The 70,977-nt window shown below is 46.4% G+C and overlaps 2 protein-coding genes across 6 annotated transcripts; both read right to left on the bottom strand.

Moving 5' to 3' along the window:
* Positions 1 to 18,811: 18,811 nt before the first annotated feature.
* On the bottom strand, positions 18,812 to 36,752 carry RNF122 (ring finger protein 122). Of its 4 annotated transcripts, none has more exons than XM_055567121.1 (6): positions 36,218 to 36,743; positions 28,135 to 28,291; positions 22,401 to 22,446; positions 22,078 to 22,156; positions 20,446 to 20,528; positions 18,812 to 19,961 (listed from the first exon to the last, which is right to left on the bottom strand). In XM_055567121.1, exons 1-6 carry the CDS (start codon positions 36,240 to 36,242, stop codon positions 19,914 to 19,916), a joined length of 438 nt encoding a protein of 145 aa, XP_055423096.1. In that variant the 5' UTR covers positions 36,243 to 36,743; the 3' UTR covers positions 18,812 to 19,913. The 4 variants fall into 4 exon arrangements, with proteins under 4 accessions (XP_055423096.1, XP_055423095.1, XP_055423094.1 ...); XM_055567120.1 differs by having other exon boundaries at positions 20,446 to 20,525; positions 22,115 to 22,156; positions 36,218 to 36,737; XM_055567119.1 differs by having other exon boundaries at positions 22,115 to 22,156; positions 36,218 to 36,728.
* A 15,977-nt stretch (positions 36,753 to 52,729) lies between these two features.
* On the bottom strand, positions 52,730 to 59,434 carry DUSP26 (dual specificity phosphatase 26). 2 transcript variants are annotated; one of them, XM_055567116.1, is made up of 5 exons: positions 59,173 to 59,415; positions 58,702 to 58,833; positions 56,736 to 57,028; positions 54,587 to 54,801; positions 52,730 to 53,553 (listed from the first exon to the last, which is right to left on the bottom strand). In XM_055567116.1, exons 2-5 carry the CDS (start codon positions 58,744 to 58,746, stop codon positions 53,354 to 53,356), a joined length of 753 nt encoding a protein of 250 aa, XP_055423091.1. In that variant the 5' UTR covers positions 58,747 to 58,833; positions 59,173 to 59,415; the 3' UTR covers positions 52,730 to 53,353. The 2 variants fall into 2 exon arrangements, with proteins under 2 accessions (XP_055423091.1, XP_055423090.1); XM_055567115.1 differs by lacking the exon at positions 58,702 to 58,833 and having other exon boundaries at positions 59,173 to 59,434.
* Between the last annotated feature and the right edge of the window lie 11,543 nt (positions 59,435 to 70,977).

The raw sequence follows: 70,977 nt of genomic DNA, 5'->3' as shown, positions 1-70,977 counted from the left end.
AGGTAGCCATCAAATGCTACTGAAGTTATGTGAAAAGAACCCAAGAGCAAGGATGAGGGGGGACCCTTTAGCCAAAGATGGAACAACTTGGACTTAAGAAAGAATAATGACTAAAGGATTGAAACACATCTAATATCCACAAGTCCATGAATTCACTTATAGTAATACTAAAAAATAAAATAAAAATCTCTCATCATTCACACTTGTATGACCTAAGGAACCAAATCTTTATTTAAAAATTGGTAAAAGGGGAAAAAAACAAGCATTTATTCTACTATGGATTTCAGGGTACCCAGATAGTTTGTAAGGGCAGCAAATGTCACAGAACTAGTAGAATTAGGAAGTTCCTGTTCACAGCTCCTAATGAAACTCTGGGACTGGGCAACAGTCATTCGTGGCTATTGGAATTATGAAGTGGAACATTGATGGGAAACTTATAATGGCTGGATCAAGCTAACAAAATCTGAACCCACTGATTATCTTAACATCATTGAAAGGGAGACAACCAGATGCCATGTGCCTCAATGCAATGCAACAGGAAATACACACGGTCTATGAAATATTCTTGCACAAAAACTGACCCTAAATGTAATCAAACCTCTAGATCTAACTTCGTGAAATGGCAAGAAACATGGAGGACACAGAAACAGATCAAAACACCAAGTCAATATGAGCAGCAGAACTAAGGGTATGGGAAATTTCACAAATTATCTAGTTTCTTCAATAAATAACTAGCACAAAGGAAATGGGATAGAAGAGAGAATTGATATAGTTTTTAGAGACACCTCAATCAAATGCAATGTTGTATCTTCTTTTCAATAAACATATTGTAAAAAATATATTGAAGACAATTGGGGAAATTTGAGCAGAGTTCTATTTCAGCATGTTCATATAATTTGTCATCTAAACAGGGTATGTTGAAGTTAAAGGAGACACTTCTAATAGTTATGCTGGTACAAAGGTGTAAATTGGGTCTGTCCCAGGCAAATTTGATTACCCTAGTATCATACAACTTTGTGGAATTATTGTTAATTTGATAGTGTTATTATGTTTATTTTTTAACATATTAGTTTCAGCTGTACAACATAATGATTCAATATAAGTATTGCAAAATGATCAGCGCAAGAAGTCTGGTTAATGTTCATCACCACACAGTTAAATGTTTTTTCTTGTGATAAGAACTTTTAAGATGTACTCTCTTAGCAACTTTCAAATAAATAATACAGTGTTTATTAATTATAGTCACCATGCTGTACATTACATGCCCGGGACATATGTATTTCAAACCTAGAAGTTTATGCCGTTTGACCACCTTCACCCATTTCGTCTGCGCCCTTCCCTGCCTCTGGCAATCACCAATCTGTCTTGTTTCTATGAACTTTTATTTATAAAAATGCTTTTATGTTTTTTTTTAAATTATTTGTTAGAAAAGCAATCCTCAAATTTTTTAGCCTCAGAAGCCTTTACACGCTTTAAAAATTATTGAGTCATACTCACAAAGATAACTGGAATCTAAAAGACTGAAAATAAATTTTGGTAAGGATGTGGAGATGGTGAAACACTCACACAGTGGTGGTTGAAATGTAAAATGGTGCAGCTGTTGTGGAAAGGAGTTTAATGGTTTCTCAAAAAGTTAAATATAGACTGCATGCATGCGTGCATGCCAAGTCACTTCAGTTGTGTCTGACTCTTCATGACCCTATGGACTGTAGCCTGCTACGCTCCTCTGTCCATGAGACTCTCTAGGCAAGAATACTGGAGTGGATTGCCATGTCCTCCTCCAGGGGATCTTCCTGACCCAGGATCGAACCCACATCTCTTAACATCTCCTGCATTGGCAGGCAGGTTCTTTACTACTAGCACTACATCGGAAGCCCTGTAAATATAGAATAACAAAGAATTAATCATATGAGACCCAGAAACTATTCCTAGGTATGTAGCCGAGAGAACTAAAACATGTATTCATACAAAAACTTAGATGCAAATGTTCCTAGCAACATTATTCATAACAGCCAAAAATGAAAACAACTTAAAAGCCCATCCACTGCTGAGCAAAATGTGGTATGTACATTCAATGGAACACGATTCAACCATAAAAAGGAGTGAGGTTTTGATATCTGCTGCAATATGAGTGAACTTTGAAGACATTATGTTAAATGAAATTAGCCAGACACTGAAGAATTGATGCTTTTGAACTGTGGTGTTGGAGAAGACTCTTGAAAGTCCCTTGAACTGCAAGGAGATCCAACCAGTCTACCCTAAAGGAGATCAGTCCTGGGTGTTCATTGGAAGGACTGATGCTAAAGCTGAAACTCCAATACTTTGGCCACCTCATGTGAAGAGTTGACTCATTGGAAAAGACCCTGATGCTGGGAGGGATTGGGGACAGGAGGAGAAGGGGACGACAGAGGATGAGATGGCTGGATGGTATCACCAACTTGATGGACATGGGTTTGGGTGGACTCCGGGAGTTGGTGATGGACAGGGAGGCCTGGCGTGCTGCGATTCATGGGGTCACAAAGAGTTGGACACGACTGAGTGACTGAACTGAACTGAAGGATTTCATTTATATGAAATGTTCGGGGTAGACACATCAGTGAAGTCAGAAAGGGATTGAGGAGGAACTTCCCTGGTGGTCCAGGGGTTAAGACTCTGTGCTTCTAATGCAGAGTGCACAGATTTGATCCCTGATTGGGGAACTATATCTCACATGCCTCTTAAATGCAGCCAAAAAAAGAAAAAAAATCTGGTTGAGAACAGAGAATTGTCAGTGGCTGTTAACAGCTTTGGGGTTTCTTTTTAGAGTGATAATAATGTTTGAAAATTAACTAGTGGTAATGGTTGCCCAACTTGTAAATATACTAAAATCTACTGAATTATATACTCTAAATGGCCAGTCCTATGGTATATGATGGAGGAGGAGATGGCAACCCACTCCAGTATTCTTGCCTGGAGAATCCCCTGGACAGGGGAGCCTGGCAAGCTATAGTCCACAGGGTTGCAAAGAGTCAGACACGACTGAAGCAACTGAGCACCATGGTATGTGAATTAAATATCAATTTAAAAACTAATTTTAAAAAGTATTGAGGATTCCAAATTGCTTTTATGTTAGATAGTATTTTGATAGATATATTTTTTCTATGCAAGAAATGAAAACTGACAAAATTTTCATTGAATTGCATAAAATATGGCAATAATAACCCCATTCATTATATGTTAACTAAAATTTATTTTTATGAAAATCAATTCTATTTGTCAAGATAAAACAAAAATCAAGAAGAGTAGAAATCTTTACTTTTTTGTAAAAAGTGAAAAAGAGTGAAAGTGCCAGTTGATAAGTCATATCTGACTCTTTGCACTCCCATGAACTGCAGCCTGCCAGGCTCCTCTGTCCATGGGATTCTCCAGACAAGAATCCTGAAGTGGGTTGCCATTTCCTTCTCCAGGGGATCTTTCTAGCCCAGGGATCAAACCCACGTCTCCTGCGTGGCAGGCAGATTCTTTACTGTCTGAGCCACCAGGGAAGCCTGTATTTTTTGGTAAACATTTCTGTAAATATTTTCAGCTGTCATATCTGGTTTAATAGGAGAAAGCTGGATTCTCAGATCTGCTGCTGCATTCAGTCTGTTGAAAAACTCCAAAATACTTTCATGAAAGAATGAGAATGAAAAAGATAGACAATATATTAATATTATTATAAAAACAGTTTTGACCTGGCAGACCTCCTAATAGAGTCTTGGGAACCCTCAGGGGGCTCCAGATCATACTCTGAGAACAGCACCTGGAAATTCACACGAGAGTCGGACACAACTGAGGCAATTGAGCACGCATGTATGAACAACTGATATCAGTTGATATATAGGATTCACATTGAAATATTTCAGAAAGAGGGGTGGTGGGAAGAAGTGATTGAGAGAGAGATGAAACAAGATTATCAACATGTTGAATCTGGGTAGTGGATCATGGGTGTTCTTCTTATCAGCCTCTCTAATGTAAGTCTGAAATTTTCCCTGATAAAAGATGTGCTGTCGCTCCTATTTTAATCAGTGTCGCTTTAAGGGCTTTGCAGGTGGCCCTAGTGGTAAAGAATCTGCCTGCTAATGCAGGAGACACAAGAGACTTGGGTTTGATCCCTGGGTCATTAAGATTCCTTGGAGTAGGAAATGGCAACCCACTCCAGTATTCTTGCCTGGGAAATCCCACAGACTAAGGAGACTGGCAGGCTACAATTCATGGGATCACAAAGAGTCAGGCACAACTGAGCGTGAGTGTGCGTGCACACACACACACACACACACACACACATATACACTACTGAGCAAAAGACCTTAAAGCAGTTGGTAGGAGAGAAAACCAAGTGAGGGATTGGATAGATAAAGATGCAAAGATGTGGGACTTGCCTGGCAGTCCAGTGGTTAAGACTTTGCCTTCCAAAGCAGAGGGTGTGGGTTTGATCCCTGGTCAAGGGCTTCCCAGATGGCTCAGTGGTAAAGAAGCCACCTGCCAATGCAGGAAACGCAAGAGACATGGGTTTGATCCCTGCGTCGGGAAGATCCCCTGGAATAGGAAATGGCAACCCACTCCGGTATCCTTGCCTGGAGAATTACATGGATAGAGGAGCCTGGCGGGCTACAGCCCATTAAGTCGCAAAGAGTCGACACGACGGAGCGCACACACACAAGGAGCTAAGACCTTATATACCTCTCGGCCAAAAAACCAAAACACAAAACAAGAACAATATTGTAACAAATTCAATAAAGACTTTAAAAAGTGGTGCACATTTGAAAAATAACAAATCTTGGGACTACCCTGGTGGTCCAGTGGTTAAGACTCTGTGCTTCCAATGCAGGGGATGAAGGTTTGATGCCTGGTCAGGGAACTAAGATCCCACATGCCATTCGGTCAAAAAATAGAAATAGATTATTTTTTAAAAAGGGTACAGAGATGAATTTGATGAAGTTCCTGCCTTTAACAGCTTTTCATCTGCTGAGGGAAGAGCTATAAGCAAGGCATTTGAGAAAAAGTGACACCTTTAGGGGGCACCAGGCATTCTGCTCCGGGCCTCAAGCCCGATGTTTCCTCCTCACAGTCACCCTACGAGGCTGGCATCATTATCTCTGTCCTGCAGATGAGGAAACTGAAGCTTTGAAACTTCAAAGTTTAGAAACTTACCCAAGATCTCACAGTGGAAAGTGGTAAAATGCAATTAAAACTGGATCTGATAAATCCCCAAGTCTTTGCTCTTCCTGGCTCTTCCTTTTCTCTGTAGACCCCCCGGGTACCCAATCCTGCAATGTCACTACCACTGTGTACCTCGTGAATGGGCCCCCTCGACAGAAGCCCAGGTGGTGACGTGGGGAGCTCCCAGTCTCTAGGAAAAGAACTAATAATAATGTCAACTGGACTGGTCTTTACTCTCCATCTGTCCCCTCATTCAATCTATACAACTTCACTCCTTGGAGTAGGCACGCTGTCCACGTTGCCTCCCTCTCCTCAACTCTTTCTCCTCCCCCAGCTTTTGGAAAGCAATCTGGCAACACCCCTTGAAAGAATAACTGAATTCAGTGGCAACTGTAGTCTTGAGACTCCATCAAATACAAATAACTCTATATAAGGATATGGGTTTAAGACCACAAAGGAACAAGAAGGTTCCTTGTGTGACTGTTCGTCAGGCAAAACCCTGAAAACAAAATGAAAGCTCATCAAGACGCATCCCCACTGGGGAATTCCCCAGCCATTTATTAACAGAATGAAATAGAGCTAAAACAAAGGACCAGGTAGGAGGGGTTTCCACAAAGTGTTGTGCAGTGGCGAGTGTAAGATGCAAGAGATGGTATGATCTCCCAGTTATCAGACAGTGCTTTAAAGTTAATGCCTTCAGGTCTAAGAATACTTGCATAAGGAAGACATATGCCAGTCTATATTCCACAGTCTCTGCACAGATGACCATGGATGCTGACATGGAGTAAAGAAGGAGCAGAGGAAGATGCATGAGCTTAAGAAAACCAAACAGAAAGGGGAAAAAGTGGCCACATCTTTTTACAAAGCATATCTGTGATGATATTTATATACTTAAGTAAAATTATGTATGAATGTGATTATGTATAAAGAGATTAGAGTTTTAAACCTTTCTTTAAGGAGAAATGGAAGAATGCAGTAAATTCCAGGGATTTTGTGGCTAAACATTTAGTAGTGCCTCTCAGGTTTTCCAAGACCAAAGGTCTGATGACTTAAAGTGAAAATGAAGTTTTTGCTCCCGTTTATTAAACTAAGTGTAACAGCTGATGTCAGAAAGTGAAGAGGAACTAAAAAGCCTCTTGATGAAAGTGAAGGAAGAGTGAAAAAGTTGGCTTAAAGCTCAACATTCAGAAAACTAAGATCATGGCATCTGGTCCCATCACTTCATGGGAAATAGATGAGGAAACAGTGGAAACAGTGCCAGACTTTATTTTTTGGGGCTCTAAAATCACTGCAGATGGTGATTACAGCCATGAAATTAAAAGATGCTTACTCCTTGGAAGGAAAGTTATGACCAACCTAGATAGCATATTCAAAAGCAGAGACATTACTTTGCCAACAAAGGTCCGTCTGGTCAAGGCTATGGTTTTTCCAGTAGTCATGTATGGGTGTGAGAGTTGGACTGTGAAGAAAGCTGAGCGCCAAAGAATTGATGCTTTTGCACTGTGGTGTTGGAGAAAACTCTTGAGAATCCCTTGGACTGCGAGAAGATCCAACCAGTCCATCCTAAAGGAGATCAGTCCTGGGTGTTCATTGGAAGGACTGATGCTGAAGCTGAAACTCCAATACTTTGGCCACCTCATGCAAAGAGTTGACTCATTGGAAAAGACTCTGATGCTGGGAGGGATTGGGGGCAGGAGGAGAAGGGGACGACAGAGGAGGAGATGGCTGGATGGCATCACCGACTCGATGGACGTGAGTTTGAGTGAACTCCGGGAGTTGGTGATGGACAGGGAGGCCTGGCATGCTGCGGTTCATGGGGTCTCAAAAAGTTGGACACGACTGAGCGACTGAACTGAACTGAACTCAACTGAAAAGCTGATGTGATTACAGCTTGACTGTATTCCAACTACGTCTTTCAATGGTTGGATGGTCTAAACATGGTTAATAATAGGATTCTGAAACACACTGTAAGATAATTACTGTTGCGCAGAGAGACTTTTCTGCTTATAGGCCAAATAGAAAATAATAATATAATATTTAAACCCTTGAATACCCACAGAGAGTGAGGCAACCACTATATCCTTTTGCATATAAGGCTATAAAAGTTTTAACATTGATTATGACTATAACTCTTGGACCAAGAATATACTAATTATTTTGAAAGTACATACGTTCATAAAACCTGTAGAACAAGCACCAAATGGCTCTTAATGAACCAAAAGTCTTTTGAAACAGTATCAATTCAGTTCAGTTCAGTCGCTCAGTCGTATCTGACTCTTTTTGACCCCAGGGACTGCAGCAAGCCAGGTTTCTCTGTCCATCACCAACTCTCGGAGTTTGCTCAAACACATGACAATTGAGTTGGTGATGCCATCCAACCATCTCATCCTCTGTCGTCTCCTTCTCCTGCCTTCAGTCTTTCCAGCATCAGAGTCTTTTCCAATGAGTCGGCTCTTCACATCAGGTGGCCAAAGTATTGAAGTTCGGCTTCAGCATCAATCCTTCCAATGAATATTCAGGACTGATTTCCTTTAGGATGGACTGGTTGGATCTCCTTGCAGTCCAAGGGACTCTCAAGAGTCTCCTCCAACACCACAGTTCAAAAGCATCAATTCTTTGGCACTCAGCTTTCCTTATAGTCCAACTCACATCCATACATGACTACTGAAAAAAACATAACATTACAGAGAACTATAAAGCAAAAGAGTCTTGTAAATATGGATTGAACCCAGGTCTCCTGCTTTGCAGGCAGATTCTTTACTGTCTGAGTCACCAGGGAAGCCCATAAACATGGAACATCCATCAAAGTAACAGTTGTAGCCACGTTGAAAATGTGACTAAGTGAATTGACTTTCATTATGAGATGAGCCCACGGCATCTCCAATTATATACCTTTCTCCCTCCTAAAATTTTAGGTTCACTTGGCCTCCTTTTTGTGCCTGTGCTCTCAGTGTAATATGTCTACAGTCATTTCTTTTGTTAAGGTGGTATATGACCAAAGAACATCTTCCCCACGTGCTGTTCCTTCCACAAGGGTGTGGATCCCGCTCACTTGTGCTTCCCCGAGGACCTCGTTCCAACGGCATGACCTTCCTATGTTCCCTACTCCATCATTACCATTAGTTTCCAAAAGGCTCACTCTATTCCACTGCTAAAACGTCCTCCCTGATGCCATATTCCTCTGGAGCTCCCCTCTTTCTCTGCTTAGCAAAAGGTCTATTTATTTGTCTGCACCAGGTCTTAGTTGGGGCACTCAGGATCCTCGTTGCATCCGTGGGGTCATTCGTTGCTGTGCACAGACTCTGGTTGTAGCTCACCACCTCAGTAGTTGCAGCACATAAGCTTCGTTGCTCCATGGCATGTGGGATCTTAGTTCCCCTACCAGGGGTCGAACCTGCATCCCATTCAGTGGTTAAGGTGGAGTCTTTTAAGGTGGAGTCTTAACCACTGAACCACCAGGGAAGTCCCTCAGCGAAATATCTTACAAAAAAAAGAAAACAACAAACCTATTCGTGTTGTCTCCAACTCCCCACTTAACATTCAGTCAGATTTTTTTTTTTAATTATGAAAAGTTCACACCTGGTTGTATCCCTTAAGTTTTTAATACTTTATAATACTTCTCTCTTTACAAAAACAAACCCCAAAAAAGGGCCATTGAAGAAGAAGGACCCTTTCTTCCTGTAAAGGGACCAGAGCTCTGAATTTGGCAGATTGCTTCTGTTTGGCGTCATTTAAATTGTTCCTCTATCGCCTCCATTTCCTGTGAAGAGCTAGTTAGATCTAGAGGCAGGACCACAGCCAGGATCAGTCTTGGGGGGCAGGGCTGTGTCCTGACTGTATCGCAGGAGGCACGTCACTTCCCACTATTATTGATAAGAGAGAAATATCTGACATAAATTTCCTTATCAGCCTCTCCCTTGGTGGCATTAGCAGCCATAGACGATCTCTGCTTTATTAGGGGTTACAAAATGGTAATTTTCTAATTTTATTTATAATTTCTAATTTCACTTTGAAGATAGTACCTTTTTTTTTTACAAACTGCAGGTTTGTGGCAACCTTGCATCAAGCAAGCCCATCGGTCCCGTTTTTCTAACAGCGTTTTTTCACTTTGTGTCTTCTCATCCCCTTTTGGGGATTCTCAAAGAATTAGAAGTGAAGCCTGAAGATGGGACTGAATTGCTGCAACCTCATGAAAAAAAAAAAAAAACTAATGGTTGAGGAGTTGCTTCCTTACGGATGAGCAAAGAAAATGGTTTCTTGAGATAGAAGCTACTCCTGGTGAAGATGCCGTGAAGACTGTTGAAATGACAACGAAGGATTTAGAACACAAGATAAACTCAGCTGGACAGAATTTGAGAGGACTGATTCCGGTGTTGAAAGAGGTGCTACTGTGGATAGATTGCTATCAAACAGCTGTGCCTGCTTAGAGAGAAATGATTCAGGAAAGGAAGTCAATCGATGTGGCCCACTTCACTAATGTCTTATTTTAAGAAATTGCCACAGCCGCCGCAACCTTCAGCCACCAGCACCCTGATCAATCAGCTGCCATCAAGATGCCAGTCACTTGAAATAAATTTCCTTTTCTTTATGGCTATGTGACCAACTTGATATACATTTAGATCCACTTTTTCTTTTCCGTTTTTTAACAATAGCTTCTTTCTTGCTTCTCATTCACTTTTCAAGATACTCAACCAAGCCTGCACCCCCTTAAATCCAGCAAAACTGCTCTTGTTCAGGCCATCAGTGTCCCCTTCACGGCCAGATTCAGTGGACACTTTCACATCCCTCTTACCTGATTCCTAAGGAACACCCAGCTCTTGACCTTCCTCTCCTTAGCACCGTCTTCTCTTGCTTATGGGGAGCCCACCCCTCCTGGTCTTCCTCCGGTCTCTCTGTCACTCCTTTCCGGGATCATCTGCTTTTTCCTGGTCTTGACAGTCTCTAGTTTCTCAGAATTCATCAGGTATCTTTTTTTTTTTTTTTCATCGCCAACCCTCTCTCCTGAGGTGGTCTCATATTGCCCACAACCTTCAACAGTGTGGTTTAGGGTTAGGGTGTCCAAACCCCACTGTGGATGTCCATACCCACTGCTGACCTTCAGAATCACACAGTCAAATCTCTACCTCCTTCTATCTCCTTTTGTAGGTCTCGTGGGTAAATTTAATATTAAAAAAAAAAAAAAAACATATTTCTTTCTTTCTTGTTTGGATTGCAAAGCCTGCAGGATCTTAGTTTCCTGACCAGACAGCCAGCCCATGACCCCGAGAGTGGAAGCACGGAATCTTTTTTTTTTCAAATGTGAACCACTTTTAAAGTCTTTATTGAGTTTGTTACAGCACTGCTCCTGTTTTTTATGTTTTGTTTTTTTCGGCTGGGAGGCCTGTGAGACCTTAAATCCCTGACCAGGGCTAGAATCTGTGACCTCTACAGTGGCTAGTCCTAATCACTGAACCATCAGGGAATTTCCTAAACTTAACATTTCTAAATTAAAATTTGAATCCTCCTCTCCAAAGCTTTTCTTTCCATCATCTTGCTCCTTTTGAATAACCCTCCACCCACCAAGTCCTTTAGGCCGAAACCTGACGGTCATCCTGGCTGTTCCCTCCCTCCCATCTGGCTGCTGGCGATCGTTCTCATCCAGCACCGCATCTCCATTGAACCACTACCTCAAGTCAGTCACTTCTGCGCTTAAATCCCAGTATCATAAATTAAAACTCCTCACCCGGGCCCTGACGTGATCTGACCTCTGAGTCCCTTCAGCCTCATTTTATACTGTCTTCCCCGACTTCTCACGAAGCTCTAACCACACTGGATTTGCTCTCCAATAACTCATGCCCTGTTTAGCCTCAAAGTCCTTACAGATCCTCTTCTGTCTGGTCTTTCTCTACGTCTTGTCATTCTTCTGGTCTCAGAAGGGCCTTTCCTGGACTCACCTCCACACCCGGGCCCATTAATTTAGGAGGCACTGCACACTTTGTTGTGGTTGCTGTGTGTGTCTGTTCGGTCTGCTTTGTCTCTGTCTTTCCCGTTAGACTATAAGTGTCTTAGGAGTAGGGACCATACTGGTTTTGTGGGTTGGCGCCGGGTACAGTGGCTGGAAATGGGGGGCACTCAATATGCACTGGCAGTTGAATAAAGAGGAAAATTTTGAAATACGTACTTTTCAACATGTGACTCTTAAGTACAGTGATCCATATGACCTCTCTATAAGTGGCACATTCAATAGGTTTCAGCTATGCCCAGTGAAGTAAAGCAAATCTTCTTTATACAAAATGAGTGCAGAAAAAGAAAAACAAATATCGTATATCAATGCATATATGTGGAATCTAGAAAAATGGTACACATGAACCTATTTGCAGGGCAAGAATAGAAACACAGATGTAGAGAACGGACATATGGACACAGTGAGGAAGGGGAGGGTGGGATGAACTGGGGGATTAGGGTTGACATATACACACTAACATGAGTAAATAGCTAGCTAGTGGGAACCTGTTGTTTAGTACTGGGAGCTCAGCTCAGTGCTCTGTGATGACCTAGAGGGGTGGCATGGGGCAGGCAGTGGGGGGTAGGTCCAAGAGGGAGGGGACATATGTATACAAAGAGCTGATCCACTTCACTGTACAGCAGAAACTAACATGACATTGTAAAGCAATATACCCCGGTTTTTAAAAAAATTAATGCAACACCTGCAACACAGTCCCTGCTCCATAAAGGATGTTGTATTCATTAGGACAACTCAGAGAAACCCACAAGACTTTCTTATTTCTGAGAGCTCTGTCTCTTAGTCCCCTTATCTGGAGACTTGACTTTAGAAACATAAAAGAGCTTATAGTTGAAAGTGACTTTGAGCCTTATTACACATTCTTTTATGTACTCTTCCTAACCACACTCCCAGGCATTTCCCACGATCTCCATTTTACAGAGGAGAAAAGCGAGGCTTAAAGAGAGTAAGAAATAAGGCCAGTGCCTCCCAGCTAATTAGAGGCAGAGTTGGGTTTAAAACCCATTCTTTGGATTCCGGTGCTGGCTCTGTTTATTCCACTCAACAAATTAACCTCATAATGAGGAGCAGAAGGGAGAGGACCCCTGGTTTCCTAAAACACAGCCCCAGTTCATCGTTGACTCTTGCCAAGCAACCATTTGTTTCTCAACCCCTGAGCCCTTACTCCTTTTAAAACAAATCACTATGAGCAAAACGCGTTCATTCAAAACGGCTCTTTATTCATCTGCGCTAGCTTCTTGCACTGTCAGCCAGGCTTTAAAGAAATTTCTTCTAATTTATTTTATTCTATAGGCATGTCGCACTTAAAAAAAAAACAAACAGATTTTATGTGAAGATTTTTGTGTTTCAAAGTATATGAATGAAAAACTCCTTAGATCTCCTTTTAAAGACTTTCTTAGGCATTAAAAACTCAGACAGAGGATTCCTTTTAAATAATGAAATCCGCCTGGCACACTTAAGGCAATTATTCAATTCAGTGTGCACCGTGGCCAGAACACACAAAGCCTGGAATGCATGGCCTGTTTCTTAATCTGAATGTATACGTTTTTAATCTTACAAACCTGTAATGAATTTGCTGCGAGACTGTTTTTGCTCTACCCGCAGCATACAATAAAGGAGGAGTCTGAGTCTTGGTCGAAGAATTAAATTGAGACCGCGGCATCTTAACCACAAGGAAATGCAGAATTCCGCACCCCCCAACCCCCTAGCTTCTTCCTTTCCAAAGAGTTGCTTCAAGTGGCGCCTTAAAGATAATTCTAGCTTGCTAAATTTAGGGTGTGGAAAAAGTCCAAAATGAGAATATTCCATGGGTAACTGTGCAAGTAAGGTTAATATGTGCAGGAAGAGAAGGATGTCTCACGCTTTGGATGCATAGTTCTGTCTCTCTCATCCTCTTTTTGCCTGGACACCCAGTGTATAATTTAGCAAGGTGAGATGTTACCTGAGGCAGTGAAAGGTGCTTTATGGCCACTATCACATTTTCAATATAAAATGATTTCATATCTAAGTTATTTCTCAAACCAGCCTGAGTCAGAGTCATTCATCACCATGTATCCACAAGTTTTCAGAAAATGCTTATCGTCTTCATATGCGAGGCAGATTTCTAATTATACTCAGTTCACTTGTTTTTAAAAAAAGTTGGCTATACAACTTAATATAAGTATACTGGTATCTAAGGACTTCCTGGTGGTCTGGTGGTTAAGACTCTGTGTTTTCAATGCAGGGTACAAGAGTTCGATCCCTGGTTGGGGAACTAAGATCCCACATGCTACAGGGTGTGGTCAAAAAAATTTTTTTTTGTTAAAGTGTACTGGTATTTGAAGCTTGCTTTGAAATGCAATTGAATAGCACATGAACAAAGGCTAGACGGATAGATATGGGATAAAACAGAAATAGCAAAATGTTTGTTGTGGAATGCAGGTGACTCACTCTACAACTGACTCTTCAGCCTGGAGAGGATCAAAGTGGCTGGTTCCAAGGTTACTGGGCACCTGCCTCTTCGTTCCCAGGTAACTTCCAGAGATGGTGCCCGTGAAGGCCACTATGTGGGACTTGGACAAATGGCGCTCTCAACATCCCAACAAGCTTCACACACAACAAACTGGACACCGACAGTGATGGAGGCAGGGTCTCTGGGGACTGGAGAATGGACATCTCTGTGGCTGAATCATCTTTTCAGAAGGATGGAGGGAGGGGGTTGATTTGTGTGAGACTGATTCATGAATAATTTGGGGAGGAAGGCAAGCTCTGCAGATGTGGAAAAAATTGGTGGCTCAGGGTCAAAGATAACTTAAAGAAAACAATACATTTCTGGAAGGTCAGAGTCCATGATAGAGATGCATACTTGCAACATAATATTGAATGTCACCACTAAGTTCTTGCCCCTTGGTCTTTATCCATCCACACTTAAAATACTCCAGCTTTTTTCTCATGGTCCTTTTTATAGCTTTTTTGATTTTGCGCAGACATAAAATATGAGCAAAGTAATCCCAGAGAGATTTGCTCAATACTGAAGAAGGCTGGGAGGATGAGTCCCGGACTGTGTACAGCTTCACTATTGCATTTTGGATTTGCATGGATTTTTTTTTTTTCTAACATGCCCAACTTGACAGCCACTATGTTTCCAGATCCAGGTCTCCCACTGAAGCAAGCCTGGTTTTTCCTTCTTTGGGGTTTGGATTTCTTGGCTTCTCTCACATTGCATCATGTCCTTAATTTATCAGCATCACCATGGATCTTTGAGGCTATCAGCTGCCTTCTTGAGACTTAATGAACACATGTAATATTAAATACATAGAAACTCAGAGCTGGTCCCTGGGGTTGCTCACACAACCATTTGGCTATCAACCCCTCAGAACTGGTGTATCTTTTGGACCACTGATGACAGTGAGAGCCCATCATGAGGGCTCTGCAATGGCTTTGGGGCTCTGTGTCATACCAGAGAACAGGCTGGGATGCAGAAAAAGAGGGTAAAGGGAGGAAAGTGTTAGTCGCTCAGTTGTGTCCGACTCTTTGTGACCTCATGGACGGCAGCCCGCCAGGCTCTTCTGTCTGTGGGATTTCCCAGGCAAGAATACTGGAGTGGGTTGCCATTCCCTTCTCCAAGGGATCTTCCTGATCCAGGAATTGAATCTGCCTCCCACATTGCAAGCAGATTCTTTACCATCAGAGCCAGCAGGGAAGCCTCAAACAGAGGAAGAGGGAGAAAGAAAGGAAAGAGAAAGAAGAGAGGATGGATAAGAAAAATGTGCTGGGGATTCCCTTGGGGTCCAGTGGTTAGGACTCTGCACTTTCACAGCTAAGGGCTCGGGTTGGATCCCTGGTCTGGGAACTAAGATCCCATAAGCTGAGAGACATGGACAAAAAGAAAAAATGGAAAATGTGCTGGGCTGCCGCACCAGTGGGGAGCTGATAGGTGGGGATGAACGGTCAGCAGCCGTCATCCTGGGCCTCCAGGTGCTGTTCGTTTCCCCTTTGTCTGCCAAGCGCAGGCTCTGGTTTGTAGCTGAGACTGTCATATGGAGACAGGATCGAGGGCTATGACAAAGCACGAAGGCGACATCGGTGGCATCCTCCCTGTCTAGAGTCTGCCAGTTTATCAAGGAGGAAGCCTATGATGCTTTATAAAATCGGATCAGTGGGAATTGAATGCCACTGTTGGCCTGGGGCACGGTACACAGCTTGCCTCTTTTCCCATGAATGGCTTTGTTGTACAGGCTTGCATGATTAGTCATCCGTTTGTCCTTTTCGCCCCCAATTCGGTCACATCTGTCCCTCTAAAACCATGTGTATGGCTTTAAAAGAAGCTTCACCTGTGAGGGATACGGTCAAGGGCACTCCAGGTGTTATTTTGATGCCCAGAGAGACAGAATAGAGTGGCAGAGTGAAAAGCAGGGGTTGCGTTAGGTTTATAGGGGAAACATGGCGCAATTGAGCAGGCATCAAAGGACCCAGTGAGAAGGGCCAGTGCGGATGGAGGAACTGATGGGAGAGAGGGGGTATGGGAAGGCACAGTTCATCAACATCAGTTATCCCATGCAAGGGCATCCCATCCAAGTCAGTGCTTTTCAAATTCTGCTCCGAGTTTAATTATGCATTTTGTCAATGGTGGATCCATAAGATTTCTTTAAAAGAAACAATCCATTGCAGAGTTTCAAAACATCCACAAACCATTTGACAGTGACCTGGAGTTCCTGTCCTCCACAACTGCATCAGCCCAGGAGCTAAAAGCACCTGCTCCTTTTGATATCTTCATAGCAAGCAATCTGCTACCCAAGCTATGTGGAGCATGAAAATCAACGATGCTTAGATATGCAGGATTCAAGTCTGTGCCTTGGTTTTGATGCTTGTATCTGTAATTATGAGTACGAAATTATGTGCTTTCAACATTCCTTTCCTGATCCCAAACTCAGAGGGATATACGTTGAAAGAAAAGCAAAATGTATTTTGTGAAAGAACTTGGTGGGTAAGTGCTCCTTATCTTTAGACTGATGGATGGTATCTGCTCACCATAGATACGCTCACTGAAGTCATAATCCTGGTATGTATGATTATCACTCAGCTTCCTTCCTTTAACTCCTTGAAACACATTTAGGGTGCAAATTTTCAGTAATGGGAACTACTCAGCACAGTAACTGCCCATGAATATTTTGTGCTCAGATTAGAAAACCATTGACTTTGCTGCCAACTGATGTCCAGGTTCTTTTTTTGGCTATGCCACATGGCATGTGAGATTTTAGTTTCTCGACCAGGGATTGAACCCACGCATCCCAGGTTGGAAGGGAGGAGTCTTAACCACTGGACTGCCAGGGAAGCCCCCATGCCCAGATTTTTAAAGAAACTTCAGGATTCTTTGGAGAAGGCAATGGCACCCCACTCCAGTACTCCTGCCTGGAAAATCCCATGGACGGAGGAGTCTGGTAGGCTGCAGTCCATGGGGTCGCTAAGAGTCGGACACTACTGAGCAACTTCACTTTCACTTTTCACTTTTATGCATTGGAGAAGGAAATGGCAACCCACTCCAGTGTTCTTGCCTGGAGAATCACAGGGATGGGTGGGCTGCCGTCTCTGGGGTCGCACATAGTCGGACATGACTGAAGCGACTTAGCAGCAGCAGCAGCAGCAGGATTCTTAGGCTATCGAGTTCCAGATTTCTAGCACCATAGAGACCTTCCTCATCCCCAGCCTTCCCTCACCCCAACTTCACATGGATTGTGTGGTCTCCAGCACCTACAGGTGGTTAACCCTTGTATTCTTTTCTCCACGTTACTGGCAAGCCCCACCTTGCAGGCACCTCTGCAGTCACTTCCACACCAGGGTCTAAGCTAAGGGTCTATCAGACGAGCTCCTGACCCAAATTACAGTGCACTTATGCCCTTCCCCAAGGCCAGGGCTGACCTGTCTTCTGGCAACACCTGACACAGTGCCTGGCCTAGGGAGTAGATCTTCTAGAAATGCTGAACTAACAAGACCACACATGACTATGGAGTTGGGACCTGTGACTATTTTAGCTGGTGATCAGCTACTGACCACATCCCATCTGATCAGCTAAAAACTAGCCTGCGTTCCCATCTCTGCTGCAGCACCATCCTACCAAGCTGCATGGAACCCATGAAGGGCATACCTTACCATTCCTAGCATTGTTTTGACTTCAGGACAATGCTATGCAAATCGGCAACACAGACACTCCCGTGTTGGCACTCCAGTTTTACTTCAACCCTGAGGAGCTTTCCTTGAGATGAATCGGGGGTGGGGAGAGAGGAGCGGGAGAGGTCGAGACCGCCCCTCCTCCCCCCACCTCGAGACCACCTGTTTCCCACCTCCTTCTCTTGATGCGTCCAATGGGAGGCTGAGGCAAGAGTGAGGGGGAGGACTCTTGTTTTGCTCAGGAAATTCATTGTATTCACGGTACTACAGCAAGTGGGTGGAACTAGAGGAAGTGATGCTCTCAATGAAGAAGAGAGCCAACCCTGTAGAGTGTGGTAGCAATGAGCAGCGGGTAGAGGCGTTACCCTGAGTGTGAATGAAAAAGTGGCAAGGGAGAGGTCCAGTGGTTAAAACTCCACCCTTCCAATGCCGAGGCCTTGCATTCCATCCCTGGTTGGAGAATTAAGATCCCACATGGCTCAGGCAACTAATGAAAATCACGCACGACAATGAAGAGCAGGCCCCAGTTTGCCACAGCTGGAGAAAGCCCACATGCAGCAACAAAGACCCAGCACAGCCAAAAATAAATAAAATTTGTTAAAAAGTTAACAACGTAGTATTTCTAGATGTGGCGCAGGCTGGGATGGGTCAGTGATTCTCAGCTAAGGTGAAGGTGAGGTTACTCAGTCGTGTCCGACTCTACGGCCCCACGGACTGTAGCCTACCAGGCTCTTCCGTCCAGGGGATTTTCCAGGCAAGAGTACTGGAGTGGGTTGCCATTGCCTTCTCCAGAGGATCTTCCCGACCCAGGGATCGAACCCAGGTCTCCCGCATTGTAGGCAAACGCTTTACTGTCTGAGCCAGTCTTAGCAGCAAAAGAAATCAAGCCTTTATGGTACCATAGAGGCTTTTTTTTTTTTTTTTAAAGAGTTCAGTGAGTTACAAGGACAATTCTGTGAATGACAAGTTTGGTAGCTGGAATGCTCTGGTGCCATACACCGGCTTTAAAAAAAAAAAAAATTCTAGAGATCACTTGAGTGAGCCTGGCTTAGGTTTTCAAGCACATTGATGTTAGTCCTAACCTATGCTAAAAAGATAGATGCTACATGCTTGTTCAGTTGCTTAATCATTTTCAACTCTTTGGGACCCCATGGCCTGTAACCCGCCAGGCTCCTCTGTCCATGGGGTTTCCCAGGCAAGAATACTGGAGTGGATTGCCATTTCCTCCTCCAGGGGATCTTCCTGCCCCAGGGATCAAACCTGTCTCTCCTGCATCGGCAGGCAGATTCTTTACCACAGAGCCACCTGGGAAGCCCAGACAGATACTAACCTGATACCAATTCTCCTTGGCAAGGATTAGGAACCTCTGTGTGCGTGTCTGCTCTGGGAACAGGGGAAGTGGGAAGACGCTGCTGGAGGATTCTGTTCCCTCTGCTGGCACCAAAAGGCCAACAGACACAAGCCACAACCACAGGCAGGAGGTTAGAGAAACTTGTTATTAAATTTAATTTTCTTTAAATACATACCTTTTTCCCACCCTCACCCACTTGGGGGAAGGAACAGAGAAAGCCCCCAGTCCTTCCATTTGGAGGATTCCATGTATAAAGCCTGAGATGGTGAGGATGAAGTATAAAAATACTATTTACAAAGGAAAAGAGGGTGTCCGTCGCGACCTTAACCTTCAGACAGCCCCTCATCCCCAGGCCCTTTTTTGCTCCTTTAGAAAAGAAAAAAGAAAAAAAAAAAAAAAAAAAAAAACCCTGGGGAATCCACCTGGGTGTAGAAAAAGCCCTTCCTCTGGGAGGGGTGAGGAGGGGCGCTCAAACGCCAACATGGAATAGGAAGCTCTGAGATCAACCGAGGAACAGTGAATGGATTAAGCACCTCAGATGCTAGGAGAGGGCTGCGGCTGCCCCCCAGCCGCCCCCCCGACCCCCCACTGTAGTCAGCAGGCCGGCCGGCCAGCCTTTGTTTCTGCAGGTCCCGTGTAAACATTGACTCTTCTTCTGCATGTCCACGCGCTTCCCGATTTCCTACAGAGCCTCCTCGGCTTCCACTGGAGGCACCTGGTTCCTCCGTCTTTCCCCCCTTGCCTTCTAACCTTCCTCGGGAAGTGGTGGCAAGGAGGTGGGGGGGATCACAGGCGGGGCACAGCTCATCACACCCCTTCTTCGAGATCAGGGCAGCTCGTCCTTCTCAGGGAAACCCTCAAGGCAGGGTGAGCTCCAAGTTCTTGGCTAAACAGGAGTGGATTTCTGTTCCCAGAGCAGGGACAATGCAGGCAGAGTCCAGTCCCGGCAAGGCAAGGCCATCAGCACGGGGTAACAGGGAGGAAGGCTTCAGGAGGCAGGGGTGAGTCTGGTCTCACCCTGACAGTGGAAGACCAGCCCGGCATCCCCTCCCTTCCAGGTGACTGGGACCCTCACCACCCACCAGTCTTGTTCACCGTGGATGCGAGGAAGGACCAGGCACCCACGAAGCTAGAGGTCTCCTTCAAGCCTGGTACGGAGGCAGCGCTCACACCAGCTCATCCAATAGAATCCCGATGCTCTGGGAGGCCTCGGAGGGGCCAGCGATGGGCTTGTTACACATGGGGCAGACACAGCGCACCTCCAGCCACTTCACCAGACACCTGCGGGCAAAAGCTGACCTGTTACTCCCTAAGAAGATACCAGCGTGCTCCGGCTGCCCCTTCATAGAGCCCCGCTGCTTCTCAAGACAAGAACCTCTCCATCCCTGCCCTGGTCTAACCCTTCTGGCTTGCCTGGTGTGCAGACAGGATGCAGGGCATCAGCAAGGGGTGTGTGGGAAGGACAGGGACTGGAGCCTCTAGAAGACTGTTATTGTTCCGTCTCCAAGTCATGTCCGACTCTGCAACCCCACCAACTGTAACCCGCCAGGGTCCTCCAACCATGGGATTCTCCAGGCAAGAAAACTGGAGTGGGTTGCCATGTCCTTCTCCAGGGGAACTTCCCGACCCAGGGATCGAGCCTGAGTCTCCTCCTCGGCAGGCAGGTTCTTTACCACTGTGTCGCCTGGGAAGCCCCCCTCTAGAAGATGCTCCCTGCTTTCTTCGCTCCAAGGCATCTGGACACAGCCCCACGACGGACACTTACTTGCGGTGAAAGGCGTGTTGGCACGGGAGGACACCTAGCTCGTCCTTGCCCCTGAAGTCTTCCAGACAGACGGCACAGGTCTGCTGTGGGAAGAGAGAGCCGTGTGAGAGGAGACGGGGAGGAGCCTCCCCCTGAATCCTCAGTCACATCACCCCATCTCCACCCAAGAGAGGACTAACCCTGACACGCAGCAGCCACGATCCACGGCGGACTGATCCAAGTAGATGAAATTAAATGGTTAGTTCCTTGGTCACGGCAGCCACATTTTAAGTGCTCAACAACCACAGTGTGGCTAGTGGCTCCCACGCCAGATAATACAGATAAAAAGCATTTAATTGTTATTAATGTGTCAATTTCTGTTGTGCAGCAGAGTGACTCAGTTATACATGTTAGTTTTCATGTTCTTTTCCATTATGGTTTATTTTAGCATACTGAATATATGCTATATATATTCAGTATATAATATATATACATGCTATATATATTCCTGGTGCTATACAATACGACTTCATTGTTTACCCATCCTACATATAACAGTTTGCATCTGCTAATCCCAAACTCTCAATCCGCCCCTCTCTACCCCCCCTTTCCCTTGGCAACAACAAACCTGCCCTCTGTGTCTGTGAGTCTGTTTTTCTTTCGTAGATAAGTTCATTTGTGTCATATTTTACATTCCACATGTAAGTGTTATCACATGGTATTTATCTCTCTCTGTCTGACTTCACTTAGCATGATAATCTCTAGGTCCACCAGTGTTACTGTAAATAGCATTATTTCATCCTTTTTTTTAATAGTCTTTCTAGCCTAGGACTTTCGACCAGGGGGCACTTAGCCATAACTAGAGGTAAGGATGGGGCTCTGGTGTATGGTTTCCATTCTTTAAAGCCAGCCTTGCATCTTAGTATATTAACCCCTCAATCCCAGCTGCATTTCCTCTTCTGGAGGACAGCTTAAGAAACATCAGAACTTAGGGACATTGTGACTATGGACCCCAAAGAGACAGACGAAATGAGGTCATGTCCAGGCTAGTCTTGTGCATGATGAGATCCGTGATTCTTCCCACACCCGGACAACCACACACGCGCTCTCTGCACGGGTGCCTGTTGTTATGGACGGAAGTCTTGGGACATGAGTTAGGTGACCCCAAAGGCACAGGTGGGAAAGGAAGAAGTAATGGTCTAGTCCTAACAGAGTTAGGAATTGAGGGGTCCCAGAAAGTGGGTGTGATGGGTGGGTGGGGGGGAGGATGGAGGGGGAACAGGGGAGAACTAGAGGGTTGGACCCGCCTGTCAGGCCCACAGTCGCCAGGACAGAGCACACACAGAGGGGACCCCTTTCGGACCCAGATGGGGACACCGAGCAGGGAAAGTTAGTACAGTCTGGCCCAGGGTGGTCATACTGCCCTCCCTGATAAGATTATGTCTAGCGGGTTTCCTGGGGTCACAGGTCACCATGTACCCAAACCCTTTGGAGACCCCCTTCGTTTTCTGCCAGCGCCAGTCCCAGACATAACAGATCCTGCATATTGATCATCTCCTGGGATGTGTCTTCTATTTGGCCCAAGAAGACCAGAAGGCAGGGACTAAGAAGGTTCCTAAAAAGGTCTTCAGACCTGGAGAAGGTTTGCCTTACCTGCTGGGCACCCCGCCTGCTGCCCCAGGCCACTCACCCCATATAACTGCAACTTCTTGGCATCTCCTTTAAGCACCACCTGGGAAAAAAGAGGGGAGACCTGGGGTCAGAAGAAACCAAACCCGGAGCCAGGTGGCATCAGCCGAGGAAGGGAGCCCCCAGCTCCCCCCAGGGAGACCCCCACTCTCCCTAGGCACGAGGGGAGAACAGGCCAGCTTCATCTTGCCCCGCCCTGTTCCTTCCACCTCCCCCGGCCATCTCTAGCTGGGCTAGTAGTGGTGGAGCGGGGAGAGGTCTTAGGACAAAATGAGGACTTTATTTACCTCTTTATATCCATATCGTTCGCTCTGTGCCTGGTTCCGGAGTTTGCTGGGCGGAGCAAGAAAGAAGAGAGAGAAGAAGTCATTATGTCTTTGCACAAACAGCCATTCAGAGCAAGAGAGACAGGCCGGTGGCTTGGGACTTCCTTCTGGGGGTGGGGAGGTGCGTCCCGTAGACACAGAATATGCATAGAAGTCTCTGCAGGTCACCAGCGTGGGGTAAGGACTCAGACTCAGGTTCAACTGCCTCAAAACTCACTGTCACCTATCCTCAACTGGGGGTGGGGGTTCTGGCAGAGCACCCTAAAAGTTCATTCACCTTCCTTCCTGGACGGTCACTTCCTTTGGGCTCCCCAACTAGACAGATCAACCATCTGCTTGCTGAGTGTGCAAAAGTTAGTTTTGTTTTTGTTTTTTGGTCATACCACGTGGTTTGTGGGATCTTAGTTCCTGACCAGGGATGAACCTGCCCCCTTCAGTGGCGAAAGCAAGGAGCCCTAACCACTGAACTTCCAGGGAAGTCCCGGAAGGTAGACACTCTTAAGAGGGCTATTTCCACCAAGCCCGGGCAGCAGGAGAACATCTGTTGAGCCTGGGGAATTTTCCACCCGGAGAACACAAGTATTCTGGAGGCAGAGCACACGCTTCCCCCTTCACAGCACCAGGGCAACACAGGCAATCCCTTCTTTGTTTTCCTCTTTTTGTTTCAAGCTGGTGGCCTGCATACAGCCAGACTCTCACTGGCCAGAACACAATGACCAGAACATGCCGTTACTAATTGCAGGAGCATAACTGTGATGGGGGATTTCCTAGGCGTCGATCTCTACCGATATAGATCCATATCCGCGCTCATCAATTTCAAACACCTTCCAGAGGGAGAGACGTGCTTCTTGGCAGACAAGGAACACGGAGTCCAAAGAAGCTAAGTAACTTGCCCAAACTTCAGAGCTGCCTGGCAGCAGAGCCTGGATTCTAACCAAAGTCGACCTGATGACAGAGCCTGAGCTCTTTAACACAAACTGTGGCCAGCCTCACAATCAGGTGGCACACACCATGCTCCTGGGCATAGGATGGGGTTTTGGGAAACACCCTTTCAATCAACAAGCCACCAACTTTCTGAATGGCTTACTGTGCCAATGGCCGAGACCGAGATGGTACACTGAAAACTTTTTTGCTCTTTTATTTTCAGTGAGAGAAACCTTCTGCACCGTGCAGGGAGCTCTATGGTCTCCTGCACCTGGGGATCAGATGGAGTTTTCTCTCCCAGGAATCATTTCTACCTAAGATTTGTGTTATTGGAAGAAGACATCAGAGAACCACCAGGTTATGACCGGGGTGGCCAATCATGGCTTCCTGAGGGTCAAAGCCAGCTAACCATTTGTTTCATAAGGCCCAGAAGTGAAGAACTGTACTTTCCTATATATATAATTTTATTTATTTAATTTTTGGCTGTGGTCTGTTGCTGCTCGAGGGCTTTTATCTAGTTGCGGGAACGTGGGGGCTACTCTTCGCTTTGATGCTCAGGCTTCTCCTGTTGAGCAGGGGCTCTGGGGTGCGTGGGCTTCAGCAACTTCAGCATGTGGACTTAGCAGTTGCGGCTCTCAGGCTCTAGAGCACAGGCTCAGAAGTTGCGGTGCACGGGCTTAGCTGCTCCACGGCACGTGGGAACTTCCCGGTTCAGGGACCAAACCCGTGTCTGCTCCACGGCAGGTGGGTTCTTTACCACTGAGCCACCAGGGAAGCTCTGTACTTATTCTTTTTTTTTAACTAAACTTTTTATTTTGTCATGGGGTATAGCAGATTAACAAACAATTGTGATAGTTTCAGGTGGACTGTGTAGGGACTCAGCCATACATATCCACGGACCCATTCTCCCCCAAACTCCCCTCCCATCCAGGCTGCCACGTTACACTGAGCAGAGTTTTGTGTGCTATATAGTAGGTCCTTGTTGGTTACAGAACTGTGCTTACTCTCATAAATGGCTGAAAGCAGGAATTGGAAGAATATTTCATGCCATGTGGAAATTATATGAAAATCAACTTTCAGTGCTTGCCATAAAATTTTACTGGAGCGCAGCCACACTTATACTTTATGACTGCTTCTGTACAGAAGGGCTGGGTGGTTCAGACAGATATCATATGACCTGCAAAGCCTGTAATAGCTGGCATGGAAAAAAAAAAAAGCTGGTCTGAGTTAGAGGAAGAGAATCTTCAATCACTAGCCTTATTTGAAGGGCATGCACAAGGTAAGATGCTCCAAGAGCAACACAGAGATGCTGGAACCAGAGCAAAGGATGCAGAAAGCCTGGTGCACAGCCTGGGGGCAGATAAGAGCCGGCGGCCTCCACCTCCACGGCTCCTAACAGGAGGTCAGGGGACGGGTGGGGCCAGTGTCCCTCGGCCTTGGGGCTGGGCACCCGGCAGCACCGCCGCTGTCTGCCCCTCGACTCTCGACTCCTCCCTCATCGGAGTGGGGTTTCTGGTCCTTGGAGGGACAGGCTGAGGGTCTAACCAGCGCTCCCACTGTTCCACCCCTACCTGCACACGTTCCTATACACACCTGCATCTGTGTCCCCACTTCTAAATGAGGGGTGGGGAAGGATGCACTCAAAACGAAGGATGCACTTAAATGATCAAGGGCCACCTGCCTGACACTGGGTTCATCTGGGGAAGAAGAAACGTGCTCTCGTTGCCAGGCTGCCCAGAGCTGCCTTCTGAGGGAGAGACTGCTGCTCTTATAGCAGGTATGTACAGAGTAAATAAGGAAGTGGCGAGAAGCCTTCCGGCTTCCTGGCTCAGAAAGAAGGGATGTCACATCTCCAGAGCCTCGCCTACTTCGCCTGTAGCATGGCTACACTTAGGCAGTACACGCAGTGCCTTTCTGCTTGCTCTGTCATAGGACGCCTGGGGGCCCTTCTGTCTGGCTGGCTCCATTTAATGGTCTTACCCAAGGATTCTCCAGAAGCTGACTCTGAGAGCCCAGGACCATCAATTGGAACAGTGAAGGCTTCAGAGTCACGCTCTAGATTCACTGTGCCTGTAGATTTCCATATTAGGAAGGTAGAGGTTGGGATGAAACGGGGCCAAAAGGGTTGCAAGGAAAAGGAGAACAAAAAAGCAGAGATCCTGGGCCATCCCAGCAGGGATGGAGTGCCAACAACTCGGGACAGGTGGCCTTCTCAGCTGCTGGGGTGAGCAAAGCAGCTAAAAATACCCTGAATTCAATGAGCCCATTTCAAGCCACTGCCAGTGGGCGCTTCCTGGCTTTTCCCCTTTTGCAACAAACAATGCGGGCAAGTCCTGCAAAGAGTTGTTTCTTTCCTGCCCGATTTGTATTTCACGGGGCCCCTTCCATCCTGTGTAGGGCAGAGATCAGCTCCTGCTCCTAGCGGCGGGGTGGGGCGGGGGGGTGGCGGGGGGTCAGGGAAGACGGGGGAGTTGGGCCGATGAGCTCAGCAGGTCGGGAGCGGGGGGTCACAGGCCTATTTTGGCTGAGGAGGAAACCGAGACGCAGGCAGAGGAAGTGGCTTCTGTGCTTGTGTGTCTTTCTATATATAAGCGCTCCCAGGCTGCCACATACCAGCAAGGCTGAGGAACCATGAGACGCCAGGGTCACACCGGTTTTGGGCTGCAGGACAGAGGGCGGGGTGGCGAAGGGGCAGATGACTGCAGAAGGAAAACAGGTGGTGCCAAGCAGCCCCACGGCGGGGGGGAAAGCTTCTGGTATCATGTGGTCACCAACTCCAGCCAAGCAAAAAAAAAAAAAAATAAACCCGCCGTACCGAGCTCCCAGCCCGTTCTTCTACAGCACCACTTCGTCTGGCTGCTTGCGGGTGGCCACGGGAGCCCCAGATGATCCCGTTCAAGGAATAAGAATCTGGGAAGGCCAACATCCGGAATCCGAAAGACCCTCGCTAACTGTCATCAGACAAGCCCATCTCACCATTTTTCTGGATACAGGACTTCATCTTTAACCGCCTGAGCATGAGTTTCCTCATTTACGAAGCAGACTAATACTGAAACTGGAGGGCAGTTCTGAGGACTAAGGCAGATAAACATTTCACAAGGTGGTCAGCATGGTGCCTGGCACACAAGGAAGTCCTGGGCAAAGAGGAGCTTAAACCCCAAAATCACACCTGTTAGTGGCAGAACTGGGAAATGAAGCTGGGTCTCCCACCTACTGGCTCAGAGTGATTTTGTAGAATTTCCTCTCTTGACCACCTCTGCAGCCTGGCAGGGATGTGCACGCATGCGTGTGTGTGTGTGTAGGGGCCAGACACAGCCTGCTTTTACAGCCTCCTGCCAGCATCGCACATAAATCTTGGGTATGCCTCCACCTTCTGTCTCCGGGGAGTTGCATACATTGCTTCATATGCGGAGAGCGAGGTGGTTGTTGGTCAGGAAGACGAAAAGTTTGAGGAAGAAAACTTCAGCTGGGGGAAAGGGGCGGGCGGGTGTGGAAGCGGGTGTTGAGATACCGGAAATCTACCCACACCCTCACTTTACTAATGAGATGCAAATTTCAGACTCAGTGGTACAAGAGGGGAAAATAAACCACTACCTTCTCTGCAAAAAGCCTTGTAAGTGGAAAATTCCAGTCCCGGGGACTTTTTAAAGTCTGGAGAAAAGAAGAAGGGCTGAGGCAGTGGATGAGAAGCAAAGGAGAGCAGGGCCCCAGGGCACTTCCCCTTCTTAAGGGGCTCCTCGGCGTGAGGAATCTGAACAAGCGTCTGCTAAACAAGCTTCTGCTAACCCTCCAGCCTCCCACCAAGCGAGCCATTCAAACCCACCAGGATATCTCTGTGCGGAATGGGAACTCCTTTGGCCTTCATCTTAATTTAATCTGTTTAGATGATCTGATCAGATACTAGACACCCCAGCTGATGTCCGTCTACCCAGGCGTTGGGTAATCATATGCTTGTGTGTGTGTCTGTGTGTGGGCGTGTGGCTTGGTTTTATCACAATGGCTCCTTGACATTCTACTGGTCAGGGGTGTGCAATGTTCCCCAATGCACAGGACAGACCCACACAATGAGGAATTGTTAATACCCATAGGGTGCCCTAGTTCAGAAACACTACTGTATTTTCCACCCTGAATACCAGGCATGCCCTACATTTTTGATAGAAGATAGCCACCAATTCCCTTGTCTAGAAGCAAAGAAAACAGTTCCTGGAGCTTGGCTCACCCTGCTAAGCTCCAATCCTTCCCTGGACCCCTACGCGATAAGAAGTGATGGTTTTCAGTTTTTATTCCCTCAAACGTAAGAGGCAGTACAAACAGGCAGCTCTGCAGACACCAGCTTGCTAATATTAGCATCTGGAAGGATGATAACAGGATTTCCCAGGAGGGCAGAGGGTCATGCCATTGGTGGAATGATACTCCCTTAGCCCTGGCCACCCAGAGGGTGTGAGTGGGTGGAGAGAGATGGCGAGGGACCACTGATGATATTACTTGGTCATTCTAGGCAACATGAGAGGAACTGGCCAGCAGGCGGGATGCAGGCTGATCCATGCTGACCTTGTATGCGCTGGACAACTTGATAGGCTGATGCAAATAGAAACAGCAGGCCTCAGGGGGCCAGCAAATGGCAGGCTAAGTCTTGTCCTCAAAGCAAGGAGCCCCAGCTGGAGGCTGGTGATTCTGCAACAGGAGGCTCGCTCGGTTCACCCTACCTATGGCCGTCACCTCCTGGACCTCCCCCTCCCTGGGACCCCAGGTCAGACAGCGAGCCACCCACCTGATAAAATAGCAGCAGAAGATGAGGCTCAGCATGAAGACGAAGATGCCCGTGCCGAAGATGACCATGTAGATGTTGAGGGGAAGGTCTTGGAAACTGATGGGGGGCATTGAGCAGGACTTGTTGGTGCTCACCAGTCCCAGGCCACAGAAACACCCTGCAGAGAACAGGAGAGGGCAAGTGTCATGTTAGTGGGAAATTTACTACCGAGGCTGATGTCACTCTGCATGAGCAAGGATGCAGCGAGAAATGGCAAGCCTCTTACTCAGGGACTTACTTTTTTCTAATTGAAGCATAATTGATTTACAATGTTGTGTTCACTGCGGATGTTCAGCAAAGTGATTCAGATATCCATATACGTATATGTATTCTTGTTCATATTCTTTTCCATGATGGCTTATTATAGAATATTGAATACAGTTCTCTGTGCTTTGCAGTAGGTCCTTGCTATTTACTTTATACACAGTAGTTGGTATCTGTTAATCCCAAACTCCTAATTTACCCCTCCCTCATTCTTTTTCTCCTTTGGGAACTGTAAGCTTGTTTTCTATGTTTCTGCATCTGTGAGTATGTTTCTGTTTTGTAAACAAGTTCATCTGTGTCATATTTTAGATTCCACATATAAGTGATAGTGTATGGTATCTGTCTTTCTCTGTCTTTCTCACTTCACTTAGTATTATAATCTCTAGGTCCATCCAGGTTGCTGCAAAGAGCATTATTTCATTCTTCTGTTTTTATGGCTGAGTAGTTTTCCATGATTATATTGGATTGGCCAAAGAGTTTGTTTGGGTATTTCCTGAAACATTGTATGGAAAAACCCAAATGAACTTTTGGACCAACCCAATATCATGTGTGCATGTGTGTGTGTGTGTATGTCTGTGTGTATATGTGTGTGTGTGTGTCTCTGTGTATGTGTATGTGTGTGTGCATGTCTCTCTGTGTGTATGTCTGTGTGTATATGTGTGTGTATGTGTGTATGTCTGTGTGTGTATGTGTGTGTGTGTGTGTATGTCTCTGTGTATGTGTATGTGTGTGTGCATGTCTGTGTATGTCTGTGTGTATATGTGTGTGTATGTGTATGTGTGTGTATGTCTGTGTGTATGTGTATGTCTCTCTGTGTGTATATGTGTATATGTGTGTGTGTATGTATGTCTCTCTGTGTGTGTCTATGTGTATATGTGTGTGCATGTCTCTCTGTGTGTATGTCTGTGTGTATATGTGTGTATGTGTGTGCATGCATGTGTGTATGTCTGTGTGTGTGTGTGTGTGTGTGCACGCACATGTCTGTCTGTGTGTGTGCATGTCTCTCTGTGTGTATGTCTGTGTGTATGTGTATGTGTGTATGTCTGTGTTTATGTGTGTATGTCTGTGTGTATATGTGTATGTGTATATGTGTGTATGTGTGTATATGTATGTATATGTGTGTGCATGTCTGTGTGTGTGCATGTCTGTGTGCGTGTGTGAATATATGTGTGTGTGTGTGTGTGTGTGTGTGTGTGTGTGTGTGAACCACATCTTCTTTATCCATTCACATGTTGAACATTCAGGTTGCTTCCATGTCCTGGCTACTGTCAACAGTGCTGCTATGACATTGGGGTACAACTATCTTTTTGAATGCGTGTTTTTTTGGGGGGGTAAATACCCAGAAGTGGGACTGCTAGATTATGTGGCAGTTCTACTTTGAGTTTTTTAAGGAATCTCTACAGTTTTCCATACTGGGTACACCAATTTACATTCCAGGGACTTACATTTACACCCTCGTCCTAACACTAGTGACATGATCTTGGGTAAATGATTTAATCAATCTAGGAAACAGGATCCTACACATGGTACTTCAACCTGCACCTCCTTCTAGGGGATCAAGGAATCGGGCAGTGGGTGGAAATGGAAAACTCACTTCCGTCTGGTAGAAGCCCCTAGGGTGCACTAGCAAGACGAAGAGCCTCAGGTGAGGAAACATCCATCTGGGCTCCAATCCCACCTCTCCCTAGCTACGCAACCTTTGAGAAATTACCTTGCTAAAAAGCTCCCCTTTGCCACAGGAAAACAAGCAAAGTGCAGAGGCGACCGAAGACTATGGTGTAAGAAATATGCTTTGTAAATTGCAAAGCGAAGTTGCAAAGGTCATTTGTCATTATTAAGCCACCTGCTCCAGAAGCCAGGCTGCACCCAGACCAGAATAGAAATTGTTCACTCTGAGTCTGGGCCCGCGTTCCAGAATGTGGCGGGGGTGGGGGAGGGGGAGCCGCTGCTCATTTTTCCTGGCCTCCCTCCCCTTTTCTACTCAAAGCCTCACCATGCAGTCTGCTAATGGCAGTGGCGTCCCCAGAGCTTGCAGAACACAGAATCTCAAGCCAGCCTCCATCAAAGCGAATCAGAATCTATGTTTTAACAAGGTCCCTTCAGTGTGGGAAGCACAGGTGGCCACTAAAAGCTTCACTCACGTGACTCAGGAATAAATCCTGATTGATCTGAAGGTGACAATCACCTTGCTTTTGCCAGGGTTTGGTGTTGGGGTAGCTATGTGATTGGGCTTCCCTGGTGGCTCAGCGGTAAAGAATCCGCTTGTCAAAGAAGGAGATGGGGGTTCAATCCTTGGGTGGGGAAGATCCCCTGGAGAAGAGAGGGAAATGGCAACCCACTCCAGTATCCTTGCCTGGGAAATCCCATGGACAGAGGCATCTGGTGGGCTATAGTCCATGGGGTCACACAGACTAAATGACACCACCACTAACAAAGGTACATGATTAGGTTCTGGCTGAAGAAAAACAAAGAGGAGAACATCTGCTATAAAGACAAGATTTTCCTTTCTTGGGTTACATCTCTCCAAAGCATTTGGAATGGTGGAAGCCAAGTTACAGCTGGTAAGAGGGAAGTTCAATATAAAGCTGGTGGCAGAGAAGACAAGGAAAGAGGAGGAATGAAAGATGTTGTCTGTCAAGTGGCTGGAAAAATCAATCCTGGAGCTACTTCATGGGACCACTGGTCCTGAAGGTTAGAAAATTGTCTATTATGGTTATAAGGGGGAAAAAAGAAAAAGGAATTAACCATAAATCAGGTGAGTGGTTTTTCTTGCTAGCAGGCAAAAATATCAGTAATCTGAAAGGTAAGCCTCAGAGTCTTGGATTTCAGAAAGTGTTGGGACAGGAAGGCTAGACTTCACCATACGTGTGTGTGTGTGTGCACTCATTCACTCAGTTGTTTCCAACTCTGTGCAACTCTACGGACTGTAGCATGCCAGGCTCCTCTGTCCATGGGATTCTCCAGGCAAGAATGCTGGGTTGCCATTTCCTTCTCCAGGGATCTTCCCGACTCAGGGATCGAATGTCTCGAGTTTCCTGCACTGGCAGGCGGATTCTTTACCGATGAGCCACACGGGAAGCCCTTACGCACGCTACCAGCCAAACACATCTCATGCTACCAACTGAACCTTTGTAATACATCACCACGAAATGTACTCTCCCCGCCCTCTCCACAGGGTTTGAAAAAAAAGACTCAATCATTAAATAACGCTTATAGTCAAACAGCTAAGAAGGCCTGGCTTCAGAGACCTACGGGGACTTCCCTGGCAGTTGAGTGGTTAGCACTCTGCACTTTCACTGCTGAGGGCACAGGTTCAGTCCCTGGTGAAGGTAAGGGGAGTGAGGAGGTGGGGACTAAGATCTCACAAGCCGTGGAGGAGTGGGCGGGTGGGGAGAGTGGGGAGGAGGACTCAGGCCTTCAATACGGGTTCCTGTGCTTTCCTGACATTGTGGTTAGGAGCCATTAATATACTTTGAAATGCTATACCATAATTAAGGCTGCGACCCCAACTCCGCAGAAGACTTGACTCAAAAGACCGGAGTCATCTCTGACCTCACACATCTCCACCCTCTTCATCCCTGAGATCAATCTAGTGACCAATATAACAAGCCCCCTCCAAACCTCTTTCAGACTGTATGCCAACTCTCCTGCCAAGTCTCTATTCCAAACACACTTGGAGCCCAGTTCTACTCCAAGTCCCTATTAATTGATGTCTAGTCCCTCCTCTAATTTAGCCCACATGTCTGGCATATCCTCCCACTCCGTTTTTCTACGATGATCTACCAAACTCAGGCTTCTAGTGCTCCCAAACAAGAATGCGCTGGGTCCTCTCTCTCCCTCCCCAACTCAGTATCCCCCAGTATCACCCAAGGTGAACAAGTCTCCTCTCTATTTCTTGCCCAACCCTGTCTTCACCTGCCTCCAAACTTTTGCTCATGCAGCTTTCTCTGCCTGAAACTCTCTCTCCCTTCCCAAAGTCCCCCAAGGCTGGTCTTTGTGATATTCACCGCGCCTGCCCAGACCCCAGCTCGAATTCTACAGGGCTCGCAGCCTGTATCACATGTTCTGGCTCCAGCACTCTCAGTTGACTGTCTTAGGTTGCCCTACAGTTCCTAGAATCAGCTTCATTTAACTCAAACATGCATTAAACACTGATTACATGACAAGTACCATGACAGACACTGAAGGAAAAAGGAAGGAAAGACTAGATGATATTACAGTCTAGGGAAGAAGACAGACACAAAGATTTCCATCGTGGAAAGTGTGGTACATAGTAGATGCGTGTGGTACACAGTAGATGTGTGACTGATGAGATGGTTGGATGGCATCATCGACTTAACGGACAAGAATCGGAGCAAACTCAGGGAGATAGTGATGGACAGGGAAGCCTGGCATGCTGCAGTCCATGGGGTTGCAAAGAGTCGGACACGACTGAGCGACTGAACAACAACATACAATTCTGAGATCGGAGACAGAGAGTTCTAACAAACCTGAGCACTCCTAGGTCTGAGGATAGCAAACTTTCGTACTTTGACTGAAATGGCAACCCACTCCAGTATTCTTGCCTGGAGAATCCCATGGACAGAGGAGCCCGATAGGCTACAGTCCAGGGGGTCGCAAAGAGTAGGACACGACTGAGTGACTTCACTTACCCTCACGTTTGGCTTTTTTTCAGTAACTGGTTAACAGATAAGTAATTCCTGATTTTTCTCAAGGCGGCCTAGTCCTCTTGGCAAAAGATCCCGCTTCAAAGTAAGGAGACTGAAGTTTGGGAAAATTGCCCAGAAACTGCCCTCAGCTGACGGGTGACCAGTCAACCAACAAGTACTGCTTGCTGGCTTGACTTGTACACTGATCTAGACATTGTAGGGAAACAAAAAGTAAAAGTAGTTCTTGTCCAGAGAGACTTTTGGGTTAAAGCTGGGAAAAAATTAATTAGCTACTAAACTTTGCTAAACCCCCGCTTCTTAGCCTCCGGCATGGATTAGAAAGTTTTCACCACCTCTTCACCCTCCGCTCAAACATTTGATCTCTGTGGGCCAAAGGAGATTGATTTTTCCAGGAAGACACCATGGTGGACTGGCCTGGCAGGAACAACTTTTTGTCTACTCTGGAAAATGGTGTTTGGGATCGTCTTCCAGGTAACTCTGTCCTCCATGCCAAAGAGGCTTCTTTCCCACCAGGCACATCTCCCCCAGCCCCGTCTCATCAACAGCTGATGCTGTAAGAGTCTAATCCTCCATCTGCCTTGACTCTCCATGTATCTATTTTATTTTTTAAAAAAGTTTTTACTGAATTTGTTATAGTATTGCTTTTATGTTTTGGTTTTTTGGCTGGGAGGCAAGTGGGATCTCAGTTCCTTGACCAGGGACTGAACTCACACCCACTGCATTGGAAGTCAAACTGTTGACCACTGGATCACCAGGGAAATTCCACCATGTACCTTTCCACTGCTGTATCCTGGCATCCATAGGGTTCCAAAGAACCTCATTTGGTTCCCTTGCATGGCAATGACCATAGATAACGCAGAGGGTTTGCATGTACGCACTCTGAAGGCACTCCGGCCTCAGCAGTGTATCAGTTTATTTTGATCATCTGATCTTGCCGAGAGGCTTTCCCTGGGGCTCCAGGATTGAGTCAGCGAGTTGGGACTTTCTATGATAAAGAGGTGTGGGTGAGAAGAGCTTCATGGCTAAGAGGAGATGGTCCATTTGCTTGCATTCTGATCAAAGAAGTAGACAAAAAATACACTGGGCTAAAAGCTTACAGTGGTGTAGCTTTTTATCTAAACTTATAAGGAAAGAATTTTTAACCCCAGGAATGACAGGCTCCAGATATTTATCACAAAGGTGTTTGGGGAGGGATTGCTTCTTCCCTGGAGTCGGAGAACAGTCCTTTCTCCATCACTTTAAGAAGTAAAAAGAAACACCACATAGGAAGTCAACTGTGCTGTTGTTTAGTCGCTGAGCCGCGTCCAACTCTTTTGAGACCCCATGGACTGCAGCCCGCCAGGCTCCTCTGTCCATGGAACTCTCCAGGCAAGAATACTGGCGTGGGTTGCCATGCCCTCCTCCAGGGGAATCTTCCTGATCCAGGATCAAACACATGTCTCCTGCATTGGCAGGGTGATTCTTTACAATTGAGTCACCTGGGAAGCCCAAGTCAACTATAAATCAACAAAAAATAAATACATGTTTTAAAAAGTGGAAAGATGAAGCAGCAAGTGCTCTGCGGGTCTAAAAACCTATGAAAGGGGGCGGCCCAGAAGCAGGGCTAGTGTTCACTGACAGCTAGCTACCTCGGTTCTTCTCCTGAAGTCTGTTCCATTGTTTCCCCCGACCTATGAAAGCCTTGACATCAGAATGTCTCATCCCCCAGCTCGCGGGCTGGGAGCTGGAGTGACGTCAAGAGAAGGGCTGGCCAAGAACGACCAGGGGATCTGGGAAATGCTTCTCTTTCCCAGCCAACGGGAATCTTTCCCAGATGCGGGGGTTCACTGTCCTCCCCCACCCCCACCCCCACCCCCACCCCCACCCCCACTCCAGCTATGCCTCCGATCACACACACAGCTTGGTTCATTTTCAGGAAATTAGATCCTACCAGCTAGAGGAAGAGGGGGATGGGAGCCCCTCATACACAGGCTGCCCAAACCCTGCCTTAAAACAAAAGCCTCTTGAAATAATTAATGCGAGATCTGGCAAGAGTCTCCTCTCAAGAATGGATTTCTTCCCCCCCCACTAACTAGCCAGCCTACCCTACTCAGAGATAAGGCCAGCTGCTTCTTTCTCCCTGCCCCCGGCCCCTGCCCCCGGCCCCTGCCCGCCCTTCCCCCCCTTTCTCCAGAAACTCTCCAAGCTTTAGAACAAGGCAGTCAAGATCCCAGGGTCACTGGAGGGTATTAGCAGCCAAAGTTTTGAACTGACCCGCTTAGAAGGGCGTCTCTTCAGGTAGCCTGGACAAGGAGTCAGCCCCAAGCCCAACCTGTAGTCACGGAAACTGCTAAAAAGCCTAAGTACTTAGCATCAACCAGGCTGGGGAGGGAGGGGAGACTGGGTCTGGAGGGGCGGACACCACCGAGGCACAGGAGCTGGTACCGTGGTCTGGCCTTGGGGCCAGTGAGCACAGATGCCCAGGCAAGCCCTGCATTCAAGGGTAGCCGGGCGCCAGGAGATCTACACGGCTTTATCAATCCAATAAAGGCACGCTCATTAATCCGGCGTCATCCCCGGGCACAAAGCCCCCGAGCAGCCGGTGCGAAGCCAACAAAGGCGCAGGGGAAGCCGCCCCCACGCCCCGTCCTGCACGCTGCACTGTATACATATTTAAAATAGCCTGCAAAGTTTCAGACCAGGAACTTGAGCTCCCTCTAGGAGATTCGAGCCCGAGCGCGGATTTAATTCTCCGCCGACGACCACAACAAAGAACAAGAGTTTGAGCGCACAAAGGCGAGGAGGGAGGCGGGTACGAGTGCGAAGCCGCCGCACAGAGGCCGGGAACCCCTCGGCTCCCACGACCCCCGCCCGCCCGAGAGATCCTTCTAGGCCCTGGAGTGAAACCTGGATCCCCACCCCCCCGCCTTTCAAATTCCGCGCTGTGCAGAGCAGAGTTGAGCGCCAGGACGCCTCCTCGTCGGTCCCATTGCAGTAAAAACTTGGCTCGAGAGGGAGAAGGAGCCCTCCGATCTGAAACCTGGCGCCCCCCCCTCCCCATCCTCGTCTCCAGCCAGCCCCATGTCCCTTGTGCCCCCGCTCCGCCCACCCCTCCAAAGCCCTGGACTCACCGTTACACCACTGGAATGGGTGCATCAATGAACTCTCGGCTGGCTTCCTCAGGCGAACGAAGGCAGGTGCGGGGCGGGAAGGCGGGGTGGGCGCGCCGGCCGGTGGGGTCGCAGGAGGGGCCGGTGCGCTGCGCGGGCGGCCGCCCTTCCCCTGCAAGTGGAACTCCCTCCGGAGCCGGGAGCTTCGGCGCGATAGGTTTTTGGAGCCACAAAGGGGAGAGAAGAGAAAAGAGAAAGAAAAGTCTCCCAGCTCTAAGGACTGCGGAGGAAAGGCAGGAAGGGCCCGGGGGCTGGGGGGTGCTGCGGGGCGCCGGGTGGGCAGAGGAGAGGAAATAGCCCTAGGCAGAGGCGCGCCCTGGACGCCGCCGCACGGAGGTGAGACGCCCAAGACTCCGAAACTGACACGGTGCACGCACACCCCCTCCCTTATACTGCCCCCGTGCCCCTCCCGTCACCGTCCCTCAGCCAATGGGAGCCTTCCTCCGGCCCCTGGCATTACTTGCAGATCCACCCCATCCGAGTGTGGGGAGCATCTCTGAGGCTTGGGCGCCTCCCCTTCACCTTCAGTCCAGAGGCGATCGGGCGGCGCGCTGGCCCGAGCAGCCCCGAGCCAGCCTCCTCCGCTCGGGACCTGGAGGAAAGTGAACAATTAATGCCACCTTGTTTTCGTCCACCAGATCGGTTACTGTTTAGCATTTCTCTGGCTCTTTGAGAAAGCCAATTCGAGGGAGTGGTCCCATTTCTGTCCAGAGGGCAAGGACGTGGTCTTAGGTGGCGGGCTCTCACGATTCTCGCTCTAAAAGAGGGAGCATTGCAGCTCGAGATTGTCCTACCAAGTGAAGTGGGAAAGACAAATATCATACCATATCACTTATATGCAGATTGTAAAAAAAAAAAAATTGATACAAATGAACTTATTTATAAAACAGACTCACAGAAACAGTTATGGTTACCAAAAGGAAAAGGGAGGGAAGGATAAATTATAATTTTGGGATGAACAGAAACATGCTGCTATACATGAACTAGGTAAACAAGAAGGACCTGTATAGCACAAGGAACTATATTCACTATCTTGTAATAACCTATGATGGAAAAAAAATCTGAAAAAAAATATATACACACATATGTATTTGGATCATTTTGCTGTACATCTGAAAGTAACAACATTGTAAATCAATTGCACTCCAATAAAATCATTAAGTAAGTTAGTAATAAAGTTGCTGAATAGAATTCCACTATGTGAATGCATCACAACTTCTTCCTTCATCTGTTGTTGGATGTTTTGAGTTATTTCCAGGTTGGGACTAAAATAAAGGTTTTAAGAACAAAATAAAAAGCGAAAGAGGAACTGATGCCAAGATTTAAAGCAGGGGAATCTGAAAAGTGCTTTAGTTGTCATCTTATCCTCTCCTCCTGCCCCCCACCCCCCACCCCCCCATCAGTTTAAGCTTAAGGTAGACTTGTCAGGGCTCTAGGCTCCTGAATAGCAGAATCAAACCCAGACATTGACATTGGCAATATCATAAGGGCAGCATCTTCAGCATTTAGCACTACACAGGTGTTGAATAAACAGTAGTTAGAAGAAAGACTGAATCTCTTAATTCTCTGTCCAATGTGATGCTTTCTTTTACCGGACATTCCGTCATTTCTTTCTGTTTCTCTCATTCTTTCCCTTCCTGCCTGCCTTTCTTTTCCTCCCTCCCTCCCTTTTTCCTTCCTTCTTTTTTTTTTTTTTTCTTTCTTTCCTTCCCCCTCTCTCCCCTCATTTCTCTCTTCCTCTGCCTCCTTTTTCCTTACTTTGTCTGTCTTTCTATCTTTCGTTTACTCAGAATATATTCACCACGAGCCTACTCTGGGACAAGCACTGTTTCACTGAAGAGCCACCAATCAATGTTCTCAAGCCTATTCTCCTGGGATTTACATTGCATAAGAAGATAAACAGTGAGCAAGCAAGGAAACAAAGAAGAATGACTCAATCTCATCTTTCTATTCAACTTAATGTCCTATTGGAAGGTGAAAAATACTTTCCCTGACTCTTGAGAGTTTGTAACACTTAAGACTATGCAGATGAGTCCTCTGCCATTTAATAGCATGATGGTTACGGTAGCAAAGGATCAGGCCAAGATCACTTAGCAGTCTGCAAAAATAGGTTAGCACTAACTTATGCAGTTGTCTGAAAACAATCTTTTTTTCTTTCTGAGCTACTCTGGAAGGGCATCATGTACAGATCCAACTGATTTCATCTCCTAATTGGACATCTACAAAAACTTCCTAATTGGTCTTGGTCTCCGAACATGAAAGTGCATATTTTCTGTTGTTTCCGACCCTTTGTGGCCCCATGGACTGTAGCCCGCCAACTATATATAGTCCTCTGGCCATGGGATTTCCCAGGCAAGAATACTGGAGTGGGTTGCCATTTCTTTCTCCATCTTGGCAGAGTGCAGAGGATTTGAAAAGACAAAACAGTTGCGTTGTTACTTACCCAATAGTTCTATTTAATGGTTCAGGGGAAAGGTGTTGACAGGTGAGCTGATGGATTGAGGAATTCTGCTAGGCGCCTCTAGGGCACACCTGTGAAGGGCAAGCCTATGAACAGGAAACTGACTGGAAGTAAGGAATACCTCTTCCCTTCCTTAGGCTAAGGAACCCAGGTAGGAAAACAAGATTCTCGCTAGACCCTCCAGAAAGGAAGACAGCCCATCTGACACCCTGATGTTAGCCCAGGGAGACCTGTGTCAGTCTTCTGACCTACAGAGTTGTAATATAATAAAGTGAAAGTGAAAATTGCTCAATCGTGTCTGACTTTTTGTGACCCCATGGACTATATATAGTCCATGGAATTCTCCAGGCCAGATTACTGAAGTGGGTAGCCTTTCCTTTTCCAGGGGTATCTTCCCAACCCAGGGATAAAACCCAGGTCTCCTGCACTGCAGGTGGATTCTTTACCAGCTGAGCCATAAGGGAAACTGGTAATATAATAAATCTGCTGTTTGTTAAAAAAACCCACCTTCCAATGCAGGGGATGTGGGTTCAATCTCTGGTTGGGGAATTAAGATCCCACACATCACTGGGCAACTAAGCTGGCAAATCACAAGGAAAGAGTCCCACAACTAAGGCCTGGTGTAGCCAAAAATAAATAAATAAACAAATTTTTTATACATTTGATTTCTGCAAGTCAAAACCACAATGAGGTACCATCTCACGCTGGTCAGGATGGCTGCCATCAAAAAGTCTACAAACAATAAATGTTGGAGACGGTGTGGAGAAAAGGGAACCCTCTTATACTGTTGGTGGCAATGCAAACTAGTACAGCCACCATGGAGAAAAGTGTGATTTTCTTAAAAAACTGTAAGTAGAACTGCCATATGACCCAGCAATCCTACTGCAGGGCATATACACTGAGGAAACCAGAACTGAAAGAGACACATGTACCCCAATGTTCATTGCGGCACTGTTTACAATAGCCAGGACATGGAAGCAACCTAGATGTCCATCGGCAGATGAATGGATAAGGAAGTTGTGGTACATATACACAATGGAGTATTACTCAGCTATAAAAAAAATGCATTGGAGTCAGTTCTAATGAGGTGAATGAAACTGGAGCCTATTATACAGAGTGAAGTAAGTCATAAAGAGAAACACCAATACAGCATATATATGGAATTTAGAAAGATGGTAATGATGAGCCTATATACAAGACAGCAAAAGAAACACAGATATGAACAGACTTTCGGACTCTGTGGGAGAAGGCGAGGGTGGGATGATTTGAGAGGATAGCATTGAAACATGTATATTACCATATGTAAAATAGATGACAAGTGCAAGTTCAATGCATGAAACAGGGCATTTAAAGCCAGTGCCCTGGGACGACCCAGAGGGATGGGGTTGGGAGGGAGGTGCGTAGGGATTCAGGATGGGGGACACATGTACCCCTGTGGCTGATTCATGTCAATGCATGGCAAAGACCACCACAATATTGTAAACTAATTACCCTCCAATTAAAGTAAATAAATTTTTTTAAAAAGTTGATTTCTCACATTGTATCAGTGTGGTTTAGATAACTCACCTTCCCCCCAACCTCTACCAATGATGCCCAGCTTCTTGTGAATCAGGAGAGAAGTCTGGTTACTTCATGATGATGAAATGGAGACAGTAAAGAAGACGATGGCTTATACACCCAAATCTGAAGAAGTCTGAAGGAGAATTATGTTTCTAAATCTTCCACGGCAGGAAAGAAAGGTAATACTGAAGACTGAACTTCCAGAAAATCTTCTGAGGAGTCAGGGACTCTTCATTTCCAAGGTCCCACTTCAGCCTCCTCTTACAAACCCTAGAAGCCCGTTCACTTTATGGCCTTCTTAGCACTAGAGAAATGCGTTTTGGAAAGAGTGCTAATTCTCTGGAGGAACATGAGACCAGAAACCTTGATCCCATCATTTCACCTTTTACTAAGACTCTTCCACCTGCCTCCATTTTTTTTTTTTTTTTGCTAAGTCATGTCAGTCGTGTCCAACTCTATGCGACCCCATAGATGGCAGCCCACCAGGCTCCCCCGTCCCTGGGATTCTCCAGGCAAGAACACTGGAGTGGGTTGCCATTTCCTTCTCCAATGCATGAAAGTGAAAAGTGAAAGTGAATTCGCTCAGTCATGTCTGACTCAGCGACCCCATGGACTGAAGCCTACCAGGCTCCTCCATCCATGGGATTTTCCAGGCAAGAGTACTGGAGTTGGGTGCCATTGCCTTCTCCAACCTGCCTCCATATCCAGCCCTAAAATGTGGAAGAGAATGCTAACCATGGTTGGTTATAAAAAGATTCGTACTCAGGCTAAGTCACTTCAGTTGTGCCCGATTCTTTGCGACCCCATGGGCTGTAGCCCGCCAGGCTCCTCTGTCCAAGGAATTCTCCAGGCAAGTGTACTGCAGTGGGTTGCCATGTCCTTCTCCAGGGACTCTTCCCAACCCAGGGATTAAGCCCGAATCTCTCATGTCTCCTGCATTGCAGGCAGATTTATTTTTTTAAACTGGGGAAGCCCAGTAAAAAGTGATAATTGACCCCAAATAAACATGTCATACTTCACAATTAGACACATTGTCATATTTCCCCAAGCCTTTTCATTTTTTAAGAGAACAACTTTCATAAGAATATTCAATTCTTTGAAGCAGTTTAGAGTTATTTATTATATATTCAGGCTAACGAGGCCTTTCCCTCATTTAATTTTTAGAAGATCCAGCCTTTCTCTGGAAGTCTCCATACCAGAATGTTTTTAGGATGATTGATGCAACTTTTTTTCCCTTTTATTTATTTATTTTTGTCTGAGTTAGGTTTTCGTTGCTGCCTTTTTCTCTCGTTGCGACAAGTGGGGTCTACTCTCTAGCTGTAGTACAGGAGCAGCAATTTATCCCTGCCCCTGGGTTCGATCCCTGGGTTGGGAAGATCCCCTGGAGAAGAGAATGGCTACCCACTCCAGTATTCTTGCCTGGAGAATTCCATGGGATCTATAGTCCAAGGGGTCGCCAAGAGTCAGATACAACTGAGCAACTTTCACTCACTCACTCCTGCATCCCAGGTGACGCTAGTGGTAAAGAAGCTGCCACTGCAGTAGACATAAGAGATTTGGGTCTGATCCCTGGTTCAGGAAGACTCCCTGGAGAAGGGAATGGCAACCCACTTCAGTATTCTTGCCTGGAGAATCCCATGGACAGAGGTGCTTGGTGGGTTACAGTCCATGGGGTCGCAAAGAGTCAAACATGATTGAAGTGACTTTTCACGCACCCACGTGCTGCCCCTAGCTCCCAACTCACCTGGGAAACCCAATAAAGAGAATAAGGGAACTTCCTTGGTGGTCCAGTGGTTACGACTTCAAGCTTCCAGTACAGGGGACTCAGGTTAGATCCCTGGTGAGGGAACTGAGACCCCACATGCTTTGCAGCACAGCCAAACAGAAAAAAAAAAAGAGAGAGAGAGAATAAGGCTTTGGTGTGACCCTGGAAGCAAAGCTTCCTTTCTCTCTCCTAGAAGATCATCAGTTCTGGGGTGATGCCCACACTCTCCCCAGGTATCTCCTAAGCATTCCTGATGAAGTTTCTAGGTGCCAGCGGAGGCTGGGAGGAAACAGGCTAGCTTGGTTTCCCAGGGATCCTTCACAGCCCTGCTGTGAATTAGGATTTCTGGAACGAAGGAATCCTCTAGGCCAGAGCGGAACCGTCATCCCATGTGTGAGAGTGGAGATTGGAGAATGAAACAGAGGCTGAGAGAAAAACGCGGTGGGCAGAGGACCTGCTGCCTGCTGAGCCCGGGGTTCAGCACTTCACGTTTTTCATGGATTCCTCACCAGAACCCTCAGGGTAAGGTTATTTTTTTACTTTTTGTTTTTTTTCTTCTGGCCGCACCATGAGACATTTGGAATCTAGTTCCCCGATCAGGGATCAAACCCTCACCCCCTGCATTAGAAACTGAGGTCTCAACCACTGGACCACCAGGGAAGTTCCCATCCATTCATTTAAAAATCCTCTTCCCTTAAAAATGGGGAACCTGAGGCTTTCCTGGTGGCGCAGTGGCAAAGACTACATGCTCCCAATGCAGGGGGCCTGGGTTCGATCCCTGGTCAGGGAACTACATCCCATCTGTGGCAACTAAGAAGATCCTGCATGCCACAGCTGAGACCCCGGCACAGCCCAATAAATAAAATAAAATGGCTAAACAAGGCAACAGCAGAACAGAGAGCCTGCTTCCCATTGTCTTGAGATCGGGCTGGACTTACTTGTACTTGTTAGAAACGAGCTGAGTGAAGTAGAGATGACGGTCATTGATTCCGGAGACTGGGTCATAAAACTTCACTGTGATTTCTTTCTCTCTTGCTTCTTCTCTTCCTGCCTTTGTCTGTCTGTCTCCCTGTGGTCACTTGCTCTGGGGAGGCCAGAACTCATGTCCCACGAACACTCACCTGTGGAGACGTCCCACGGCAGGGAACAGAGGTCTCTCTAGCAGCTGTGTGAGCGGACTTTCTGCCTTTGCCCATGTCCTGGCTGCAGACTCTTGGGAGACCCTGAGGCAAAACCACACAGTTCAGCTGCTCCTGAATTCCTGACCCACAGGAACTGGGAGACACCCAGTGTGTGCTGTTCTAAGCCACTGAGTTTGAGGGGTAATTTGTTATTGAGCCAGAGACAAATACGACGGCCACTGTCATGGAGAGATGTGAGAATGCAGGGGTTCTGACCCTCCAGTTTATTTCTGTCTCAGGAATATTCCAAAGAGAGGAGGTGAATTCTGCTTCACAAAACCATGCAGAGACCCAGGTTCCACGCTCTCGCTGTTCCGCCCCGTGCTAGGATATGTTCCTTGTTTGTCTGTGAGGAGCCAACTGACCAGTCACGTAGCCTATGTTCTAACCCTGTGGGAGGGGACGAAAGAGCGGAAAGACGGCATTTTCCTTGTAGGAATTCAAGTTTTACTTTTGTTCCCATTCCACTGGTGAGAGCTTAGTCACCCGGTCACACCTATTTGCAAAGAAGCCTGAAGAATGGAGTCTCAGGCTAGACAATTGCCCTGAAGCTCTGGGCAGATCTATAGTAACAGGAGGACATGAAGGATGGAATTGGGTGGATGGAAGCCCAGCAACCTACCCTGCCTGTGCCCAACCCAGTGTTGGCACCTTCTCTGTGACTTGTAGTGACACTTTTCCAAGGCCGGTGGTTAAGACTCTGTGCTTCCACTGCCAAGGGCAGGGGTTCAGTCCCTGGTTGGGGAACTAAGATCCTGCATGCCACATGGCTGGGCCAAAATAAATAAACTAAAAACAAAAACGAAGATGATTGCACATGATGTTTGCTAACTGACTTTTTATTTTTAACTTTTTATTTTATATTGTAGTACGGTGGCTCATCAGTAAAGAACCCGCCTGCTTAATGCAGGAGACTCGGGTTCGATCCCTGGGTTGGGAAGATTCTCTGAAGGAGGAAATGGCAACCCACTCCAGTATTCTTGCCTGGAAAAACCATGGACAGAGGAGTCTTGTGGGTTACAGTCCACAGGGTCTCAAAGAATTGGATACCACTTAGCTTCTAAACAGCATCAGTAGTTGATTAACAATGTTGCTTTAGTTTCAGGTATACAATAAAGTGATTCAATTATACAGATACCTGTCTCTATTCTTTTTCAAATTATTTTCCCAATTAGCTAACCTATTTTTTAAAAATTAAAAATAAAATGAAGGATTGGATAAGCTTGGTGGTTTTCAATTTGTGTGTGTATGCCAGAATGTTTGTTAAGTTATATTTAAAAGCAGACACTGCGTGCAATAGAGATATAAAAACAGAACTGATCTGTTTGAATCATGTGGAGTTTCTCTCCGATTTTCCCCCATCCCATCAGTGGGCCCACAGAAAACTGTTTCAAGCACCAGAGGTCTGTAGGGCATGATCAGAAAGCCCCCAAGTGAGATGTTCTCCTGGTCTCCTTCCAGTTCTGGTATTTCTGAGGCTCTGATCACTCACCTGTGTTCCCTGCCCTGGGCTGGATCACAGCTCCGTCTTTCTGAGCAGCTGGGGGCTTGTATCTGGCAGGTATTGGTGGAGGAAGATGAAATGAGCCTTTGCCCTGGGTCTCCAGCCTCACCTCACTTCATCCCTTTACTGATCTTGTGATGTATCTCTCCTTTCTCCTAAGGCAAGTGAGGGTCCCCCTACCCCGCCCCACCCTTGGACTAGGGGTTTAAGTGAGGAGCTCTGAAGGCATGATCCAGAAAGCCAGCACACCACAGATGGCCTTGAGGTCCGCCCCTCAGATGGATACATGGAAATTCTCAGAGCAAGCAGCCTCCCCTCCCAGGCTGATGCTTTTTCTAACCCTCTTGTCCTCTTTTGGGCTGTCACTGGCTTCAACTGGATTAGGAGCTCAGGCTCTGACTTGCTCAGCTTTGGTCCGATTTGTGAGTGACCCTCAGTGATTGAAAGGGGACAAGCCTCTCCACTCTGATTTTTCCCTACCCCAATTCTCAGAATTCTCAAGAATACAGACTGCCATAGGGAAAGTTACCTAGGGAGATGAGAGGTCCTTTCTTTTAGTCCATGACCATCGAAAGCTGGCTCCTGCATGGGTAAATATTCCCCTCCCTGATTCCTAGGTTCTTTCCAGAGAGATTTGGGGGTGTCAGCCACCTTCTCCCATGCTGGCTCCAGAAGAAGAAGTGGAATTTGGCAGAGACCTTAAGGAACAATCCCAGTCCATTCAGAAGGCTGGTAACCACTGCCCACAAACAGCATTCTAAGAATGACTGGGGCAGTCCCACTCCTGGGCATATATCCGAAGAAAACCATAATCCAAAGATCCACACAGCCCTGTGTTCACTGCAGCACTGTTTACGATAGCCAAGACATGGAAGCAACCTAAATGTCCATTGATGGATGAGTGGATAAAGAAGATGTGGTACAAATACACAATGGAATGTTCAGTTCAGTTCAGTCGGTCAGTTGTGTCCAACTCTTTATGACCCCATGGACTGCAGCACACCAGGCCTCCCTGTCCATCACCATCTCCCAGAGTTTACTCAAACTCATGTCCATCGAGTTGGTGATGCTATCCAAACATCTCATCCTCTGTCGTCCCCTTCTCCTCCTGCCTTCAATCTTTCCCAGCATCAAGGTCTTTCCCAATGAGTCAGTTCTTTGAATCAGGTGGCCAAAGTATTGGAGTTTCAGCTTCAGCATCAGTCCTTCCAATGAATGTTCTGGACTGATTTCCTTTAGGATGGACTGGTTGGATCTCCTTGCTGTCCAAGGGACTCTCAAGAGTCTTCTCCAACACCACAGTTCAAAAGCATCAATTCTTCAGTGCTCAGCTTTCTTTATAGTCCAACTCTCAAATCCATACATGACTACTGAAAAAACCATAGTCTTGACTAGACAGACCTCTGGAATGTTAGTCATAAAAAACAATGAGGGACTTCCCTGGTGGTCCAGTGGCTCCCAAGACTACACACTCCCAGTTCAGGGGGCCTGGGTGTGATCCCTGATGAGGCAACTAGATCCCACATACCGCAACTAAGAGGTCTCACACCACAATTAAAGATCCTGCTTGCTACGCAACTAAGCCCCAGCACAGCCAAATAAATAAGAGTGTAACCATTCCATTTGCAGCATGGATGGACCTTGAGACTATCATATGGAGTGAAATGAGTCAGACAAAGAAAAATAATATATGATATCACATATATGTGAAATCTAAAAGATATATACAAATGAACTTACTTACAAAGCAGAAACAGACTTCCAGATATCAAAAACAAATGTATGGTTACCAAAGGTGTGGCAGGGAAGAATAAATCAGGAGCTTGGCATAAACACACACATACCACTAGATAGGAAATAGATACCCAATAAGGACCTATTGGACGGCACAGGGAACTCGACTCAGCACTCTGGAAAGAGTACACTCATGCTCTATGTGAGGAAAGGAGCTAAAAAAGAATGAATACATGTATAAGTATACCTGACTCACTTTGCTGTACACCTGAAGGTAATACAACACTGTATATCAACTACGCTCCAAAAAAATTAAAATTTAAAAAATAGGCATCTACTTAAGAAATAAACCCAAAGGAATGGCTGGGGTGGGGTGGAGATTGGGAGAAGATGAGGGCCAGTGGACTTTCCCAGGCTTCTTAGGCTTCTTACATTTCTGGATAAGACGTTACGACACAGTGATGGAAGGTCGATTTACCCCCAGGGTTGGAGGCAAACAATCTCCAGGGGGGAGGCAGATCCAGTGTGAGAAAAAGGCTATGGGCAGCGATGACTGGAGGGCAGGCTTGTCCTTGTCCCACTGGGACCGCCCCTGCTCAGACTTGCCATGTGCAGACATGGGCCTATGGTGCCATTCCACATTTTAAGAGAAACTGGAAATCTGAATGTTGTGCAACATTTCCTGGTTATTGAGAAGTTGCATGGAAAACAAAATACCCTCTGCTGGTGGGTTTTGCTCAGTGATGCAGTGCCCTTGCCCAACACATCTTCCTCCCTCTGTGTGTCACCAATTCTTAGTTTTTCTCTTACAGATTTTTTTTCTAATGTGAACCCTTTATTGAATTTGTTACAACACTGCTTCTGTTTTAAGCTTTGTTTTTTTGGCCCCCAGGCATGAGAGGTCTTAGCTCCTTGACCAAGGATCAAACCTGCACCCCCCTGCACTGGAAGGCAAAGTCCCAACTACTGGACCACCAAGGAAATCCTGCTAGCTCTCAATTTTTAAGCCAAATCAGAGATGAGTGCTGGCATTTGCAAGTGGAGTTCACAGCATGTCAAGGGGCTCTGATCAGTTTCCCATTGCTGTTGTAACCAATTGCCGCTAACTTCATGGCTTGAACAATGCACATTTATTATCTTACAGTGTGGTGGGCCAGAAAACTGGCATGGGACTCACCAGGCTAAAATCAAGCTCTGTCAGCCGGCTACCTTCTGTTCTGGAGGATCTAGGAGAGAATCCATTTTCTTGCCTATTCCAGCTTCTAGAAGTGCCCACATTCCTTACACCACAGCTCCCATCCTTGTCCTCAAAGACAGCAATGGGTCCTCAGAACAAATCTCCCAGCTCAGTTTGAAAAGGTTCTGTGCTTTTTAAGGACTCATGTGATCAGGCCTCACTGGATACTTCAGTGGAATCTTCCCACAGTGAGTCTGCGCGGTTTTTAAAAGTAATTAAAGACTGTGCTGGGTCTTCATTGGTGCCCACAGGCTTTCTCTAGTTGCGGTGAGCAGGGAGAGCAAAGCTACTCTCTAGTTTTCGTGCTCAGGCTTCTCGTTGCTCTGACTTCTCTTGCTGCAGTTGGAGGCTTCCAGAGCACAGGCTCAGTAGTTGTGGCACAAGATCTTAGTTGCTTCATGGCATGTGGGATCTTCCCAGACCCGGGATCGAACCCATATCCGCTGCACTGGCAGGCAGGTTCTTAACCCCTGGACCACCAGGGGGATCCCAAGGTTTTGGTTTTAATTACATGTGCAAAATACCCTTTGCCACAGAGGTAATATATTCAGAGATTCTGGGGTTCAGAGAATCAACAGGGCTCTTCCCTAAACTTTTCCATTATTTGCTCATTTCTTCTTCTCCAAAAAAATGTTCTGAGGACAGAAACTTATGATAAATAGGGTTTATCTTTCTGCATAATCTAGCCCACTCTTTTTCTGTTCAGGCTTCCTTTTCCTTAAAATATGTTTTTTTTTTTTCTATATTCTTTCTAGTTGAGGTATAGTTGATTTACAATATCATATAAGTTTCAGGTGTACAACATAGGGGTTCACGATTTCTAAAGGTTATATTCCATTTATAGTTATAATAAAACATTGGCTATATTCCCTGTGCCATACAATATATCCTTGTAACTTAATTATTTTATATATAGTAGTTTGTGCCTCTTAGCCCCTGCCGTACTGTGCTCCTTCCCACTTTCCTCTCCCCACTGGTAATCACTAATTTGCTCTCTAGATCTGTGAGTCCGTTTCTGCTTTGTTATATTCCCTATTTTGCTTTATTTTTTAGATTTCACATGTAAGTGATATCATACAGTGTTTGTCTCTGTCCGACTTATTTCACTTACCAGAATACCTTGCAAGTCCATCCATGTTGTTGTGAATGGAAAAATTTTATTAGTTTTTAATGGCTGAGTTTTTAACTGGGCTTCCCTGGTGGCTCAGCAGTAAAGAATCTGCCTGCAATGCAGGAGACTCGGGTTTGGTCCCTGGGTCAGGATAATCCTCTAGAGAAGGAGATGGCAAGCCACTCCAGTAGTCTTGCTTGGGAAACCCCATGGATAGAGGAGCCTGGCAAGCTACAGTCCATGGGTTCACAAAAGAGTCCAACATGACTTAGCAACTAAACAACAACAACATTCTATTGGGTATATACACCACATCTTCTTTATCTATTTATCTGTTGATGGGCATTTAGTTTGTCTCCATATCTTGGCTATTGTAAACAATGCTGCTATGAACATTGGGGTGCATGTGTCTTTTTGAATTAATGCTTTCATTTTTTTCCCCCCAGTAAATACTGAGGAGTAGGATTGCTGGATCATACAGTAGTTCTCCCATACTGGTTTCCAATGCAGCACCAATTTACATTCCTACCAAAAGCGCACGAAGCTTCCTTTTTCTAAGGGATCTGTTTGCAGGGGGCCCTTCAGTGAAGTGTGGCTGTATCCTCTCCAGCAGTGATATTTTCAGCTGCCAGTCTGCTTTCTGGCTCCATCTGCTGCCGTGACGCGCAGAAACAGAAGCTCTCTCTTCACTGCCGCTCCCTGAGCAGCTTCTCAGCTGGGATTAGTCACAAGGTGAAGGACCCGGCAAACATTCCTCCTTCTCCCGAGAGTCGCCAAGGGCCCTGGGGCCAGCCCCAAGGGTTTTAGTCGACACTGGATGGGGCTGGTGGGAGGAGGATGACTTAGGCTTGAGTCACCGTTCCCTGGGGGCAGGAGGCTCTGCCGGTTAGAGGAACAGGCTGCGTCTAACAAGAGCGCATTTATTCCTGTTCATTTTCAAGTTCTATGCTTGGGTCCAACGGGTCCATTGTGCGAGAACTGGATGCAGGAGGCTGGATTTTTTTTTTTAATATTTTTTCTTTGGCTGTGCTGGGTCTAAGTTTCAGCATGCAGCATCCTTAGCTGCAGCACGTGGGATTTGGTTCCCTGACCAGTGATTGAACCCAAGCCCCCTGCATGGGGACAGTGGAGTCTTAGCCACTGGACCACCAGGGAAGTCCCAGGAGCCTGGACTTTTAATGCTGGTTTGGGCAGGTGGTGGCTTCCCTGGGAGCTCAGAGGGTGAAGCATCTGCCTGCAATGTGGGAGACCCGGGTTCAATCCCTGGGTCGGGAAGATCCCCTGGAGAAGGACATGGCAACCCACGCCAGTACTCTTGCCTGGAAAATCCCATTTATGGAGAAGCCTGGGAGGCTACACAGTCCATGCAGTCACAGAGTCGGACACGACTGACCGACTTCACTTTGGGCAGGTTTGAGTGAGACCCATCTGTGTCCCCCTCAGCCCCCCTGGAGGTGAGAAAGGATTCTGTGTGGTCACCGGGCTGTGCCCTTCCCTTCTGTCTCTTGACCCCTGTAGGCCCCCAAAACACACACATACCCTTAAATGGTGGAGGTGAAGGGCCGTACACCAGTGTGATGGCCAGAGCTCCCCGGCTGGAGTCTGAGCTCTTCCGCTTACTTTCTGTGTGTATTGTGTCCTCAGTCCTCTCTGAGTCTCCCTGGCCTCCATGGCCTGGAGCCCTTGGGCTCCACTGTCCACGGGATTTTCTAGGCAAGAATTCTGGAGTGGGTTGCCACTTCCTACTCCAGGGGATTTTCCCGGCCCAGAGATCAAACCCATGTCTCTCGCATCTCCTGCATTGGCAGGCAAATTCTTTATCCTTAGGAAAATTACTTAACCTCAATTTCCTTGTTTCTACACATTGACAAGGAAATCACTTCACATGAGTTTTAATGAGGATTAAATGACCTAATATCTGCAAAGACAGAAAAGTGCCTGGGCCAGAGCCACAATATGGCTTTTGTTAAATAATAATAATATATACATATACATATGGGAGATATATATACATATGCATATATACACACATATATACCTATATATATACATATACATATATATGGGATATATATATGCATAGATATACATATATATGGGAGATATGTATATATATATATATGGCTTCCTAGGTGGTGTTAGTGGTAAAGAATCTGCCTGCCAATTCAGGAGGCATAAGAAACCTGGGTTGGATCTATCTGTCAGGAAGATCTCCTGGAAATGGCAACCCACTCCATTATTCTCGCCTGGGAAATCCCATGGGCAGAGGAGCCGGGGTCACCAACACCCTCATGGCTGTGTGCTGGGGCCTAGGGTCCTAGCTGTCAGATCCTTTGGCCCCATCTTCCCACTATTGTAATGTGATTATGGGATGCAAGTGTCAAATGAGAGCTTTCTAACACTAAGAGCTGGTAACATGTAATGATTCCCGACCATCAGAAATGGCCAAGCAAGGGACTTCCTGGGTGGGCCAGAGGTTAAGACTCCATGCAGGGGGCATGGGTTCAATCCCTGGTCAGGGAACTAAAATCCCATCTGCCTTGCAGTGTAGTCAATAAACAAATCAAAATAATCTCTCTTTGCTTCAGTTAAAAAGACAAAAAATGGCCAAGCAAATAAATGCTTGATAACTATCATCAAGTGATTTATTGAAAAGGCAATTTATTTATGCCTGTGGAGAGTGGAAATCGTTCTTCTGTGAAGGTGACTTTGAGCTTTGAGATTCTGAGTTTCTGTACTTTGAAGTAGAATCTACGCTTTAGTCATATTAAGTGATTTTTCTCCTGTATTTTTCACTTCCTTTTACATCCCATCCTCTTCTTCCACTCATGTAGATGTTCTGGGAACACACCACCCATTTTTGTTTGTTTGTTTTGGCCACAGGAATCTTAATTTTCTGGCCAGAGATTGAACCTGTGCCTTCTGTCAGTGAAAGTGCAGAGTCCTAAGCACTGGACTGCCAGGGAATTTCTGGGAAACACACCCTTTTAAAAAGAAGGATGTGGTGGGGAAAAAAAAAAAAGAGAAGGCTGCGGTGGCTGGCAGTTTGGCAGTTGAAATATTAAAAAAGACCATACTATTCGCTCTGGTGATTGATTCTATTTTTGGACTAGATTTACTAGGGGGATTATGTTACCCTCTTCGGAGGAAAACCTGGAAAGATTAGAAGAGGAAGCAATCACGTCACCTCCCCTCCCCTGGTCTCCAATTTCTTGGCACGACACAAAAACCCAATCCATGATTTAGGGCTGGGATTGATTTAAGATTAATATTCTGCTCTTCCACGAGAATGGGGGACTTGATATAGAAAGCAAGCTGCCTTTTTGAAAATAAGTTATATTGCGTTTGCCAAAAAGCTCGTTCGGGATTTTTGGACCACCCCAGTATTTCTTACACACTGGAGTTTGTGAACAGAGACATATTTTAAGCTATGAAGATACCAGTGTGCCGAGTCCTAATCCAGGTTGCAACTCTGACTTTTTGGTCCTCTGCTGTCCCCGTGTGGACGTAAATGGAAATAACACGATATCCCTTACAGCTGGCATGTGGAACCAGACTTGGGAGAAAACTCCCTTAAAAACTGGAAACGTTAGTTGCTCAGTCGCGTCCGAATCTTTGCGATCCCATGGACTGTAGCCCATCAGGCTCCTCTGTCCATAGAATCCTCCAGGCAAGAAGACTGGAGTGGGTTGCCATGTCCTTCTCCAGGGGATCTTCCAGACCCAGGGATCGAACCCTGGTCTCCTGCATTGCAGGAGGATTTTTTTTACTGTCCGAGCCACCAGGGATGATCCCCCTTAAGAACCACTGGAGGCATTAGGGCTGGTGGGGACCCATGACCCTTGGGAGGGAGCCAGGGACTGCCCTCAGGAAGACAGCTGCAGACTCAGACAAGCCGTCAGTGATTCAAGAGGCTCACATCGTTTTCACCGTTTTTATTTTTCCTGGAGACACTTGGATCCAGTAAGCGAGTGATCAGTGACAGACTCGCAGTCATGCACCTCTGCCGTTTTTGGGCCACGACCAGCACCCACGGGCATGGCGCCAAGCCTCCCACACCTCTTCCTGCCGTGTTTGGAGTAACAAGTCTGTAGGCTTCTCTCTTAGCTTTTCTCACCATCTCATCACCGTCTGTCTCTCTGCTCCTGGCCCTACACAACTCGACATCATCACAGCCGTGCCTGCCGCCTCCCTGCTGTCCCCGCAGGGGCACAGGGCAGAGCGGGTCCATATCAGAGAGGGAGGGGAACACTTGAGCACAAAGAGGGGAAGGGGCCTTGAATCTCTGGGACTACCCTGCCTGGAATCCAGGACCCTAGCTGCCTCCCTCCCTGGCCTGCTCCCTGCTAGGTGACTGTCATCCTGCCCAGCTCACCCCTCCCCATCCCCTTGCAATAGATAGCAGCTGTGGTCTGGGGTCATGTCCCAGCCCTCTAAGGAGAGAATGGATTCACTCAGTTCCCCCCCACCTGCCCCCTGGGCCTCTGCTGTCCAGCTGGGATCCAGGGACCCACAGGCCCGGCCTGACCTCCCTCCCCCACCCCTCACGCCTCCAGCCCCTGCCGCAGCCTGCGGTCCAAGGCCAGGAGCTGCCTCAGGAAGCCCCGGTTGGGGATGATGCCTCGGTGGTCCTTGACTTTCTTGATGGCCTCCACGAGGGTGAGGCGGTGGTACAGCATGAGGTAGGCCAGCACCAGGGTGGCCGAGCGGCTCACTCCCACGGCGCAATGCACCAGGATCCTCCCTGTGAACACAGAGAAACGGAGAGAGGCAGCTGGGGGACCGTGCGCTGGGCTGGAGGAGGCTGGGGGCAGGTGAGGAGGAAGACAGGTAAGCAGAGATGCTCGGAGGCACAGATGGGGAGATGGTAAGAATCTGAATCCCGGCAAACGGGGGCACACAGATGGGAAGACACGGAAAACCTGTAGCAGTTCAGCATCCATAAACCCAAAATGGGCTTGAAGAGGGACTTGCCTGGTGGTCCAGTGGCTAGACTCCAAGCTCCCAAAGCAGGGGGCCCCGGTTCAAGACCTGATCAGGGAACTAGATCCCACATGCCACAGTTAAGACCCAGAACAGCCAAATAAATAAACAAATAAATATTTAAAAGATAACATAGAGCTTAAAAAAAAGAGCTTGAAGGGAGAGACTCAAGATTAATGCAAAACGGAGCTTTGTACCAAGTAGAGTTTCCACTTGATACTTGCTGAGTGCATCCATGGAAAATCCTTTGTGTCTAACCTGGCCCTTCCTCAGGCTCCCATCCATTCTGGGGGGAGGGCGGGTGTGGGTGATCAGTATATATTTTTTCCTATTTTAAAAAATATTTTATTTTTTCGCTGCGATGAACAGCAGTCTTAGCCACTGGGGAAGTCCCAATACATCTTATATTTTTTAAACAAAATACTTTTTACTTCAAAAAATAAAATATTTTTATATCTTAAATACATATATATATATTTTCTGATCACTAAAGCAAGACAGGCAAAGAAAGAATCGTTAGAAAGTCTAGAAATGTATAAAGAAGGCAACAATTAAAAAATATATCTCTCATAATCTTCCCGCCCAGGGGCAATTTGCCACTCTCCCGACATCTGGGATTATTTCCTTCTTTTTACCGACTGCATTGAAAAGATGGTTGAGAGACGAGTTTTCTTTTCTGAGCATCTTATCACACCATTCAAGTCTCTTTCTCTCTCCACACCCAGAGTCCTGGGCTTTGCTCTGAATCAGTGTCCGTGGGTCCACCCCTCCGCCTCTCTCCCCTCCCTTCCTACCTCCTGGCTGGCTCAGCGCCCGGTGGATGAAGTCAGCGGCCGCCTGGAAGTGGACACTCATGTCGAAGGCCGGTGAGTCATGGGCCTCGACACCCAGGTAGCGGATGCCCAGCCCCTCGTAGGCTTCGGGCGTCCCTCGCCACCGGCTGTGAGAGGCGTTGAGGACGTGCGTGATGCCTAGGCGACGCAGCTCCCGGTGGTTGTTGGCTATTTCCCTGCATTGAGGAGCAGAGGTTAGAGGGGGTGAGGCTGGGCAGTGGGACCAGACACCCCGGTCGGTACTCTGATCACCACCCGGCCAACATCACTGGCTCCAGGCCTTCCCTTCACTTCCTGAGGACCTGAGATGCGCAATGACTCTGAGTCTCGTCCTGGAGCAAAGCTGGGGAGTCCTGGAGAGATTTTTGGCCTCGGCAAGAGAAGACAAAGAGATGGGCAAACTGCAGCCCTGATAACATATTGAAAGATGCTCGGAGGCCACAGGATTTTATGAATACTTGATCCGTGAGAAAGATCAACAGGGTTTGTACTTCGTGGAAGGAAGTACCTGCCAACGGTGGAATCTAGCTGGAGAAAGATTGGGGTGTCTTGGGAGAGAGGGGTTTTCTTCACACCAGGGCATTCAGGTAGAGAGAGGAGGTCAGTGGATGGGTCTAGACGTGGCAGGGAGGATCTGGACACTGGACGGCTTGTTGGAGCAGCTCACGTTTAACCAGGTAACCTTGAATTGCTATGGTTCTCACCACTCCCCCATTACTTTATTTTTGTAAAACTTTTTTTTTTTCTGGCTGTCCCAGGCGGCCTGCAGGATCTTAGTTTCTCGACCAGGGATCAAACCTGTGCACATTGAAGTGGAAGCAGGGAGTCCTCAACACTGCACAGCCAGGGAAGTCCCTTTCCCATTTAGACTCTCTCTGATGCCCAGAATCTTCTTGTGTTTTGCCAGTTACTCCAAACCCATGGTTACCCTGCGGATGTCACCTGCAGGGGTTTCCGTGGTTCACAGCCCTCAACTCATGCCAACAGGGTCATATCGAATGCCCTGTCTAGTGCCAACTCCTGGGGCAGAAAGCACCCTGAACTTGAACCTCTAAGTCCTGGGCTCTGCTATTTATGCCCCGTGGGACCTTGGGCCAGTCCCAGCTTCTCTGAGCTTCCAATTCCTCCTGTGTAACCTGGGGATAGTGGTACCTATCTCACCAGGCTATCACGAAGATTAACAGAGAAAAAGCCTGTGAAAAACTCCTTGTAGGCTCTAAAGGTGTTGGAAAAAACCTATAGGGCCTCCTTTCTCGTTGACTCCCGTCTCTCTGTCGCCCCCATCTGGCAGAGCCTCTGCATACTCTGTGGCTTGGCTTGGTCCACCTTTTTGTTGTATGTGCTAAGTCGGTCACTTCAGTCCGACTCTTTGTGACCCTGTGGACTGTAACCCACCGGGCTCCTCTGTCCATGGGCTTCTCCAGGAAAGAATACTGAAGTGGGCTGCCATGCCCTCCTCCAGGGGATCTTCCCGACCCAGGGATCAAACCCATGTCTCTTCCATCTTTTGCATTGTCAGGCAGGTTCTTAACCATTAATGTCACCTGGGGCACCCCTTGTCTTACCACCCACTGTTCCTGGCTCAAGTGATAGCTTTTTCTCAGGGCACAAAGATGGAAGGTCAGATAAGTCATCTATGATGTCCAGCCCATAGCATTGGCATATGAAAATGCTAATGCATTGTGCTAAATGAATGACATGATTACTTGAACAGAGCCTGTCTGTCCAGAATTGGGTCTATCAGTAATCCTGTCCTACCTAAGAGATGTGGGTTCGATTCTTGGGCTGGGAAGATTGCCTGGAGGAGGGCATGGCAACCCACTCCAGCATTCTTGCCTGGAGAATCCCATGGACAGAGGAGCCTGGAGGTCTACAGTCCATGGGGTCGCAAAAAGTCCAACTCGACTGATGTGATTTAGCATACACGTAATCCTGTCCACCCTCCCCAACCCTCCAGCCTCCACTCTACCCATGTACCCCCTCCCTTCCATCCTCAATATGGAACCAACAGCACAACTCCACGCCTCTCTGCCACCCTTCTCCTTTCTTCTTGCACACACACTCACACGCGCACACACACAGCCGTGGCCCCAGTCTGCCCGGTACCTACTGGTCTCCGAGGTAGAGGCCTGGCCAGACCTCGTCGGCGTGGTTACAGGCGGTCTTGCCGGTGTAGAGCAGCCTCTCCAACTCGAAGACGTTGAGGAAGGGGTGCTGGACGGCGGGCGGCTCCTCCAGGGCGCCTCTCACGCGGACTGGAGACCTCGAGCCGCTCCGGGAGAAGCGGGCCATGAATGTCACCGAAGCCCAGAGCCAGTTGCCGGGACACATCTTAGAGGCGGCAGGAGGCCTGGCAGCCCCCGGGGTGCGCGAGGTGAGGCGGGGCGGGTGTCCAGGTGGCAGCTGCCGGCAGAGGCAGGGGTGTGAATGACGCCTGAGCGCGTTCGTAGCGGCGGGGTCCCTTCCCGCCCCCGCCCCCGGGGAGAAGGTTCTGGAGGAGGACGGTGAAGTCTGGCCCTGGGCGGGGCGGGCGCTCTGGACGGTCGTCTCCTTTGAGCGGCAGCAGCTCCTGTCGCCCTGTTCTTTGGCTCCAGGCAAGGAGGTGGGAGCGTCACATGTTCTTGTTTACGGGCCGAGGCAGCGGCCCAGCTGCTGGGCGTCTGCTCCACCACCCCGCCCCCACTCCGCACACACAGTCAACACATACACACACTCAACACACACACACACACACACACACACACACACACACACATTTGGCATCTGGGTGGCAGGGCCCAGTGCTGGTAGCCTTGCCAGCCCGCGTCTGGGTCTCATCTGTCTGGGGCTGCAGACAGACAGGCTGGGGAGCTGGGAGGGGAGTTTGGGGGGAGATTCTGGATCCATCCAGAAGGAGTTGGCCTGAAGGCAGCAGCAGCTGGGGCCGTGACACAGCCCCTCCGGCCTCAGGGTAGGGTGGGGGCGGGGTGGAGATGGGCTGCTTTAACCCCTTCCTGCCCTCCCGCCGCCTCAGCCCTCAGCTGCTCTGGGAAGTCCAGCTGGGGGGATGGGGCGCGTGGGGAAGAGTAGTAAAGAGGAAGCTGAAGTTTCTGAAAAACACTCGCTGAAGACCCAGGTTCATGGAAGGAAGCGCCAGTTATCTGTGCGCCACAGGCAAAGCAGCCTCCCTTGGTTAGCGTGACAGGCTATCACTGATTAAACCTCATCTCCCTGGGTCCAGGCAGGGCTGGAGTACTGTGTGTGTGTTTGTGTGTGTGCGCGCGTGTGTGGGTGTGGGTGTGTGGATGGGGAGAGGCAGAGGGTGAGGGGCTGGAGGAGGGAGGAAAGGGAAGAAATGGGGGCTCCTGCCTGGCCCAGGGTCTCAGAGTGTGGATTAGCGCCTGTGTTGCTGGTGCAATCAAGTGACCCTATTTAGCACACGGGGGTCCTCAGTGAGGGGCCTGAGAAGACGTGCCTGACTCTCTGTGAACAGTGGGGACCACGCATTGAGCTGTGGAGCTGGGAAGGGCCATGCTTTGAGACTTGCCCTGGGAGCTACAGGCAGGGGGGATTGTAGCAACAGTCCCCTACTTCAGCGCCTCTTATCTCCTCTTCTACCCCTCCTCCTCCTCCTCCTTCTCTGCATGGTGATCCTGGCCCTCAGCAAAGGTGGGCTGCTCTGAAGAATTCCCCTCCCACTCCTTTTCCTGTCTTCTGCCCCAAGGACTCAAGGCAAGGTCCCCAGTGAGAGGCCATCTTCGCCTTGCCCCCCCATCCCCCCCAACCCCTCCCCCCATCCCCCTCAACCCCTCCCCCACAGTCTCAACAGGGGCCCTGTTTTCCCCAATCCCCCTGTCCCCCGAGGGCCAGGAGAGCTCCAGCACTCACAAGGCATAAGAACCAGGGGTCTTAGGATCAGGACTGGCGAGGAGAGGCTGGATCTTAGGGTGTTGAGGGGTTGTTTAGGAAGAGATTTTTTTTTCCCCCAATGGCTGATCAGAAGGAGTGTAGAAAGAGAACACTATAGCAATCACGGCTACCTCCATCAGCACTATCACCACCATGACCATCGCCACCACCGCTATGACTGTCATTACCATCAGGATTGACATCTTCATCATCAGCATCACCATTATCATCATCTACTTTCGCTCCGCAGGCCTAAAGACCTCACCACTTGGCTCCCAAACAACCTTTTCTGGGAACAGAATGCTGCTGCCTGTGTGATGCTGAATGGTGGAAAGAAAGCGGGAAGCAGCCTAGGTGTAGCGGGAGCTCCGTGGCACTCGCTTTCTCCCCATTCCGTCCCTGGACACGCTCCAACCCCATCCGCCAGCTTTTGGGGGCCCCGGTCCGCGGCCCTGCCCCCCTCCCTCTGCCGTGGTTGTAACAGGTTCATGGCTGTCGCCCAGCCCTCGCCAACCCAGACAGCCAGGCGCGGAGGGAGGGAGCCCCGGCAGGGCCCCACCGGCGGGCTCCCAGGCCCCTTTTAAGCGCCCCCCGTCCCCCGCCCGGCGCCCCCCAGCCCGGATCTCCGGCGCCTCGCCCACCCGCCGCGGCCCCGCTACCTCGGGAGGCGGCGCGGGTCTCAGTCCCGGAGGCGGATCGCAGGCGCAGGCAGCCCCACGGCCATGACTCCGCCGCCGCCTCGGTCTGGCTTGGCAGACCGGTTGACGGATTAGCATCTATTTTTAAGCCATGACACGCACGTCGAAGCGGGGCTGGTGTCGGTGTGTGCGCGTGTGTCGGCGACACGCAGGGACCCGGTCTCGCACCCGGGGGCCCGAGCGGACAGGCGGCGTGGGCCACGCAGCCCGCACCCCCTGCGGCCCCGCCTCGCGGGCATGCTCGTGTGTATGTGTATTTTCGGAGCTGCGCCAATGACAGGCACTCTGCCTAAAGCTAACATTATGTAAGGCGTCCCAGACGGTGTCTTGAGCACACACGCTCCTCCCCAGGCAGCATTAATTACACAGACTCCAGGACGATGCCCACTCACTTGTACATGTCTCCTGCGCCAGAACACTGTGGCACAAATAACTCTTGTCCTTAACCCTGATTCGTATTTACTAAGCACGGTGTACCCTGTGTTTCACATATCTTAACTCATTTTATCTTCATCAAAGTCTCTGAGGGAGGAGAGGATATTGTTATTGTACCCATTTTAGGGAGGAGGAGATGGAGGCATCCAGAGGCTAAGTAATTTGCCCAGGGCACTCCCTAGGCATTGCCAGAGCGAAGGTCCCAGCCTGGGTGCCTGCCTGGGAAGTTCAAGTCCTTAAGGGCTTTCTGAACAAGTGTCAGCCCCTTCATCCACCTGCTTTCCCCACCCCCCAACACACACTCAATAGAGAAGGCACAGTGGATTTCTTCTTTATCTGGCTGCTCCGGGTCTTAGTTGCAGCATGTGGGATCTAGTTCCCCGACCAGGATGGAACCTAGTCCCTCTGCATTGGGAATGTGGAGTCTTAACTACTGAACCACCAGTTCAGCACCCTGGCTTTTTTATCAGGAAGCCATTTTCAGCAGCCCAGCTCCTTGTGAATTTCTTTTTCCTCTGCTCCTGAAGAAATTCACATGTTGCTTTTTGGTGATACTTACCTTCACTTGCTTTTCTACCCTAAGTACCTTGTTGACTCCCCTGATTGTAAACACTTCGAAGGCAAGGACTATGTTGTGGTCCCCAGCGCCTGGCTCACTGTGTGATGGGGGTGGGGTGGGGACAGTAATGAATGGTATCAGGTGATGCTTTAAAAAGAGTCAGCCTCCAGGAGAGCTGCCTGGTGGGAGGAAGGCAGGAAGAAGACAAGGTCAGGCTGGACTTCGCTGGGGATGAGTAGATGGTATATCTACTGTAGCTGAAACCAGGACAGACTCCATTCCTAAAGGGAGAGTAGATCAGGCTTTGAAATCTGAATCGGAGAAAGTGACACAGTCCCCAGGTCAGCTCCATCATGGGGATGCCGGTAATTCCCCTTCCACCCAGTCTTTGCTGCTCTAGAGAAGCAAATGCAATTCCTCTTCCTTTTCCTTGTGCCTTCTTTGTATGGAAGTTTACATGAAGAAATGAAATCTTCATCACTGAAAACAAAAACTCTCCTGGGAAATTGAGATTTGTCAATTCAGGAAAACTTTGGTAAAGAATGGTCACAGGGGACTTCCCTGGTGGTCCAGTTGTTAAGACTCCACATGTCCAATGCAGGGGGTATGAGTTCAATCACTCAGCTGGGGAACTAAGATCCCATATGCCACGTGGTACTGACAAAAACATAAAAAGAAGAAATGGTTCTGAATCAAACTGTTAAAGAGCATATGTCATACACTAACCTCATTAGAAGTGACGGAGACTTTAGGGTTGGTAGGTTGAGAAGATGTTGTAGATGATAAACTTCATTTCAGTCTTTAGTTGAGATCTAAATCTTTCAACCCTGCATTGTACTTTTCTCAGAAAGCTGGGAAAATATGCTTTAAAGCATACTATAGACAATTTGGCCAGATGTAACCATTGTTACATAGAAATTGTCCATAGATCAAGATCTTCATGAGGATGGGGTCAAGCTACAACTCAAGTGGTTTCATACTTTTCTTGGTAACTTCTTAGAAGGCTTATTATGTTTCCAGGTGACACCCAGCTGAACTAAAGATGGAGAGGGAGGGAGAATGGAAGAAAGAGTTAGTAAGAAGGTAATGGAGAGGATTCGACAGGTAATGAGCAGAAGGAAAGAGAATAAGCATGTATCAATAACTTATTATCATCAATTCCTTGGATTCCCACATTTATGAACTCATTTAATCCCACTTCCCTTTGAGGTGGGTGTTATTATCTTCATAGAATACAGGAGGAGACTGATACTTGGCCAGATTAGTTAACTCACCCACAGCTAATTAGTGCCAGAACAGGGGTTCAATCCCAGGACTATCTGATTCCAAAATTTTATATTTCAAGATGAGGTTGAAGTGTCACTTCTTCTACAAAGCCTTTCTTGATCTACTTTGATTTGTTCTTTTCCTTCTTTGCACTCATAATGACTTCTAGCAAAGGGCATATGGGCTAGTAACTTCATGATTTGCTACATTTATTTATATGTCTGTTCCCATTATTAGAAGTTATGAATGGATTCACCACACTGGGATGAAAAGAACAGAGATGATTTTTTAAAAAAGGCAGATAGGAATAGATTTCCAAGTGGTTTCTAAAGAAATACTTCTTCTAAAAAAATAGTTACATAGAAAGAGGGAGAAAGAGTTCAGTATGAGCAAAGAGGAGGAAAAACAGGCAAGACTAGGAAATACATGTTAAACGGTAGTTCTAACTGCTACGGTTTAACTATGGACTCTGTGCTACTGGGTTAAATGCTTTCCATCTGTTAGCTAATTTAATCCCATAACGTAGATATTATTAATTCCATTTCCTAGTTGAGGAAATAGGTTTTGTGGTGGTAAACCCCTTCCGAAGCAGCCAAATAGCTAATCATTGGAATCTGGGCATGGTTTTAAACCTAGAATTGTTTAAAACCAAAACCTGGGCCTCAAAGCACTGTAGCATAAGGAAAAATCATGGTAATAGCGTGCGTGCATGCTGTCATTTCAGTCGTGTCTGACTCTTTGCGACCCCGTGGACTGTGAAACCCACCAGGCTCCTCTGTCCATGGGATTTTCCAGGCAAGACAACTGGAGTGGGTTGCCATGCCTTCCTCCAGGGGATCTTCCCTACTTAGGGACAGAGAGCAAGTCTCCCGCTTTGCGGGCAGGTTCTTTACCACTAGGGCCATTTGGGAAGCCCAATAGTTAGTGTATCAAGCCCTATTTTGTGCCAAGAATGTAGCAGAACTTACAGGAATTACCCGCTGGAAGCCAGAGCAAGGCATTCTCAAGCACCCCACCCCCACTGGTCCCTCAGAGGGCGTGGCTCCCGGGTGGCAGGCTCTGCAGGCTTTGGAGGGTGGGGGAGGCGGCCTTTAGTCCCCCGGGGGGTCACCCGACGCCCTGTAATCCTTTGCCGTAAGTAGAGAAATGCAGGTCGAGACGGACCTGGCTTCCCCCAATCACGCCCTCCGCACTGCCACGCCTGTCGGTCCCCGGCTGGTCCACCCCGAGCTCGGCTGCAGGTTTAAACGGCCCCTTTCGTGGACAGGTTCAGGCCACAGAGCACCGACAGGTATGACTGCATTTAGCGATGGGGGTGTGGTGAGGGGAGGCGGGGCAAAGAACGGAATGGAGGAAAGATGCCCCGTATGGATGCTGGCTTTGAGGATGCCCCATTCGGATGATGCTGGCTTATTCTTCCAGATCTCCATCCTCCCAGCCCCCTTCCTGCTTCGGCATCTTCCTCCGCCCCCATCTGGCACCCCGTCTTCCCCAGGTCCCTGCGTGTGATCTGCGTGTCGGTTCTCCCAGGCGTCAACCAGGGATGAACCCGCTGGTTTCCCCCGCCCCGGGGCTGCTGCTGGCTCTGAACTGGGGAGCAGGGCTAGTAAGCAGGTCCTTTAGGGATCGTGAGAATCTGGTTTTTGCTTCAACTGTAAAATCTTTCTTCTCCATCGGTCCACCAAAGTGTTCTGTAGCCCGGTTCGCTGACTTACCTAGAGGTGGACACACCTTATCAGTATGAATAGTCCCTTTTTCTAAGAACCACACATTTATCCCGAAGAGTGGATGTGCTTTCCATTAGCCTGATTTTGTGATGAAAAGAAACTCTGGGGAGACTGGTAGGTCCTAGAGCGGTAAATTACGGTATCATTGCTGCTACTGCTAAGTCACTAAAGTCGCGTCCGACTCTGTGCGACCCCATAGACGAAAGCCCACCAGGCTTCCCCGTCCGTGGGATTCTCCAGGCAAAACACTGGAGTGGGTTGCCATTTCCTTCTCCAATGCATGAAAGTGAAAAGTTACTTGCGAACAAAACGATATAAAAGGAATACACAGTAAACATCACTATTACCAAGAAAAGAAGGAAAAAGAAAAGCATGTATAAAAGCACATTTCGAAAAAGACTGAAAGGAAATATGCCAAATAGTGAAAGAGTTGAACTCAGAGTGAGACTATAGATAACTTTTGTCTTGCACTTTAAACTGTCTACATTTCCTGCGTTTTCTACCATCAGTGTGAATTAATTTAAAGTGTCAGTTCTGTGAAATCAGTCCAGACTTTCTTACTGGAAGTGAATGTCCCACTAGTGCTTGAAGAGAATATTCAATCTCTGCTTGGGGTTACAGGTTTCTTTATTTCCTTTCTATATAAGCTTTTAAATATTCTAAATTCTTAATTTTCTCTCTTGTTTTTACCAGCTGCTTTGTTTTTTTAATTTTTGGCCTCACCCCAAGGCATGTGGGACCTTACTTCCCCCACTAGGGATTGAACCCATGTCCCCTGTATTGGAAGGCAAGAGTCTTAACCACTGGACCATCAGGGAAGCCCCTTTACCAGCTTTTGAGGGAGGGAATTTTTAGTAAAAAAATAATTTACTATAATTTTCCACCACGTATTTGTGGGTTTCTTAATTTCTTTTTCTAATTCTGTCAGTTTTATAGGGGTATAGTATCAGTCTGTATTATTAGGTACACAAAGTTCACAGGGTTTTAAAAATTCATTGTTTTTATTTTTAAAATGTTTTAGTCAATAAGCAGTTTCTCTAAGAGTTAAAAAAAATCTATCTTTTTTGGAATAATATGTCTTTACATATAATTCTTCTGTTTGAGTTTAACTCATAAACTGTCTTTAGCTAGATTAAAAATTAAACTGTATTTTAATCAATGACTTTTTATATTTATTGTGTCTTGTATTATTTTTAATTTTTTGTTTGTTTATATATTTATAGTATTTAAAAAATGATTTCCACAATCTTACTTTGTGTTTTCTAACTCTTGTGCTTTCTCTTTCTTCTTTACCCCTTTTCTTTCTTTGGGCAAATTTATCTAGTGTTCATTATCCACTTTATTGAGCTCAGTGGATTTGAAAGTTAATGTCTAAATTTAATTGGTACTTTTATGCCCTCCCTGAATAACACAAGGATTTTGATTTTAATTTCCCTTAGAAACATTTTCTCTCCTATCTTCTTTATTATTATTATCCACTACTTTGAATACAGCTTTAAAACATTTGTTTGTTTTAGTCATCAATCACATAAGGCACGTAATTTAAAGAATCAACACACTCTGCAATACTTATACAAAAATAGCAACCTCCTGTTTATTGTCCGCCATCCATATCCTAATGAAAACACACTGAACAATTTCAAGTATTAAATTTTTTGTATCTCTCATTATGTTTATATTGCTATTTCTTGATTTTCCAGTTTTAGGCATTATCTATTAATTTCTCACTATGTATGCTGAGGGTTTATTTCTCTGCTATTTCATTTCCTCAAGATATATATGTGTATATATATACACACACACATTCTCTCTTTATGCACTTTTATATATATAGTTATATCATAATTTTGTTATATAAATAATCAGTAGTTAAGATATTAGAACTAAATAATCATTATTCACAGTTGAACCACATTGTCTGCTATGATTGCTTTTTTTTATTGCATCACTTTGTTTTCCCTTCAGTTAATAATTATTTTTTTGTTTTGTTGCTTAATTTTTAATGGATATCTCACTAGTTTGGCTCCATACTTTTCGCCAAGTGCCTAAATTTCTGGTCAGTAAGCATATCAGTTATTTTCTCAGTATTATTTGTTTCCATAAGTCTTTTCTTCTTTTTAAAATCATTTATTTAATTTTAGTTTTGACCATGCTGGGTCTTGGTTGCTGCCTGCAGGCTTCCTCTAGATGTGGCTGAGCAGTGTGGTGTGAGGGCTTCTCATTGCGGAGGCTTCTCTTGTTGGAGAACACAGGCTCTAGGCACTTGGGCTTCAGTAACTGTGGCTCAGGGGCTTAGCTGCTCTGCAGCATGTGGGATCTTCCCGGGCCAGGGATCAAACCCCTGTCCCCCCTGTTTTGGCAGGTGGATCCTTAACCACTGTGCCCCCAGGGAAGTCCCATAAGTGTCTTCTGGAGACTTCTGGTGGATCCCCATCTGGTTAGGCTGCTCTCAACACTAGGGAAGGGCTGTTCCTCTGGGACTGATCTCCTTTTACTCCATGCTGGGAACTGGATCCCCTGTTTCCTGGGCATCATCCATTCTTAGTATGCTACCGCCATGCTCAAATGTGCCTGATACCTGCGTAGTCAAGAGACCCTCTGTTTTACTTTAAAGAATAAGCTTGACTTCTTCTGGGAAGGCACAGTTGCCTGGACTTCAGTGATACGAGGTCTGTGGAGTTTAACTTAAAAAGACTTCCAATCCATTCTATGCTTTTAATTCATCTTCCAGAGCTATATGGAGTTGCTGTTCCTTGGCCTTTTGGTTGCTCTGATGTGTAAATCAGATTGATCACCAATATTCCCCAACAGACTTGCCTTCTGCTCTTCAGCATCCAATATTTTGTCATTGCTGAAATAGTTCCTGTTCTTTTCATTCTGGTGGGTTTTATGTTTTTTTTTTTTTTTTTTGTCTTTAAAGAAATCTTTCAACTATCAATTTTGTAGGGTTTCAGGAAGAAGCAGAATTAAATGCTTGTTTTTAATATGCTATCTTTAACTGGGAATACCAGCTGGCTTTTGAAAACACACAAAAAATGATTGATATTCTAGTTTTTTTCACATGCAATATTTATCTAGATTTACCAGCATATTTAATTCTTTTGCCAACTCTTGCTTCTTTATCCTGTTCATCTTTTCTAGATTCTTTTTTTGTTGTTGTTTCTCGTTTAGTAGTTCTTTTTGTAAGAGATGGTTAGTAGTAAATTTCTAAGTGCTTGAATGTCAAAAAATTTCTAATTTGCCTTGATTTGTAAATGATATTTTGCTTGACTTTAGAAATTTAGGTTCCCAATTATGTTTCTTCAGCACATTAAAGATATTACTTTATTGTCTTTCAGCATGTATTTTTGCTGATGAAAAGTCTTTTTTGCCAAAGTGTTCTTGCCATTCCTTTACTGTAATCTGCCCTTTCTCTTTTTTGGCTTTAACTTTTTCTCTTTGTCCTTATAGAATGCTGGCTTCCAAATTAGTATCCGAATAACTTCTTGGTTTCCCAAAACTGAATTTATTGCTTATTAGAGTAACTGTTAGTTGTTCAGTCGTGTCTGACTCTTTGCGACCCCATGGGCTGTAGCCCTTCAGGCTCTTCTGTCCATGGGATTCTCCAGGCAAGAATACTGGAGTGGGTTGACATTCCCTTTTCCAGGAGATCTTCCTGAGCCATTCAGTGTAGACTGGACTTAGTGACTCTCTCCAAAGTACATAGAATACAGCAGAAGTGATGGAATATCTTTTCTAATATTTAGGTTATATTATGGCTCCCTTTTAAAATATAACCTCATTTTACTGTGTAGTGATACCACAGGATATTCAATCAACAGTCTGTTGATGGACATATGGTTGGTTTTCAATCTCTTTTTTACCATAAATAGTGCTGCAATGAATATTCTTCTGACATTATTACAAATCCTGGACAGTGGGTTTTAGCTCATCGAACTGTGGAATGGTAGCTTAGTTCAGTTGAGCCAAAACGCTGTCTTAGGGTTTTGTTTTCAGAAGACAGTTCACATCTGAGTCCAGGACCAACGTGTTATGAGAACTCAGGGCTCTTGTCTTGTGTGGATCCTCCTGTTGATGGCAATAGCCAGGGGTCAGGGGATCACTCTGGCTTCAGACATGAGGTGGTGGGTTCTGTTTATCTGTAGGAAGTTTACTCCCCGCTCCTGGCTCTCTACCACGCCTCTCTCTCAGCTCTTGTCTCTGCTCAGATGCTGAAAACTCAGCTCGTGGGGTCCAAATCTTGTCTCGGTACCCCCATGGGACCTTCTGTTTCAGCTACTTTGTGCCACCCTTCTAGTTTCTGGTAGGTCGAGGTTTCCCTTTCTATTTTTCTCATCAACATTTTATGCTGAAAAAACTGCAGACATTTGAAAATGAGGGACTTCCCTGGCAGTCCAGTGGTTAAGACTCCACACTTCCACTTCAAGGGACCTGGGTTCGATCCCTGGTGGGGGAACTAATATCCCACATGCCACGTGTCATGGCCAAAAAATAAATTAAATAAAATAGTATTGTTAAAAAATAAAGAAAAAGGAAGCGTGCTGTCTTAGTTTCAATCCCAGTGACTTAGCAGCAGCAGCAGTCTGTCTGTTATCAGTTGTGGTCTTGGGCAACTTACTCATTAAAAACAAGAAAGAAAGAGAACTACAATGAAATAATACTATTCATCCACCATTTAAATCGAACAGTTGTGACCATATTGCCACTTCTACCTTTTCTACTTGTTTTTGTATGTATATATTATAAACATATATTTATATAAATATGTATGTGTTTTATTTCCTGTTCCTATTATATATAGTTATGTAGATAATATATAAAGTATTTATGGATAATCATATGTTTACATTTATATTGCTAATTTACAGACCTGCAAAATACTTTCAACTCAGATACTTTAGCATATATCCTCTAAAAGTAAGGACACTTTCACATATAACCACAGTGCTATTATGAGACCTGGTGAGTTTGATGCTATTTTAATATCTTTTAATACACAGTCTATATTCAATTTTCTCCAACTAAGGAGAAATTTTAATAGCTTATTTGTTTAACTAGTGGCCCAACTAAGGTTCATGGATTCCTTTTGTTTATTATGCTCTTTGGGCTTCCCTTTGGCTCAGCAGTAAAGAATCTGCCTGCAATGCAGGAGAGGAGGGTTTGATCCCTGGGACAGGAAGATCCCCTGGAGGAGTGTGTGGCAACCCATTCCAGTATTCTTGCCTGGGAAATCCCATGGACAGAGGAGCCTGGTGGGCTACGGTCCATAGGGTCACAATTGTCTTAAAGGATGTCCCACATACTAGACTTGGTTTTATCATAGTATCATTCGAATTTTTCCTTTATTCCTATATTTTCTATAAACTTAGAATTCTTTCAGAAGCTGCAGATAGTCTTTAAACATTTTGACAAGAATATTCATACATGGCACTGTGTAAATCATAACACATTAGGAATGACACTATACTTTTCAAGTATAATTTTATTAAACATTTTAATGTATTTTCAGCTGGATAGGATGGTATGATTTTAGTATGTACTCAAATCATCATCTATTGTCACAACACAGTGGTTTTCTTTTTCTGTTTCAATTTAAAATTAAAAAAATGCTTTTTGCAGATTATATCCCATTATAGGTTATTATAAGATATTGGATATAATTTCCTGTGCTACATAGTAAATCCTTATTGCTTATCTATTTTATGTAGAGTACTTTGTATTTGTTAGTCCCACACTCTGAAAATAGACTGGAGATCTAAATATTGAATGAATAAATGAATACATACAAATTTAAAAGCTGTGCCCAGTGCTGGGCTGAATGAAGGGGAATGTGGTTGAGAGACACAATGAGGAGGATCATCTTGACATTTTTCTCACCAGTGGTCAAACCCTCCTGGTGTTTAAATCAGCATTAATTTATATCAGCCCGGTGTTTAATTCAGTATTAGCTTGAACATTGAAAGTCTGTTGTGTGCAGGGTACAATGCTTACCTGTCAATCTTCTTTACTCATTTTAGCAACACAGATTCCAGAGATGAAGTATAATCACTGAAAAAAAAAATCTTAAATGATCTGTAATTTGGCTGCAGGAGGGAAGATCGGAGGGAAATTCAGAGGTTTTTTTTTTTCTTTCAGTTTATTGAAGAATCCTCCGTCCTTGATGAGGTCAAGGATGTGCTTACTATGTGCTTCCATATTACAGCATAGAAGTAGGTAAAAAGGGACTTCTAAGCATGTGTGTCTGTTACCAAATGTTGCCAGCAATAAATACTTGTAATGAATAAGTGAATAGTATAGTTTTAAGCCAGGATTAATTTTCTTCCACCTAAAATGGCCTAAAAGTTAACTTCTATGGTACATCACGTTGATCATCTCAGTGACATTTTTAATGATTTCTGTACTTCTGATGGCAGGTTCGGGAAAGATAACAGAAATTAATTTAGCTGAATCTTAATTATCCATGGGGGGAGGAAAGTTGGGAGGTTTACTGTATGACAGACTACATACTTATAATGCTACAGTCTTTACCAGTGATCCTGAGAAGTTATATTCAGTGAATTCACTGGGAATTCCAGCTAGAATTAGTGAAACCTTGATGAAGCATGTATAAAAATTTTTTTATACTATTCTTGTAACTTTTCTATAAATTTGAAATTATTTCTACAAAAAAAGTTAAAAATAAGGGCTCTGGTGCCTAAAACAAATGAAATAGTTATACTGAGTATATTTTTGTCTAGGTACCTCTTGATGAAAGTGAAAGAGGAGAGTGAAAAAGTTGGCTTAAATCTCAACATTCAGAAAACTAAGATCATGGCATCTGGTCCCATCACTTCATGGGAAATAGATGGGGAAACAGTGGAGAAACAGTGTCAGACTTTAATTTTTGGGCTCCAAGATCACTGCAGATGGTGATTGCAGCCATGAAATTAAAAGATGCTTACTCCTTGGAAGGAAAGTTATGACCAACCTAGATAGCATATTCAAAAGCAGAGACATTACCTTGCCAACAAAGGTCCATCTGGTCATGGCTGTGGTTTTTTTCAGTGGTCATGTATGGATGTGAGAGTTGGACTGTGAAGAAGGCTGAGCACCGAAGAATTGATGCTTTTGAACTGTGGTGTTGGAGAAGACTCTTGAGAGTCCCTTGGACTGCAAGGAGATCCAACCAGTCCATTCTGAAGGAGATCAGCCCTGGGTGTTCATTGGAAGGACTGATGCTAAAGCTGAAACTCCAGTACTTTGGCCACCTCATGCAAAGAGTTGACTCATTGGAAAAGACTCTGATGCTGGGAGGGATTCGGGGCCGGAGGAGAAGGGGACAACAGAGAATGAGATGGCTGGATGGCATCACTGACTCTATGGACGTGAGTTTGGGTGGACTCTGGGAGTTGGTGATGGACAGGGAGGCCTGACGTGCTGCAATTCATGGGGTTGCAAAGAGTCGGACACGACTGAGCAACTGAACTGAACTGAACTGAACCTGCATTACTGTTAATATATTTACTTTTATGCCTTTATCAAGCAAGTTACCTTTCTCTGGATATAATTCCAATATGATTGGCATATACTTCTAAAGCCACAGGGAATTAAAAAAAAGCAAATCAGAACTCTAGAGTGGTGCTACTTAATAACTTAAACGGAGATACAGGAAAAGGGACAAATCCGAGAATTAAAAGGCAGAAACAAATTGTCCCCCATACTTCAACAGCCTCTTGGGCATGGCTGTTTCACAGCATTGCAAAATAATTGAGGGAATGAGTTGATAATGATGAACGAATT

This window comes from Bubalus kerabau, chromosome 2 (assembly GCF_029407905.1).
Source record: "Bubalus kerabau isolate K-KA32 ecotype Philippines breed swamp buffalo chromosome 2, PCC_UOA_SB_1v2, whole genome shotgun sequence".
Taxonomy (NCBI): domain Eukaryota; kingdom Metazoa; phylum Chordata; class Mammalia; order Artiodactyla; family Bovidae; genus Bubalus; species Bubalus kerabau.
Note: the sequence above shows the minus strand (reverse complement) of the source record. Positions and strands in the feature narration are given on the sequence as shown.

What these genes read in the sequence shown, in the direction of transcription:
- DUSP26 (XM_055567115.1), bottom strand. Translation starts at nt 59,289, where the DNA reads ATGCTAATCCGTCAACCGGTCTGCCAAGCCAGACCGAGGCGGCGGCGG. An exon ending in GACCCGCGCCGCCTCCCGAG is followed by an intron (nt 57,029 to 59,172) that starts GTAGCGGGGCCG and finishes CTCTGCCGGCAG; the next exon opens with CTGCCACCTGGACACCCGCC. An exon ending in GGCCTCTACCTCGGAGACCA is followed by an intron (nt 54,802 to 56,735) that starts GTAGGTACCGGG and finishes TCCTCAATGCAG; the next exon opens with GGAAATAGCCAACAACCACC.
- RNF122 (XM_055567119.1), bottom strand. Translation starts at nt 36,242, where the DNA reads ATGCACCCATTCCAGTGGTGTAACG. An exon ending in TTCTGCTGCTATTTTATCAG is followed by an intron (nt 22,447 to 28,134) that starts GTGGGTGGCTCG and finishes TGCTCCGCCCAG; the next exon opens with CAAACTCCGGAACCAGGCAC. An exon ending in AACGATATGGATATAAAGAG is followed by an intron (nt 22,157 to 22,400) that starts GTAAATAAAGTC and finishes CTTTTTTCCCAG; the next exon opens with GTGGTGCTTAAAGGAGATGC.